A 72,089-nucleotide genomic window follows, 5' to 3' on the forward strand; every position below is an offset into this window, starting at 1 on the left:
AGGACGTTAGTCTATGTATATTAATGGCTTTTTTGAAAAAATGTGGGCCATTACGACCGTCGTAACATGTCAGCATGAATCAATGAGCAAAGAAGTGGAGTACGCAAGCACTATGGAATGAAGAGAGAGCATTGAAATACTCTGAGGGTATAGATATTGCGATAATAAGTAGCTCAGTAGTTATTTCAGCTGGAAAGGAATGGTCATCTAAAAAAAAAAAAAACAGACACACACACGCCAGTTCGAATGATAAACATAGGTTCCGGGAAGATAGCTATGAAGAAACTATGGATAATAGGAGAAAGACTTCAGATGATAGACAAAAGAAGGAAGTACAAAAATGTTCAGGGAAATTCAGGAATACGGGACTACAAGTCAATTAGGAATGAAATGTGCAAGAAGTGTAGGGAAGCTAAGGCGAAGAGCCTACGTGGAAAATGTGAAGAAACGGAGAGAGAAATTACTGTCGAACCGACTGACTCAGCGTATAGAAAAGTGAAAACAAACTTCGGTGAAATTATAAGCAAGGGAGGTAACACTAAGAGTGCAATGGGATTTCCACCGTTAAATGCAGAAGAGAGAGCAGATAGGCGGAAAGACTGCACTGAAGGCCTCTATGAGGGGGAGAAGTTGTCTGATGATGTGTCAGAAGAAGAAACTGGAGCCGACGGGAGAAGATAGGGAAGCCAGTACTAGAGTCAGAATTTAAGAGAGCTTTGCACGACTTAAGATCAAGTAAGGCATACGGGATAGATAACACTTCATTGGAATTTCTAAAATCATTGGTGGAAGTGACAGCAAAACGATTATTCACGGTGATGTGTAGAGCGTATGAAACTGGTGATATACCATCAGACTTTCGGAAACACATCATCCCCCCAAATTCCGAAGACTTCAAGAGCTGACAAGCGCGAGAATTGTCACACAATAAGCTTAACTGCTCATGCATCCAAGTTGCTGACAAGAATAATAAACAGAAGAATGGAAAAGAAAGTTGAGGATATCTTAGACAACGATCAGTTTCGCTTTACAAAAGGTAAAGACATCAGAGATGCAGTTCTGACATTAATAATGGAAGCAAGACTAAAGAAAAATCAAGACACTTCCATAGTATTTGTTGACATGCAAAAAGCGTTCGACAATTTAAAATGGTGCATGATGTTCGAAATTCTGAGGAAAATGGGGTAAGCTATAGGAAAAGGCAGGCGATATACAATATGTACCTAGAGGGAGGATTATGAGTAGAAGACCGAGAACAAAGTGCTCGGATTAAAAATGGTTTAAGACAGGGATTCAGTGCTTCGCCGCTACTGTTCGATCCATACACTGAAGAAGCAATAATAAATACGAGACAAGTTCAAGAATGTGATTAAGATTCAAGGTAAAAGGTGTCAATGATAAGATTTGCGATGACGTTGCTATCCTCATTGAAAGTGACTAAGAATTACATAATATGTTGGATGAACAGTCTAATGACTGCAGAAAATCGATTGAGTGTAAATTTAAGAAAGGGGAAAGTAATGAGAAGTATCAGAAGTCAGAACACCGAAAAATTTAACATAAGAATTGGTGATCACGAAACAGACGAAGATAGGAATTCTGTTACCAAGGCAGCAAATAACGCTTGACGGACGAACCAAGGAAGATATAAAAAGGGGAGTAGTTTCCCGGCGAAGCGAAGTCTACTGGTATCAAACATAGGACTTAAATTGAGGGCGAAATTTCTGACAACGTACGTCTGGAATTCAGCACTGTGTAGTAGTGAAACGTAGACTGTGGGAAAACCGAAACGGAAGAGAATCGAAGTAATTGAGACATGGTGCTACAGAAGAATGTTGAAAACTATCTAAACTGAAAATGTAAGGAATAAGAAAGTTCTCTGCAGAATAGGCTAGAAAAGAAATATATGGAAAACACTGACAAGAAGGAGGGCCGGGATGATACGATATCTGTTAAGATGCGAGGGAATAATTTCCATGGTACTACAGGGCGCTGCAGAGGGTAAACCTGTAGAGGACGACAGAGATTGGAATACATTCTGCAAATAATTGACGACGTAGGTTGCAGATGCTACACTGAGGTGAAAAGGATGCCTCATGAGAGGAATTCGTGACGCATTGCATCGAAATAGAAGACGCATGACTAAAAAAATCGAATGCTGCATTAACAGTGTACCATGTTCACACTTTTGATATTCCACGGCGAGACCATGAGAACGCTATCTTTTCGTTGGATATTAGTTTTTCTTCTCATGATCACGTCCTCGTTGGCAGTCCCTTCCGGAGATCCGAATGGGAGCTAGTCTGGAATATTTTGTCAATGGAGAGGTCATCGTAACACTGCGAAACGATGTGAAATGGAACGAGCATGTAAAGACTGTATTAGGGCAGGCGAATTTTAGGAAAGTATGGTTCATCTGTAAAGGAAACCATGTACAGAACATTAGCGCGCAGCATAGTTGAGTATTACTTGAGTGCTTGGGATCCCCACCAGGTCGGATTATTGAAGCAATTGGCTCTGGGCTCTGAGCAACTATGGGACTTAACATCTGAGGTCATCAGTCCCCTAGAACTTAGAGCTACTTAAACCTAACTAAGCTAAGCACATCACACACATCCATGCCCGAGGCAGGATTCGAACCTGCGACCGTAGCGGTCGCGCGGTTCCAGACTGAAGCGCCTAGAACCGCTCGGCCACACCGGCCGGCACGTTATTGAAGCAATTCTGAGGAGGGCTGCTATATTTGTTACCGGTAGGTTTGACCAACACCAAAGTAGTAGGGAGACGCTTTGAAAACTCAAATGAGAATCCCTGGAGAGAAGGCAATGTTCTTTTCGAGTAACACTATTGAGAAAATTTAGAGAACCGACAGTTGAAACTGACTGCAGAATAAATCTATTGCCTCTAAAGTACATTTCACGTAAGAAGAAATTAGGAATTTTATGGAGACACACTGAGGTGGCAAAAGTCAAGGGACAGCAATATGGACAGACAGGGTGTTTCACTAAATGTGTTTGCCTCGGTAAGTTACGAAGTAATAGGCGACGGAAATATTTATTGCGGTGGGTCACCATAAGAAACGTTACACTTTCTGCGTAGCTATGAACATAGTTTATTGTGTTATTATCCAAAGAGTTACAGCAAAAAGACAGAATTTTTAATTGGAACAATAGTTGTTTCTATAATGCACTGGAATCAGTAATACCAGCTGTGTACACATCAATTTAAATTTTATTCCTATCACTTTTAGTTCGGGAGCTACAACCCTTCAAAGTTTCAGAAGCGATGCAACACACGCTGGGCATAACGCAATGCGCCTTCTAAATTGAAGGGCTTATTTCAATAGTTGTACAAGTCCATTACCTCCACTGTTCTGTCTATAATGCTTCTAAAATTAATGAGCCAAACAAACAGAATGAAAGGTTCATCTCTAGCAAGAAGCCACGTGCTTGAATATTTCTCGTATCTCAACTGCAGACCTTACAGCGCTCATTTAACCTTAGGACTCTGTATCTCAATATGAACAAAAATGAATTTGTACCACTATTGAAATAAGCCCTTCAATTAATGTGGTGCGGCCGAGTTGTAACTTGGCCGGTGTCACGGAGCGAGAAGCTTCTGGATGCGCTGTTAGACTGCCGACTGTCGCCGCACACGGCCGTTGGGGGCCACACAAACAAACGGGGTTCAGTTACTGACATCAGATGAAGATGGCATACACGAACAACGAGTACGTTCACATGTTTCTGATGCTCGGCGAGTGCCGACACGATGCCACTGAAGCACCCACGGCGTACGCCGTGAGATATGCTAGGCGAAGCGACCCGCAGCCGTTACATTCTTACGTGACGAACAACGACTTCGGGAAGCAGGTAGCTTGGTAATGCGTCGCAGTAAGAGACGAAGAACAGCAAGAAGTGAGGAGACGGAGGTGTTTGTTTTAGCTGCAGTACACCACGATCCTCGTGTCAGCTTACGAGTCGTTGCTGCTGTCGCTGGTGTCAGTCTCACATCTGTGTGGCGTATAGTACACGGCCACAGGTTTCACCCGTACCACCTGTCACTGACCCAGGAGCTGCATGGCAACGATTTCCGTGCGAGGGTTACATTCTGTGAATGGGCCATGCGTAATTTCACTCTGGACTCTTTACAAGGTGTCATGTTCTGTGATGAGTCCATTTCCACAAATTGTGGTGCAGTGAATCGCCATAACGTGCACTACTGGGCCACAGACAATCCTCGGTGGGTACGACCCGTCGACCGTCAACGTAGGTGGTCTATTAATGTATGATGGGGAATCCTTGGCGATGAAATCATCGGCCCACTCTACTTCCCAGGTACGCTGACAGGTGAGTTATATCGCGCGTTTATAGAGGTCAGTTTGGGTGGTCTCCTTGAACATGTGTGTCTACACACGAGAGTCCATATGTGGATGTAGCACGATGGTCACCCAGTCCATTCTACGCGTGCTGTTGTGGAAGAACTAAACAACAGGTTTGCAGGAAGGTGGTTGGGGCGCCATAGTCCACATTCATGGCTCGCAAGGTCGCCCGATTTAACACCATTAGATTTCTTTTTGTGGGGATATCTAAAGGATCGTGTTTATGTCACTGAGCCCACATCCCCAGATGATCTAAAACGGCGCATCGAGGACGCATGTTGCTCCGTGACATCGGCGATGGCGGTGGTCTAGCGGTTCTAGGCGCTCAGACCGGAACCGCGCGACTGCTACGGTCACAGGTAAGAATCCTGCCTCGGGCATGGATGTGTGTGATGTCCTTAGGTTAGTTAGGTTTAAGTAGTTCTATGTTCTAGGGGACTGATGACCACAGATGTTAAGTCCCATAGTGCTCAGAGCCATTTGAACCATCGGCGATGTTACATCTCGTCGGCAGATCCTTTAGAAGGCGCATTGCATAGTGCATTCAGGAACATGGACACACATTTGAACATCCCATTTAAATCAACTTCCCACCGCCAGAACATCCATCACCCACCACACAGCCGGCCGCGGTGGCCGTGCGGTTCTAGGCGCTTCAGTACGGAACCGCGAGACTGCTCCGGTCGCAGGTTCGAATCCTGCCTCGGGCATGGATGTGTGTGATGTCCTTAGGTTAGTTAGGTTTAAGTAGTTCTAAGTTCTAGGGGACTGATGACATCAGATGTTAAGTCCCATAGTGCTCAGAGTCATTTGAACCAAAGCACCACACAGCCATGTATTATGTACAGTGTGTGGTATCTGCCCCTGAAACTTTGAAGGGTTGTAGATCCCAAACTAAAACTGATAAGAATGTAATTTAAATTGATGTATACACATCTGATGTTACTGATTCCAGGGCATGACAGAAACAACTATTGTTCTATTAAAAAAAATTGTATCTGTTTGCTGTAACTCTTTGGATGGTAACACAATAAACTATGTTTATAACTCCGCAGAAAGTGAAACGTTTCTTATGGTGACCTACCGCAATAAATATGTCCGTCGCCTATTACTTCGTAACTTACAGAGGCAAACACATTTAGCGAAACACCCTGTGTATAGATGTTGGTAGAATTGCGTACGCCGGAGAGGCCGTGCGGTTCTAGGTTCTACAGTCTGGAACCGCGAGACCGCTACGGTCGCAGGTTCGAATCCTGCCTCGGGAATGGACGTGTGTGGTGTCCTTAGGTTAGTTAGGTTTAAGTAGTTCTAAGTTCTAGGGGACTGATGACCTCAGAAGTTGAGTCCCATAGTGCTCAGAACCCTTGCGTACGCCAGGTATTGGCCGCGCGGGATTAGCCGAGCGGTCTGTGGCGCTACAGTCATGGACTGTACGGCTGGCCCCGGCGGAGTTTCGAGTCCTCCCTCGGGCATGGGTGTCTGTTTGTCCCTAGGATAATTTGGGTTAAGTAGTGTGTAAGCTTATGGACTGATGACCTTAGCAGTTGAGTCCCATAAGATTTCACAAACTTTTTTTTTTTTTTTTTTTTATAGCTAGGTACTGGCGGAGCTGTCATTTGTACTCAGGTGATTCATGTGAAAAGTTGACCGATGTGATTATGTTCTCTCTTATGCAAATAGAGCGAAGGAAAAAACGTCTATCTATAATGCCTCCATAGGAGCCTTAATTTCTCGTATCTTATCTTCGTGGTACTTTACGCAAAATGTCTGTTGGTAGCAGTAGATTCGTTTTGCTGCCAGTTTCGGATGCCGGTTCTCTCTATTTTCTCAATAGTACTCCCCGAAAACAACGTTGCCTTCTATCCAGGGATTTCATTTAGTTCGCGAAGTATCTCCATAACATCTGCGTGTTGCTCGAACGCACTAGTACCAAATAGAGCAGCTCTCCCTTGAATTGCTTCGATATCTTTCAGATATCTGATAGACTACGATGCCTTCAACTAAAAGTTAGCGATATTTATACCTTCTCGAAGTGTACTTGTTTTGCTACTGCAACGGGTTTGATCACACAGGCCATAACAATTCTGCGGTCGCCTAGACTGCGGTGCCTTTGCCTTTCTGCTGCGTTGATGTTATTTAGGCTCCTGGCGCCCTCGTTTTGCCAGTGATGTAACCACCCAGACGCTTCAGCAGGTAGCCCTGGTGGCGTAAATTTTGCGCAGCCTTCTGACCTGACCCACTTCTCTTACTTCTTACACTAGCCAAGTAAAGGTGTCTTCATTTTACCCAGTTGCACCAAGTAAAGTAATTTGTTCCCGGTGCTACAGTAGCAAACCACCAGAGATCATGGCTACATTACGTCAAAGTACTGAGAAAATATACCTTAAAAACCCACGAAATTTTCTCAGTGGTTTCCTAATTCGCCGTGTATATCCCTTGTGGCGGTGCTAACACAGCCCTCCAGCGCCTCCATTCCACCAATGGTACTACCCCCACATACCCCTAGCACACTAGACTCGCATTCGGGAGGACGACGGTTCAATCCCGCGTCCGGCCATCCTGATTTAGGCTTTCCGTGATTTCCCTAAATCGCTCCAGGAAAATGCCGGGATGGTTCCTTCGAAAGGGCACGGCTGACTTCCTTTCCTAATCCGATGAGACCTCACCCAAAAAACAACAACAACAACCCACATACCCCTTGCGACAACGTTTAGTAGTAGTGCTCGAAAATCATTCGTGGAAATACCAGTGACAATATTATGACCAGACGAATTCAATCGTCCGGCCATAACGGTGGTTGTTTGGTTGCTCTGGAAGGTGGCTCATTGAACTACGACAAATAAAATATTAACCAACGTTATTACATAAACAAATAAAAAGATCTACTTAATTTGATACAATGCTTTGCCACAGGAGTGCTTAATAATTCACAACTCTAATTGACTATTAAAGCAACACCTGATGCGCAAATTAACAAACTCATCTCCCAAAATAGAATGCTCAACATTTACAAAAGTACAATTCCATCTGAGACTTGAGTAACTTTTTAGTTCTACTCGATGATAATGCTGTCTGCTTCGGCTGAGATCACGAACTGGGGTAGAGCGCTTCCAAGGCTGGCTCTATATTGACTTCAGTGCGAGGATGCTGCTGTGCTGAGTTAAAGGGCGTGGAATCTCCAGCGTCTGCGATTCGTCGTTGCAAATTGTTGCATGTCCATGGTTTCGACACACACTGCCGAACTGTGGTGTAGCATCTTCGGTTGGCACCAGAAACAATGAACAACGAAATTTTGAACTAGGTCTGCAATTGATTATGGCGATTGATCACGATAAGCGTAAGACTAACGTTACGGGTATGTAGGCGAGTTAAGGCCGTTTTTTTTTTTTTTTTTTTTTTTTTTTTACCAGTCGCCAGGACGAAGACGTTGTGCGAGCAGTAAAGGCAAATGCAGGTGCAGAGTGAAGGAACGCATTGACAGAAATGGGGAAAACCCCTAAGCTGATAATTTTGATCGCTGTTACTCGCACGGCCTTTGTGCAGGAGATGCTGCGAGAAATGGCGGAGTGTCAGGTGGTCTTATAGATGGCTAAGTCACAGTTCTTTGAGATTCGACAATAACTCACAGAAGAGTATTAATGCAGATCTGAATACACGGACAATTTCAGATTAATGAGGTGCATCTAGTGACACAACAATATTTCAATATCTTTAAAACTACACAAGTTAATATTTCACAGTGAATCAACATTTACACAATGAACCTCTGAATTAATAACTTGTAATCGCTTCATGCGATTTCAACCAACAGTAGCTCAGATAGTACCATTGCACTATAGCTATTATCCCTGAAAGCTACGTAGCTGTATCTATTTTATTTGTTTCATTTGCGACGTCTTTTATATCTTTTTCACTATGCAAATGTTTTTCAGACCATTGTATTCACCACATTTACAGAGCAAATCAACGAAGCGTCGGTATCTCATACTTTGCCATACTAGTGTTTTTATTTAATGAACAGTTTACTAACTTTATTGAAATGTTGACTACAAGTGCTATTAAAAAAACTGTGCTTATTGTAAAGTGGTGAATCAATATGTTAGGAGACGCCATAACTGAAAAGAGGACCAAAAGACGCTTCTGTCAAGAAGGCATAAGTGATTGTTTAAATAACATTCAATGACAATTCGTTGTTATTTAATGTGAGCCTAGCTAATTCATTTATGAACAGTCTTTTATTTCTAATTATTGTGAATGTTCTGAGTGTGACCAAATATTTATAACATTTCTTTTATTTAAATATTGTTGTAATATATAAGTTTAGTGCAGGAAAGTGGTCAAGATGAATCAAATTATGACTGTAGCACGTAAGAAGAATGCATTTTTTGTGCGGATGGCCTTCAGCCAGTGGAAAAGCAGACAGCAACGAAATACTGCTGGAGTCAAATGGAGACTGGGACTTATCGAGTGAAGAGTTCAAGATAGCGATTCATGACACTTTTACGCGAGTTCTGGAGGGAAGCAAACTGCCTGCGTGTGGTAATGAGCGGCATTCTATCGCGGAGATTTTTTATTTTTGCAGGTGAACGACTGCTACCATAATTTAACTTGTGAAGGCACTTCGTATTTCGAGACGCCAGGAAGTGCTACAGAACAGGACTCTATTTTCGCTTGTATTATGAGACTGAGAACAGACAGAACATGAGTTACTATTCTGTGAATCATGTGTGTTAATTTGTGAATCATCATGTTGAAATCTGAACTGTTTGGATCTGGTGAATAGTGCATGATAGTGAGTCCCATATTGACTTAATTTTCAGATATTTTTGATGAGTAATTTGCTGCGTATGATAAGGCTATTTTCTGTCTGTATTTTGACTGAATATCGTAGGAACAATTTTTGTTCATTTAAGATGTCCTTTTTTGAATACACATTATTCAATAAAATTATCAGTCGTCTACGTCAATTACAGACATACATATTATTATTATTGTTGTTGTTGTTGTGGTCTTCAGTCTTGAGACTGGTTTGATGCAGCTCTCCATGCTACTCTATCCTGTGCAAGCTTCTTCATCTCTCAGTACCTACTGCAACCTTCTGAATCTGCTTAGTGTATTCATCTCTTGGTCTCCCTCTACGATTTTTACCCTCCACGCTGCCCACCAGTGCTAAATTGGTGATCCCTTGATGCCTCAGAATATGCCCTACCAACCCATCCCTTCTTCTAGTCAAGTTGTGCCACAAACTCCTCTTCTCCCCAATCCTATTCAACACCTGCTCATTAGTTATGTGATCTACCCATCTCATCTCCAGCATTCGATGTTAACAAATTTCTATTCTTCAGAAACGCTTTCCTTGCCATTGCCAGTCTACATTTTATATCCTCTCTATTTCGACCATCATCAGTTATTTTGCTCCCCAAATAGCAAAACTCCTTTACTACTTTAAGTGTCTCATTTCCTAATCTAATTCCCTCAACATCACCCAACTTAATTCGACTACATTCCATTATCCTCGTTTTGCTTTTGTTGATGTTCATCTTATATCCTCCTTTCAAGATACTGTCCATTCCATTCAAGTGCTCTTCCAAATCCTTTGCTGTCTCTGACAGAATTACAATGTCATCGGCGAACCTCAAAGTTTTTATTTCTTCTCCATGGATTTTAATACCTACTCCGAACTTTTCTTTTGTTTTCTTTGCTGCTTGCTCAATATACAGATGGAATAACATCGGGGATAGGCTACAACCCTGTCTCACTCCCTTCGCAACCACAGCTTCCCTTTCATGTCCCTCGACTCTTTATAACTGCCATCTGCTTTCTGTACAAATTGTAAATAGGCTATTATTATTATTAAATTATTCATTACGTCTTGTTTTGTATTTTTGTATATTTTATGAAATCGCAATTCTAGCCAATACATAGACTATTTGAGTGCAGGATCGCAGCTACAGGTTATTGTCTGCAGAAAATTAGTTGCCGGGAATGAAAGCAGACGTGCGCGGCTTGATCCTATGACTGCATCGAGCTAATCTTGTTAAACAGAGCTGTGCATAGCCCAAGCGCCTAAAGTGCGAGTAACCACAGGTACAAAAGCAACTGGTTTGCTTATATGGAAAGCTGTTTAGGAGAGAGCAACTACACAGTCATAACCTTTCGGGTACCGTCGTAAGATCCAGTTCTAGTCCTGGTCCGATATAATGTTTCATTTATTGTAAAACATTGGTGTTACTATCCGTCGACCTCAGAATTCAGACAGCTTAGCGACGCGACATGGGGCGAAAGTGGAACCAAAGCTGGGCAGCGAGTGTGGGGATTCTACTGGGGCGTGTGGTACCAGGCCGCAGCGAGCTAACTCCGCTCACGTGCACGGACAGCCAGATTGCTGGGCGCAAACTCTTCATAAATTAAATTATTTATCCCTCGCTCTTAGCCGGAAATCCCTTTCTTTCTGATTAGCCCTTTCTGGCCGCCGCCTGAAGCCTATTAGCGGATGCTACTTTCGCCCCCTCCCAGCCACCCGTTTCTTTCTGCCGTTAGCTCTCTCTCTCTTTCTGTCTCTCTCCGTCTCCCCCTCTCCGTCTCCCAGTGGGTTATAAACAAAACACGGCACCGCACACATATGTCTGCGGCGGGCCTTTATGCGGCGGGGGCGCCCTCAGAACGCGGCGCGGCGGGGCCAATTGAAGCTTAATTAGCGCGGAAAAAAGGAGACGGTTTCTCTTTTAAAAGGGGTCGCCCCGCCCCCGCCCGGGGTGTTGCTGCTAAAACGGCGTCCAAGCGGGGAGAAGCTGCGCCGATCGATGGCGGCGCGGCCGGCGACGGCTGCTGCCATCTAGCGGCCAAGGCTGCAACCACTCGCTCACTGGCGCGCATCGCACCAGGGAGTCTGGCGCCACCGATCACGACGTGCGGAAATTGGCATGCCGGGCCACGTTATTCGGCGCTGCGTCCTTTTCAGAGATGTCGCCGCCGACGGAAGGGATGAAACTGGAAAACGAGTACAGTATGACGTTGTACCTGCCCTAACGGGTGCAGGTGAAACAATGAAATGAGAGTGTGGAACCATTATGTACGGTGATCCCCAAGGCTCGATCCTTATACCACTGATTTTCTCCTACCGACGTCAGAAAATAACGAGATAGATGTAGTAATGTTTGCTGCCGATGCAAGTGTCTTGATCAAGGGTGTGAAATCAACGCACATTAGAACAAAACAATAATACACAAAGAATACAAATGCTTCACAACAAGTGATGTATCATTAAACCTTGGAAGTTGTCTGTGATATTTGCCAACTTTCATATACTAAAATTGTAGAGTACGCTAAAGTAACATGTAACTTTTCTTTACTTTGCCATCCTTCCCTCGACCAACACAAGCATCCCCACGAATTACTTAGCCAAGGTCCACATGTTACAAATATCTGGCTGTGTATAGCGCCATTATCAAATTATCATTTTCTTTTTTTTTTTTTGAGCCATTAGTTTTCTGACTGGTTTGATGCGGCCCACTACGAATACCTCTCGTGTGTCAATCTTCTGTTCTCAAAGTAGCATTTGCAACCTTTATCCTCAATTACTTGTATTCCAATCCCTGTCTTCCTCTACAGTTTTTGCCCACTACAGCTCCTATCATCCTGTAACTTTTCTTTATTTTCACGTGTTTCACTCAACCAACGCGAGCATCTTCAAAAGTTACTCTGCTCACATGTCACAAATATCGGGCTTTATATAGCGCCGCAGTCGTACGTAAAGCCTCTATGTATGTATACAAAGGTCAAAACAAATTATGGTGAAATTAAAGCAAGAGCGGTAACATAAACAGCACAGTGGGCTTTTCACTGTTAAGTGCAGAGGAGAGAGCGGATGGACGAAAAGAGTACACTGGAGGACTGAAGAGGAAACAGGAGTCGATGGGGAAGAGATAGGGGAACCCGTACTAGAATCAGAACCTAAGAGAGCTTCCCACGACTCAAGATCAAATAAAGCAAACTGAATGGATAACATTCCACCGGAATTTCTATTGTCATTGGGGAAAATGGCGATATACAAACAGACTTTCGGAAAATCATCATCCAGGCAATTCCAAAGACAATTCCAATTATCGGACAATCACCTTAACAACTGATGCATCCAAGTTGATGATAAATGGTTCAAATGGCTCTGAGCACTATGGAACTTAACTTCTGAGCTCATCAGTCCCCTAGGACTTAGAACTACTTAAACCTAACTAACCTAAGGACATCATACACATCCATGCCCGGAGCAGAATTAGAACCTGCGACCGCAGCAGTCGCGCTGTTTCGAACTGGAGCGCCTAGAACCGCTCGGCCACAGCAGTCGGCCGACGATATTCTACACAACGTTCTGTTGTCCTTCATGGCAGCCATCCTGGCATTAATTTCGAGCAAGATAATGCCCACTCGCACATGGTTAGAGTTTCTACTTCTTGTCTCCGTGCTTGCCGAACCCTACCTTGGTCAGCAAGGTCGCCAGATCTCACCCCAATTGAGAACGTTTGGAGGATTAGGAGCAGTGCCGTCCAGTCAACTCGGGATTTTGACGGTCTAACGCGCCAGCTGGACAGAAGTGTGGCACGATATGCCTCAGGGAGGCATACAACTCTATCATTCAATGCCAAGCCGCGTAACTGGGTGCATAATGGCCAGAGATTGACTAACGCGTTATTGGCTTGCTCTCTTGAATAAATGCAACAATTCTTCTGAAATTGTAATCATTTGTTTGTCTGTACATTTACATCACATCTACAGATTTCCGTCCTGTTCGGATAATTCCTTCGTGGTGCGACTTTTTTTCTTTTTTTTTTTTTCCTCGGAGTATATTTCTAACTAAACTCTTCCTAGAAGATGGCGAGATAATCGGAAAGTTTACATTCCAAATAGGTTCTAGCAAACGGCTTGAAGGGAAAGCAGAAAGGTGGAAGGAGTATATAGACGGTCTATACAGGGGCGATGTTCTTGAGGACAATGTTATGGAAATGGAAAAGGAGGTAGATGAAGATGAAATGGGAGATATGATACTGCGTGAAGAGTTTGACAGAGCACTGAAAGACCTAAGTCGAAACAAGGCCCCGGGAGTAGAGAACATTCCATTAGAACTACTGACAGCCTTGGGAGAGCCAGGCCTAACAAAACTCTACCATCTGGTGAGCAAGATGTATGAGACAGGCGAAAATCCCTCAGACTCCAAGAAGAATATAGTAATTCCAATCCCAAAGAAAGCAGGTGTTGACATGTGGAAATTACCGAACTATCAGTTTAATAAGTCACAGCTGCAAAATACTAACGCGAATTCTTTACAGACGAATGGAAAAATTGGTAGTAGCCGACCTCGGGGAAGATCAGTTTGGATTCCGTAGAAATGTTGGAACACGTGAGGTAATACTGACCCTACGACTTATCTTAGAAGAAAGATTAAGGAAAGGCAAAACTATGTTTCTAGCATTTGTAGACTTATAGAAAGCTTTTGACAGTGCTGACTGGAATACTCTCTTTCAAATTCTGAAGGTGGCAGGGGTAAAATTCAGGGAGCGAAAGGCTATTTACAATTTGTACAGAAAGCAGATGGCAGTTATAAGAGTCGAGGGACATGAAAGGGAATCAGTGATTGGGAAGGGAGTGATACAGGGTTGTAGCCTATCCCCGATGCTATTCAATCTGTATATTGAGCAAGCAGTAAAGGAAACAAAAGAAAAATTCGGAGTAGGAATTAAAATCCATGGAGAAGAAATAAAAACTTTGAGGTTCGCCGATGACATTGTAATTCTCTCAGAAACAGCACAGGACTTGGAAGAGCACTTGAATGGAATGGACAGTGTCTTGAAAGGAGGATATAAGATGAACATCAACAAAAGCAAAACGAGGATAATGGAATGTAGTCGAATTAAGTTGGGTGATGTTGAGGGAATTAGATTAGGAAATGAGACACTTAAAGTAGTAAAGGAGTTTTGCTGTTTGGGGAGCAAAATAACTGATGATGGTCGAAGTAGAGAGGATATAAAATGTAGACTGGCAATGGCAAGGAAAGCGTTTCTGAAGAAGAAAAATTTGTTAACATTGAGTATAGATTTAAATGTCAGGAAGTCGTTTCTGAAAGTATTTGTATGGATTGTAGCCATTATGGAAGTGAAACATGGACAATAAATAGTTTAGACAAGAAGAGAATAGAAGCTTTCGAAATGTGGTGCTACAGAAGAATGCTGAAGATCAGATGGGTATATCACGTAAATAATGAGGAGGTACTGAATAGAATTGGGGAGGAGTTTGTGGCACAACTTGACTAGAAGAAGGGATCGGTTGGTAGGACATGTTCTGAGGCATCAAGGGATCACCAATTTGGTACTGGAGGGCAGCGTGTAGGATAAAAATCGTAGAGGGAGACCAAGAGATGAATACACTAAGCAGATTCAGAAGGATGTAGGTTGCAGTAGGTACTGGGAGATGAACATTGCACAGGATAGAGTAGCATGGAGAGCTGCATCAAACCAGTGTCAGGACTGAAGACCACAACAAAAACAACACGTGTAGTGGAAAGTTTTTGTTTCTCTTACCGCATATTTTCAGCCGTGTTAGTTACTGGTGTTAATTATGACGGACCCTGTGTAAATAAATGAAACTCTGTAAACCCGAACTCCTTTCAGTCAAGCATTCCGCACGTCCAACAGCGTTAAGCGAAAGATCTCGAGCTGCCATTGTGAATCGGCCCCTAGCCACAGTGAGCGTGGCTGTGGTCGCCGACTCCGTGGCCAGCGTCTTCTGCCGGGTACTCACCGGGCTGCACGTGGTCCACCCGGGCAGAGGCGCCGTCGCCCTGGCCGCCCACCACAGAGAAGCCAAAGCGGCGGTCCGCGGCGTCCATCAGCAGCACCACGTCCACCTGCGCAGGGCGACGTAACGAGACTGTTTGAAAAATATTAAAACATTTTTCGGATACCTCTACCAGTCAGAAGAAACAAGATCAATATACAAAGAAAAGAAGAATGAAGCGATGAAAAAAATAAGGGTGGCAAAAAATGAAGCATGGGAAAGAACATGTGCCAATGTGAATAGCAAATTAGGATTTGGGAGAGCAAAAGAAGCATGGTCAGTATTAAAAGGGCTTCGACAGGATACAAAAAGCAAAACTAATCTCCAACTTATAACACAAAAGAAATGGGAAGAGTATTTCCAAAAATTATTAAATGAGGACAGAGAAGAATATCTAGAAGAAGGAACAGTGGAAGAAAAAGGAAATGAAGATGATGAGATCCAGATTTTAGAAAGTGAAGTACTTCAGGCGTTGAGAACAGGAAAGAATGGTAAATCACCGGGACCAGGCAATATCAATCTGGAGTGTCTGAAATATGGTGGTGACAAAATTGTGAAACTGATAACACAGCTCTTCAACAAAATGATACGTGGAGATTCAATACCCAACGAGATGAAGCTAGGTTACATTACTACAATATTTAAGAAAGGGGATCGCAAAATTTGTTCAAACTATCGAGGAATTTGTGTTACAAACACATTAATGAGAATTTTTGCGAAAGTAATTAAAAACAAACAGGAAAAAAATTTTAGAACCCAAGAAGAACAATGTGGATTCACGGCTGGGTGATCATGTGTAGACCACATTTTCACATTACTACAGATTTTAGAGAAACATAGGAAAAAATCAAAAAATATAGGATTAATTTTCATAGATCTAGAAAAAGCGTGTGATACTGTTCCAAGACATAAATCCTTCCTTGATTAAAATAATACAACAGATGAATAAAGAGAACATTTGCCAAGTGAAAGTTGGTAATAAACTTTCACAGAAATTTAGAACAAGCAAAGGCCTTTTACAGGGCTCTCCCATGTCACCATCATTATTTAAAATCTATATAGATATTAGCCTTAGAAGATGGTCTCGTAAATGTAACAGCACGGGATTAGAAATAAGATGTGGAGTTTACCTACATCATTTATTGTTTGCTGATGATCAAGTAGTCGTAGCACAAGATGGGGAGGATGCTAACTATATGTGCAATCAACTAGCAGTAGCATACAAAGCTTGGGGTTTGAAGATTAATTACCAAAAAACAGAATACTTGACTAATGATTCAGATGAGCTATACATTGAAGGAAAGAAAATCAAAAAGATAAACACTTTCTGTTATTTGGGATCCATTTTAGAAATCGAGGGAAAATCAGAGTCAGAAATCAATAAAAGAATTAGTAGCGGACGGAGGGTTATTAGGATGCTTAACTCAGTCTTATGGAGCAGGAATGTAATGAGCGGAACTAAAAAGTTAATATACAAATCCATATTAGAGAGTGTGATTCTGTATGGAACGGAGACCTGGACAATTAACATGCTCTAGAGATAGACTTCTGGAGAAGATCGGCAAGAATCTACAGGAAAGAAAAGATAAGGAACACCGAAATAATGAGGAGAATGGAAATAAAAGAAAGAATATATGACGTAATGGATAGGAAGAAATTACAGTGATATGGGCATGTACGACGAATGGAGAAAACCAGAATACCAAAATTGATACTGGAGTGGGAACCGGAGGGGAGAAGAAGAAGAGGACGACCAATGACCACCTGGCTCCGAAATGTACAGCACACAATGAGGAGAATGGGCGCAGAGGAAGAGGACAAACAAGATCGAAACACCTGGAGGAATATTTTAAAATATAGTCTAAGAACGTTTATTGTTTGTATTGTAATTTCCAAGCAAATTATTATGTTGGAGACAAGCCTCTGTAATGAGGAAAAGCTCAAAATAATAATAATAATAATAATAATAATATAACTCTACCAGTCACAAAATTTTGTTGATTTACTTAAATTATTTTCTGAAGCAACATGTTTCGAGGTACAAACCTCGTCTTCAGAGTAAAATGTAAATAGAAAAACATTTAACAAAAGTACACTGCGTAGATTAGGAAAGATACATCAAAAGTATTGAGAACAACTAAGAGACTCTTCAACAAAAACCAAATAGATGAAATAGAAGCGAATTTTAGAAGACATCACACTCGTAAATTTTATATAGCCTTTAAATCACAACTATCGAAGTTCAAACCTCCTACGTTACATATAAGAGGACTCGATGGAAAGCTAAGTCTGAATGACAAATCATGTGCTGCAGCTTTTGGAAATTACTGTTCATCCCTACTGAATGCTGAGAATCCAAATGGAAAGCTTGTATTCTATCCTACTGTTCCTCCTGCAGATAGTCCCCCTCCTACATTAAATGAAATCATGAAAACTATACAAGTCTTGAAAAATAACAAATCTGGAGGTGAGGATCGCATCTTCGCTGAAATGTGGAAATACGCAGATCACGATACAATAAAACATCGCCATGATATCATAGTGAAGATTTGGGAAACTGAAATTCCACCTCCAGATTGGACCGTAGCATGTTGTTAAACAGAGCTGAATCAGACTTAGATCAACAACTGGGCTAGTATCAAGCTGGCTTCAGGACATCAAGATCCTGTGCAGAGCAGATCCATAACCTGAAATCTGTTATACCATAAGCCAAATCAAAAACGTTTGTTGTGACCTTTGTCGACTTTCAAAAAGTGTATGACCCAATTTATCGAGAAACAATAAAGAACACCCTTGCCGAATTTGGTCTAGATAGGAAAACAATCAATCTGATAAACGCCACTTTAAATAACACAGTGTCAAAGGTCAAGTTCAGGGGCGAACTACCAGAACCATTTGAAATCTGTACAGGGGTGAGACAAGGTGACCTGCTGTCTCTATTGCTTCTCAACTGTGTCCTGGAAAAGATAGTCGGAGAGTGGAAAACAACCGTACCGCCAGGTTATGGGATTCAAATTGTACACAAAAGAAATGGCCTCAGTGGAAACTGTTTGGCTTTTGCTGATGATCTGGCACTCATTGCAAATAATATTGATGAAGCTAAGAGGTAAGGTTCGAGTGTACAGCCTACAATCAATTGCTGCTAAGACTGGCCTAAAAGCAGCATTTAACAAAACTGAATTCATCACAAACATCAAACACGCTGCTCCTAATATTGAAATACAACAAGATAAAATCAAGCAGTCGAAGAAATTTAAATATCTTGGAGAAATAATTACACCTGACGGTTCATAAAATGCAGCTGTAGAAAGTAGGTGTTCTAAACTAGAAGGGGCTTTTCATCTGTGCAAAGACTTATACAAAATCAAAAGCCTGTCTTTAAACCTAACACTTTGTCATTATAACATCGCCATTAGACCATCAGCTTTGTATGCATCAGAATGTTTAAACATTAAGAAGAAAGGACCACTAAGAAAACTTGAAATAAAAATACAGAAGACATTGTTACCAGCGTGAAGAAGCGGAGAATGATGCTTTTTGGTCATCTGGAAAGAATGAACCCGCAAAGACTTACTCATCGCATACATTCATCAATTTCAAAAACAAAATCGTATTCAAAACGGGCAAGCCAAGATAAAAAGAATTTACAGGAAGCTGAAATTTCATTTGATGACATTCAGGATCGAGAAGTTTTCAGCGAGAAAGTCAAAATTACTAAAAACCTTATTTCGCTTACGACGCCAGTTCCACGTCCTGCCTGCAAATGGTCAAAACAGAGAAAAGAAGCACAGGCAGCCGAAATGAAAATCTACTGGCAAAAGAGGAAAACACAACCAGGGGAGAAATAAAAATCTTCGTGGTCCATAGCAGGCCAAAACGATAGAAAAAAAACTCTGTGGAGATTAACTAATATGAGAGAATATTCAGTATGGAGAAGTATATAATGGCGATACCGATAGGCCAATAGCAGCGGGCGTACGGGAACACGAGCGCTACACTCGTCCGTGGCAACACAGCAAATCTGCAGTGCGACCAGCAGGAGGAAACCAGGAACCCACGCTTCATTCGCCGATGACCACCAGTCTTGGCACAGAATGCAATAAGCAATGAACAGAAGGTCTCCACTCCGTCCACCGTAGTAGCTCATTACAACCGAGTTCCCGCTTCTTCCGCCTCAACAGACCAATCGTAACAACGTTCTTTTGAAATTTTGACGTACTGTGATTCTGCACAGCTAAAACACGCCAGCAGACGATGCAAATGTAACCGTGGCCGAAACGTTCGTTTCTCCAGTATAGTTTTCTACACTGCCACGCGGTACCACACCCGGAAGATTTTTACTTCATTATTCACTTCGTTTGTTATTGTGCTGTTCACATTAATTTTAAGTACTCTCTAACCTTGTTCATATGAAACGGCGCTCTTCCTGTGGTGTGTTCAGTTGCCTCCATTGCTATGGTTCCTCGGATTTTGTTAACCTCTGTTCATAAACTTACAAAGTACACTTAACACACGTTATCATAATCAACCCCACTGTGCACCAGAAAGAAGATGGCGCTCGAAACAAAGCTTCTTTCGATTTAACTTTCTATCCGTCGATGCTGGTGTTATCTACGATTGCCAGATATGCAGAAACCATGGTGGTTAGAATCAATCTATGGAGATTCCCTGACGCCGTAAACGTGATGCCAGCATCTTATGCACTCCGCCATATGTTTGAGACCAAAACAGTGTGAGCAGCGCGTTTATACTGTAGTGTTATTAATCGAAATACAAACGTAAATTTCTGTGAGAGTGGTTACTGTTGTTACCTATGGATGCACGAACAGAACCAGAAAGTCCGCTCTGACCTCCTACACGCAATTGCCTCAGCTAAAATAACACATTTACTCTCAGTATGGATATTCGGTCCCATGTTTACACTCACTGACGTTTATGTTTACAGTAGGTAGGTTCACAAAGGAGGGCGCAAGGAAATGCTTGTGGATCAAGGCACAGAAATGAAATATAGCACACCAGTCAAATCAGAGGGTTTCCGTGAATCTCAGTTTGATCAAGGTTGAACGTCATAGCTTTGCGTCAGACTCTTGCATTTTGTTTAGCGTTCAAATAACGTACGGTAATGCAGCCGAATGACGTTGTCGACAATCGCCGATTTTTCGGCAGGTGTATATACTCCCATTTTAAAGGCAAGACTGCAGCAAGTGGCAAGCCTCGGTTTGCAGAGCAATTCCGGAAAGATCACACACCCACACACACACACACACACACACACACACATAATTTCAGTCCTAATAATACGATCCCAATAGCTGGAGGTGCATGCTAGACTGTTCCATAGGATGACCGGTGCACAGACAATCTTCTGCAATAGCTGATTTGCTCGGCTGTTATAAGAGTGTGTGACGCTTACGATCACTACATCGGTTCTCCACGGTCCTAATAGCCCGACCGAAATACGACCTGCCACAACTGCAGGGAAAACGATGAACACCTGATTAAGTAAACCAAGGTCATCCTTAACGGAGCCTAAGAGAATCCTAATCTTAAATGGAGGTCGGAAAACAACATTTAACATCATATTTCGGCAAAATATGACCAGCCTTGTTGCAAAGGCTGCCCGCGTAAGGCAGAAAGGCTTTGCTGCCTTCATCACTCAGCCGGTGCACCGTGCAATGAACGTCTGATCTGTCTTTCACTATATCAATTCGACGAAAGTTGATCTCAAGATAGGTTAACTCAGGTGACAAATTCTTAGGGTCTGAAATGAGCTGGGCACTGCGAACCAACGTGCGAAGTGCCTCTTCATGTTGAGCTGTACGGTGACATCTACCAGCCCTCAGATACAAGTCAGTGAGAGCAGGGTTCCTTTAAGCAGCATCTCCCAACGCACCATCAACCTTCATTCTGACCAAAATATCAAAGAAGTGGAAGGCAGCAGTCCCTTTCCACCTCCATCGTGAAATGAATATTTGGTAGGATTGAATTCAGGCGTTCTAAAAATTCCTTTCAAATTCCCACTGCCATGAGGCCAAACAACAAAACAAAAGCATCGTATACATATCTCAGAAAAAAAGCAGGTTTCAAAGTCGCCGACTCCAACGCACGTTCCTCGAAGTCTTCAACAAACAAATTTGGAATTATACGTATAACGGGCTTCCCATCGCAATTCCATCTGTTCTCTCATAGTATTGGTCGCCGAATAAAAGCTACGAGGAAGTCAACACAGGTCGAACTAGGTTTGTTATTTCAATACCAAAACTATCTCCAATTAACCGTAACGAATCAGACAGAGGAACACGAGTGAAGAGAGAGACCACTCAAAGCAATCTAGAGCGTCAGACACTCAAACACATTCCCTCTAATCGACGTAAGAAATCCGCCAGCTTCCCAATGTGATGCTGACATTGACCAACTAAAGGGCTCAAGACAGTATCAAAGTATTGTGTTACACGGTATGTTGGAGTACCAATGTTGCAATCGGACGAAAAGGAACCCTTTTTAAATTCCATTGCACAACTTTTATGTGCTGCAGTTTTTTCTGGAAACTTACAAGGTGATCACCTGGCGAAATAACAGCGGCTGTCGACGATATTACCGAGTTGCGCACCCGTAAGTTATTTTTACGTTGTATAAAGCGGGAGAAACTCATGTCTCATTTTGTTCATCGTTTCCTCCACAGATACAGAATGTAGTTTACGCTAAAAATAATGTTCAAATGTATGTAAAATCTTATGGGACTTAACTGCTAAGGTCATCAGTCCCAAGCTTACACACTACTTAACCTAAATTATCCTAAGGACAAACACACACATCCATGCCCGAGGGAGGACTCGAACCTCCGCCGGGATCAGCCGCACAGTCCATGACTGCAGCGCCCTAGACCGCGCGGCTAATCCCGCGCGGCAGTTTACGCTAGATTCTTCCTAAATGATTGTAGTGTTTCAACGTATGATACCTATTTATTTGGCTGAATCGCATGTTAAACTTGTTCTCCTTCGCTGTTGCCAGCTGATGTCACAACAGCTGTCTATGCAATGTGTATTTTACTTAAATGTTTGCATCTGAGATAATTTCGCGAGTGAATGTTGGGACTAGGTAACAAACCATTCACATAAAATTTTCGACTTATTAATTCTTCTTTTGTGCATACATGATTATTCTGAGATGTGCCAAATGTCGTGCCAGGAAGAAAACCAAGCTTCTTCAGCGGCCAAACTGTTGCCTCAAGCCGTAAAATTGTAATTTGAATCACGTGACGAAAACCCTACAGGAGAACTACACAGATAAAGAGCATTTCAGTGCTTAGCAGTGTATTCAGTGCAAATGAAGTGTTGTCAGGTAACACCACTCTTCAAAGACTTCATTTCAATTGTCTTCTCGACAGTATACGTTTCATATATATAAAGACAGATCTGCATCTTCTGTACCAAACATGTTTCGCCTGTCCAAGCTACGCATCTTCACTGGTCTACAATAGAAAATAAAATATTTAGTTATACATATTTTGATCGACCTGTTGTGATAGCTGGCTGAGCATTCAAATAGAACTGTTTTATTTACAACCATATAGTTGTAGTTCTTCACTTGCATTCATTTTATGCCCTTTTAATGCTTCTATGTGTTGTCCTCCATGCACTACATGCTCATAGGGCAGTTTCATTCCAATTGATATGTCTCATTTAAACATTTCTATGCATATAGCCTGTACTGTCGTACATTCGAAATGTCCTTGCTCACATTCTTTCGGAAATCTTATCCCAAAAAAAAGGGAAAATCACTAAACAAGAATAATATTTCATCCAGAAGGCCATAAATTAAAAGAAAAATATACTCAACCACCAGACGAGCAACAACAGAAGAACAACATTCAAACCGATTCATAGTTTACTATTATTATTATTTTTTGATTAACACATGCATACACACAGCGCTCCCCCTACTCACCCATCCTCCCTCCAATCCCATCACGACACCCAAACCCAACTCTCACCCTCTACAGCTCCCATGATCCTTCAGTCAGCACTACAGCATGCGACCAAGAACATGTGTAGTGTGCTACGTATAGACCACGTGCTGAGAAACTTTTAAATGTGAAATATCAATTGGAAGAAACCTGTAGCACGTGCATTTAGCACATACAGAACAACACATAAAATGAGTGTAAGTGAAAAAACGGAACCATATAGTTGCAAATAGAATAGTTAGATGTAAATGAACTGCCAAGAATCACGACATACCTCATCTAAAATATAAGTGATTAAATAATTTTATTTCTATTATACAGCACTGAAGATACCTAGTATCAATAGGCGACACACGTTTGGTACACACAAATATAACATTGAGTTGCAAAAGACTTAATTTTTATTATCTGTATGATAAAGCTTAACTGATGTAGCAACTGAGCAAATATTAATAATATTAATGTTATTGCAAATATTCACAATATTAATGTGTTTTGCTGTCCATGTTAAGACATATCGTTAAACAGAAGACATATCGTTAAACAGAATATCGCACTAGTCTATATGGGACAGCTCTATCAAAGGGAGACATAAAATTACATTTTATGACTGTACTGGAAACAAACTGACGTTTTCCGTTGACACTGTGAGTCATATACAAGATATGATGAACATTATTTCGTCTGGGCCGACTCCACGCACATATTTAAAAAGAGAAACTGTAAATACCTACCGAAGCACAAGAGAAAATACGGCTGATAGTTATTAGGACAGGCGTTCAATGTAAGGACAAAGAGCGAGTCCAGAAACTATCCCAGTGAAACACCAATCACCATTTCTTACCAGTCATCAAAATTCCCCCACCTTCAAGAATCATTCAGCACCACTTTTGCGTTATCACTGCATCAAGCTCGTTCAGCTGGTGCAGGAATCATTCGGCTAGAGAAGAATTTTGTGTCACTAAAACTTAACTTAATCTTTCCTCTGAATGTTGACGCCCCAAAGTCAGTCTGCAATATCGAGTGACTCGTACTTCAAATCCCCTTTCCGACCCAGCCTCAGGTTTTCATTGGTTATATGAACTGGATAAGGGCCATTACTCTCCCCCCCCCCCCCCCCCCTTTTCCACCAGTCCTTGCTTGTGGGCTGTCCCCAATGACTTCGTAGTCGACCGGACATTAAATCGCAATTTTCCTTCCTTTTTTGTTTCGTTTGTTGTTTTTTTAGGAATGTTTCCTCATTCAGTCGTTCCGCAAATTCTTCATTCTTTACTGGATTAATTCGTCTGATCTGTAACAGTATTCTGTAACACCACTTTTCAAAGACTTCATTTCATTTCTCTTCTCCCCTGTACACGTTGCATATACATACAGAGCTCTGCTCCAAACATAACTTTTCATTAATCTCAACGTTTATATACAGTGCCCGAAAAAACAAGTAAAGCTTTCAGAAGACACGGTCAGATGTCAATGTAATTCCGTTTGCGTACACACCATCATCGGGTATGTAAATGAATGGAGATGTAATTTTCTGAGACAGTTAGAAGACCAACCACAATGCATTTGTGTTGATGGTGTTTAGTGTCGTTAACAGTCCTTGTAGTGTACATTAGGGACCTGAACAGATACGGAGAGAGTGGTCGCTGTGAAGGACACAGAGATCCCGCGTATTCGCGTTGAAGATCAGACACTATTCAGTAGCCTGCCACAAGGTCGCAGTAGCTCCAGCCTTTACCACGAACAGAGAGAGTGTCACAATAAAATACATTTTACTATACGCAAAATTACGGATGATTTGACACATCACGAAGGTCGTTCCGATTATTATTCAGAAAGTCGATAAATTAATACTCAATCCATACCAAATTACACTGCGCAACAAGATTAAAGGGTCACTTTTTCACTTTTTCGAAACCCCGTATTTGTCTTCAGTCTTTAAAAAAAAAAAAAAACGCAAACAAATTAAGAATTGAACTATGTAACAAATAAGTGAGCTAAGAGTATACGACTTGCTGCTGGCTGCTGATTATCCAACTGCGGCAGGGAGCACACTGGCTGTGACCAACCGACACTGGCCGTTCAAAACGAAAACAGAAACAGAAGACAGATGACTACGCGAATTTACACTATTCAGGTACTAAAGCGCGATGCTACAACTCTCAAATACTATAATACGCCCGAAATTTATGAATTAAACAATGCAAGTACCGAAAAACACGCAAAGAAATTAAGAATTAAACTATGTAACAAATAAGTGAGCTAAGAGTATACGACTTGCTGTTGGCAGCTGCTTATCCAACGGCGGCAGAGAGCACACTAATACTTGAGTATTGCTCATCAGTGTGGGATCCGTACCAGATCGGGTTGACGGAGGAGACAGAGAAGATACAAACAAGAGCGGCGCGTTTCGTCACAGGGTTATTTGTTAACCGTGATAGCGTTACGGAGATGTTTAGCAAACTCAGGTGGCAGACTCTGCAAGAGAGGCGCTCTGCATCGCGGTGTAGCTTGCTCGCCAGGTTTCGAGAGGGTGCGTTTCTGGATGAGGTATCGAATATATTGCTCCCCTACTTATACCTCCCGAGGAGATCACGAATGTAAAATTAGAGAGATTCGAGCGCGCACGGAGGCTTTCAGACAGTCGTTCTTCCCGCTAACAATACGCGACTGGAACAGGAAAGGGAGGTAATGACAGTGGCACGTAAAGTGCCCTCCGCCACACACCGTTGGGTGGCTTGCGGAGTATAAATGTAGATGTAGATGTCTCCCATTCCGATGCAGAAGTTTGAAATTTGGCTCAAAGGTGTCTACAACCTTCCTCTGTAACGGCACAAGAGCGTAGCGCCCTGAAACGTCACCCGTGGGCTCAGTGACGCTTCAAACAGCGAGGTGGCGCGACAGCTGTAAGGTTAATGTGAGCTGTAAGCTGGGCTACTCATGTCACACTGGCGCCAAATTTCACGACAATTCTGCCCAACGCCACCCTGAACGTGACACACGATTAGAAGGTTGGGGCACCGCCCCTCTCATCCACATTCATCCCTTCTTCTGACGTCTCTGCTATGGCGACCAGAACAGCGACACCCAGCGTTGGAATCGCGCGGTTTTCTAAAGGCTGGCCTAGGAAATATATTTCACCCTCACTGCCGCTCAGAACCAACAAGAAAAGCCCTCAGGATGTCAGTGAAACCACCCCATCCCTTGATTCCCACACATTTCGCGAACGAAGACGACAGTTCGCAGTGCGATGAGGAACGGCGAGATGTTACTGACAAAGTTTTACACTGCTGACACTCCGGACGTTCCGACACTTCTCTAAGAATGTTGTAGGGCTACTCCCCCACTGAACGTGATGGCACCCCTTCCGAGTGCAGTGTGAGCCCAGGTTTTGCTGTCGCACACAGGTTGGATCCGCTAGTGACCGTTCACTACCATTAGACGAAATCTGACCGTGGTCTGAAGCATCAAAGGATGCTTATGCTTTTTCAACCCTACCGTTTTCGACCCTCATATGGCGTGATAAGGCGGAAGCGCAACATTAATGATGTGTCGCTGAAACCGGCATAGGGAAAACCGTAATCAAAGTTTACAAAAGTTTGTTGACCAAGGAAAAAACGTCTGCTCCGTCGATAATAACATAACCATAATTACAGTATCTCACAGGTATGAAGACTTGACAGTATGATGATTCCACAGCCTGACACAATTAGGACCTTCATAGACAAATACACTTGCATAGGAAATATTCTGTCAGATGAAGCTTCCCTGAATAATAGCAACATATGAGCAGAAAAGTCTATCCTGGATACGGTCTGGCCGCGCCAAGCGAAAAACGATGGAGGCTGAATACGGCGGCATCGGTCCCTAGGATGAGTTTCGAGTGCGTCCTAATGTCGTCGGCACACGGACCGTGCATCCGAACGTTGAGCGTTGAGCGTGCCGAGTCTCTGACGTCATATCGTGGAATAGCACGCTCGGGAGTCTTTCCGAACGTGCAGAGCAATATCTGGCATGTCAGATATTCTGAGCGTTGACCAATGAGATGGCACAACGCCACCTACGTCACATGCACGCCGTCTCCCTTCAGTACAGAGTTGTGAGGCGCCATATTGGCATTCATTTCAAGCCTATACGTATATATGCCGTTTCTGAGCACCAGCAAATTGAGAATCACTGGAAAACCCGTTGTTAACTGTGTGATTCGTTCCAATAAAATAATGAGAAACATCATATTCGTGGCAAAAGAATTATTGTAACTTGCGTATTATGAGAGTAGGCTATTTGAAGTCAGTGACAGACTGAAGATCCACCCAAAACGCATTGTTCTTGGTACAATTTGCTATAATTGAATTTCAATTAGTAACATATCTACGATTACGGCTTTCAGCAAGGGGTAACATTATATGATTATATACAAAAGATTTGTTGATTTAGCTTAATGAGTGGCGTCACTGCCCAGTATTGCGTTAGTTATTACGCGGCGGTTCCTGTCTTGATACTTCCATTTTTTTTCCTAACTTTCGCGTTTTTATTAGGTTCTGATACTTTATTATTAGTTTAATATAAGTATATACTATAATAGTTAATGTTATGTAAATATAAGTTCAACTTTTTTTTAGGGGTGACTTTGTTCGATTGGCTTAATCTACAGAACAGCTTGCGCTACTTGTATAAAGATATTTTGCTCCTTTTTCTTTTACGCTTCGTAATTCACGTGTTGCAAAGATTCTGCTACTGGGTAGGAACGGTGATCAACTAAGACTGACCTTTGGGTTGTACTAAAATGTGGGAATGATGAAATAATGTTTATCTTATGCGGAGAAATATTCCAAATCTGTAACGCACTGTCTGTATTGCAACTTTTATAAACCTGTGTCTTTATTGATTGGTACTTTCCTTTTCGTGGACGATGGTGGAAACGTGCGTTTTAACAGAGCTAACGTGGGAATTTTACGCGCGCCCGTTGAGTAAACAGTGTGATTTCAAAAATGGTTCAAATGGCTCTGAGCACTATGCGACTTAACTTCGGAGGTCATCAGTCGCCTAGAACATAGAACTAATTAAACCTAACTAACCTAAGGACATCACACACATCCATGCCTGAGGCAGGATTCGAACCTGCGACAGTAGCGGTCACTCGGCTCCAGACTGTAGCGCCTAGAACCGCACGGCCACTCCGGCAGGCAAACAGTGTGATTTACGAACAAGAAACATCCCTCAACTGCCGCTGGAGTGCGTTGCGATCGCGTTTACCACGTTGGGGCCCACGTACCGTATGCACAAGTCGCATCGTTCGTGAACGTTAAGCAGCACGTTGAACTTGTTGGCAAGATCAACGTCAACGTCAACGTTAACGTTCGACAGCACGGTCCGTGTGCCGACCGCTTAAGACGATAGGGTGAATATCACCCGCCTGGTGGCTAGGAGAGGCTCTCGCAGCCGGAAGAACTCACTCATGCAGTTCTGTCGCCGACCTTAACATCTACTTGATTACTCTGCAATTCACATTTAAGTGCTTGGCAGAGGGTTCATCGAACCACAATCATACTACCTCTCTACCATTCCACTCCCGAACACCGCGCGGGAGGATCGAACACCTAAACCTTTCTGTTCGAGCTCTGATTTCTCTTATTTTATTGTGATGATCATTCCTACCTATTTAGCTTGGGCCCAACAAAATATTTTCGCATTCAGAAGAGAAAGTTGGTGACTGATTTAGATCTCGCCGCGACGAAAAACGTCTTTGCTTTAATGACTTCCATTCCAACTCGCGTATCATATCTGCCACACTCTCCCCCCTATTACGTGATAATACAAAACGAGCTGCCCTTTTTTGCACCCTTTCGATGTCCTTCGTCAATCCCACCTGGTAAGGATCCCACACCGCGCAGCAATATTCTAACAGAGGACGAACGAGTGTAGTGTAAGCTGTCTCTTTAGTGGACTTGTTGCATCTTGTAAGTGTCCTTCCAATGAAACGCAACCTTTGGCTCGTCTTCCCCACAAATGTGGTCTTTCAAACTGAAGTTGTTTGTAATTTTAACACCCAGGTACTTAGTTGAATCGACAGCCTTGAGAATTGTACTATTTATCGAGTAATCGAATTCCAACGGATTTCTTTTGGAACTCGTGTGGATCACCTCACACTTTTCGTTATTTAGCGTCAACTGCCACCTGCCACACCATACAGCAATCTTTTCTAAACCGCCTTGCAACTGATACTGGTCTTCGGATGACCTTACTAGACGGTAAATTACAGCATCATCTGTGAACAACCTAAGAGAACTGCTCAGATTGTCACCCAGGTCATTTATATAGATCAGGAACAGCAGAGGTCCCAGGACGCTTCCCTGGGGAACACCTGATATCACTTCAGTTTTACTCGATGATTTGCCGTCTATTACTACGAACTGCGACCTTCCTGACAGGAAATCACGAATCCAGTCGCACAACTGAGACGATACCCCGTAGGCCCGCAGATTGATTAGAAGTCGCGTGTGAGGAACGGTGTCAAAAGCTTTTCGGGAATCTAGAAATACGGAATCAACTTGAGATCCCCTGTCGATAGCGGACATTACTTCGTGCGAATAAAGAGCTAGCTGCGTTGCACAAGAACGATGATTTGTGAAGCCATGCTGATTACGTATCAATAGATCGTTCCCTTCGAGGTGATTCATAATGTTTGAATACAGTATATGCTCCAAAACCCTACTGCAAACCGACGTCAATGATATAGGTCTGTAGTTCGATGGATTACTCCTACTACCCTTCTTAAACACTGGTGCGACCTGCGCAATTTTCCAATCTGTAGGTACAGATAGGCCGGCGGCGGAATACTGCAGCGAGGAACTATTTTCCGGTCAGGTGTGTGGCGAATGGCCCCTCTGGAAGTGGCAGCCTCTGCTAGCACTGGTACCGCCGCCTGGTGTCGACAGGCGAGTCTGCGTCGCTGAGGCGTGCAGGGGCCGTGTAGGCTGCACGCGTGTCCGAGGTGCCCGAAGGGTTGCCGATCGCTTGTGCAAAGATCCCCAGTACAGCAATTAACATCTCTGTGAATAAAACGGCAAAAGATCCCTCTGAGACCCCCCCCCCCCACCCCCACCCCGAATTCGACAACCACAGTGCCACCATCGCAACTTTTTTGAGAACGCTACGAATTTAACTGTCACAAACTTAGACAGCAATTCAGACTGGTGGCTGCTCTAGCGCCTGAAGGCAGGCAAACCGCACCAAAGAGTGTCGAAGGGATTCCCTACCCTAGTCCTCAGGCGCTAGAGCAACCGCCAGGCTGAATTGATGTCGAAGTGTCTGACAGGTAAATTTGAAACGTGCTCAACAAACTTGCGTTGGTGGTTTTGTATACCGCCTGGAAGGCGGCGCGTGGGTCTGCTCCTGTAAACTGAATGGGTACGCCTAATGTAGCAGGAGCAAGTGAGGTAAGATTCTCGGAACAGATTCTTACGTGAAAGTACATTTAATTATTAGTCAATGACATACGTATCTTTACACTGAAGAGCCCGTAGTGCGACTGGATAGGCATCAACGTTGATAGCCACTAGTAGTAGGACAAACTATCATTGAATAACAAAGTCAGTAATGGCCACCTATGAAGTAAAAACAATATTGCTAGGTCATCGTCTCGGAATCAAATGGGCTGAATCTGGAGCGACGATCGTAGAGCTCCATAGTGCCGGCTAGAGTGCGCTGTCGTCGGTGTCTCGTAGTGCCAACTTATGGACTTGCATCTACGCTGTGCTATCGATACCACAGGTGGCACCGTGGGTGTCGAACTCGGGGATCTTAGAGAGACCGTTTGCCGTTTTGTTGATACACATGTTGATGTTCCACTACCGCGTGGTCACGCCACAGGGCAGCAGAAAACAGGAGATCTGGAAAAGCATATGTAGCCTTTGCTGCTTCCAGTAACGTTCATATTTCGTCGAATGGTTTTCAGCGGTCCCGAGTGACCCGAACCTGTACACCAAAGCAAAAATTGCTGTCGCGCTGCAGTCCAAAAGAGCGTGATCGCTTTCAATGGGGACGCCGCCCCACAAGGTCCTTAGAGAAGAGTTGAAACGTCCCACAGTGTCAGCAGCGGCAAAGGTTGTGAAGAACATTTTCCTATTGCCCATCGCACCGTGAACTGTCGTTCTTTACAGCGAAATGTGTGGGAGCTCAACACCCAGAGGGAATGGGTGCTTTCATTGACACTCTTTACGCTACTCCGCGCCGGCCGCTGGTGGCCGAGCGGTTCTAGGTGCTTCAGTCTGGAACCGCGCGACCGCTACGGTCGCAGGTTCGAATTCTGCCTCGGGCATGGATGTGTGTGATGTCCTTAGGTTAGTTAGGTTTAAGTAGTTCTAAGTTCTAGGGGACCGATGAACTGAGATGTTAAGTCCCATAGGGCTCAGAGCCATTTTTTTGCTACTCCCCGAGGGCTTTTCCTGTTGATTCTGAGCCGCGGTGTGTGTGAAATGTTTCCTCGGCCACTCGTCAGAAAACCGCACGATTTCAACGTTGGGTGTCGCGGTTCTGACCGCCATAGGAGTGACGTCAGACGAAAGGGTGAAACGTGGATAAGAGCAGCTGCGATCAGCTTCTGATCGTGTGTCACGTCCACGGTGGCGTTGTGCAGAACTGTGGTGAAATCTGGTGCCAGTGTGACATCATTAACGCACCGTATAGCCCACATGAACTTTTGAACAGTGGCTGTTTTTTCACATGTGTTGACACCTTTCTCTTTGAAGCGTCACGTTTCTACACCATTACAGGGAAAGGTTTTAGATAGCTTTGAGACAAATTCCAAGCTTATGCCTCGAATGCGAAACAATTATAGGGTTCGAAAACGTGATCCTTTGGTTTTGTTGCGCAGTGTAATTTTCCTCGGCAGTCAGACATCACCAAAGGATTGCCTAACCAGAGGACAGCTGTCTCGTGGGGGCGGATTACTTTTCCGAGTTCCTGCTTCATTTTTCCTAGTAATATACAATATGGCGGACGACCAAAAAGGCAGTTAGAGCCTTTACTTTGAATTCCACAGCAGGCATCTGCGTGGTGGAGGGACAACAATCTGTCCCTCTGTTTTCACCGAATTACTGCCACTCCAGGGAATCCAACCTCGGAACCGTGAGACCAGGCCTTGCAGGCCGAAACAAATCTTAACCGTCACTCTGGTTATGTTGGGCACAGCTCCACTTTGTGCCGGCGAACGCTTACTGGGTTGCGATACTGTCGGTAACGAAGCTGACGGGAGAAGTCCTCTCGTCCTCAGTTGCTTGCACTTGTTAGTTCGAGTAGGCCCGCAGAACCTGCCGCCATTTGTACGTCTTTGTGCTTCCTTAGCTACTTTCAGTAGCAGCCAACTTTACATCTGCGGTTATAATTGTTTCGCATTAAAGGTAATGCGACCGCTATCATCTCGGTCGTGAACCATCAGAAATACAACGATTTGCATATCGATCGGTAGGCTCGACAAAGCTAACCACGCTTGCGGGATAGTACCAGGTGATCAAAAAGTCAGTATAAATTTGAAAACTGAATAAATCACGGAATAATGTAGATAGAGAGGTACAAATTGACACACATACTTGGAATGACATGGGGTTTTATTAGAACAAAAAAAAATTATACAAAAGTTCACAAAATGTCCGATAGATAGCGCTTCATCTGATCAGAATAGCAATAATTAGCATAACAAAGTAAGACAAAGCAAAGATGATGTTCCTTACAGGAAATGCTCAATATGTCCACCATCATTCCTCACCAATAGCTGTAGTCGAGGAATAATGTTGTGAACAGCACTGTAAAGCATTCCCGGAGTTATGGTGAGGCACTGGCGTCGGATGTTGTCTTTCAGCATACATGGAGATGTCGGTCGATCACGATACACTTGCGACTTCAGGTAACCCCAAAGACAATAATCGCACGGACTGAGGTCTGGCGACCTGGGAGGCCAAGCATGACGAAAGTGGCGGCTGAGCACACGATCATCACCAAACGACGCGCGCAAGAGTTCTATCAAGCGTCTACCAATTTCTTTTTTTGTTCTAATAAAACCCCATGTCATTCCAAGCATGTGTGTCAATTTTTACCTCTCTATCTACATTATTGCATGGTTTATTAAGTTTTCAAATTTATACTGACTTTTTGATCACCCGGTATTTCGTACTGCCCTTTGTCCGGCTTCAGTTTATCCTTCCTCGTGGATAATAATCATTACAATTTATCTACAACTTCTTATATTTTCTTTCCTATCGGCCTCCCTTGGCCAACTCTTACTTTTTCGGCCCCAACGGTATTAGGTTTCGAGGCCCAACGGTGCCTTTCATTTCTCTTTTCTGCCTCCAACCAAGAGGGCAAGGAAGGCTCTAGAGGCGTGGTGAAGCCAGCTTTCCTAAGGGAGCAAACCCTGAAAAGAAATCCTGCCAGCTCAGAGCAGAACAGCGGCAGGTCCACTACTGGGATAACCCTGCGCAACACCTGTAACGCGGCCAGGGGACATCTTACCCCCTGCAAAAAACCTCACTAATGGTCCACAGAATGGGATGGAACCCCATAAGTCGAAAATGTCTAGATACACTGGTTTACGAGTTGGCACGTGGAATATTAAAAATCTGTCTAGACCTAGAGCTGTTAAGACAGTAGTCTCTGAACTAGAAGAGTATAAAATGGACGTTACTGCATTACAAGAAACAAGATGGCTAGGGGTAGGGATATTACGCGAGAAGAAATCAGTAATATTTTATGGAGGTTGTGAAGAAAATGAGAAGAATGAACATGGAGCGGTGAGTGAGCAGGTTATAGGGCTAATGAAGGCCCTCAGTGTAGTCAGAAACAGGATATCGTGTCTACCTATTAGACATGGGTATGGCGATCTCACCTTTGTTAATTCATATGCACCAACAAACGTAAGTGATGAAGAACAGATGAGTGAATTCTATGAAGAACTGGAAAGAACAGTGGAGAGCATTAGCAACAGAAATCTTAAGATTATTCTGGGAGACTTCAATGCCAAAGTGGTACAAGAAGAGATCTATAGAACAACAATTGGAAGAGAGTGTTTGCATGCAAAAACAAATTAAAATGGCCTGCTGTTAATCAGTTTTGCGTTACGTCAGAATCTTGTGGTGAGCTCAACTTCTTTCCCCTACAAACAGATCCACAAAGGCTCATAGATTTCCCCAGATGGTAGCACCGTCAATCAGATAGATCATCTGCTGATCGATGAGGGGCACAAGAAGTGTATGATGGATGTGAGATCGTACAGAGGAGTAGATGCGGACACAGACCACTTCCTAGTCACAGCCAAATTACTGTTACAGCTGTGCTACCAAATTAAAAACAACAACGTGACCAAGAAATAGTTTGATATTGAGAAACTTAAGGATACAGAGATATACCAGCAGTATAAGATTAAAGTACGTAACAAGTATGAAGTATTGGCATCAGACCACGCTGATGAAATAAGTGTTAACAAGCGATAGGAAGAAATAAGGACCTCTGTAACTGATGCAGCTGAAGAAATTCAAGGAAATAAAAAGCTGACAACTAAGAAGAAATGGTTCAGTGAGACACGTGAATAAGCTGTGTAGACCAGGAAGCGAACATGGGCGGTGCACATGCTGGACAGACAATGTGCGCAACAACAAGAAGCACTCAAGACCGTAAGAAGAGAAACAAATAGGATTCTGAGAACAGAAAAAAGGAAGTTTATGAGCAATATGACTGAAGAAATCGAAAAGGCAAATACAATATCAGACAGCAGGAAAATGTTTCAGATGTTGAAACATGTGAGGAATGGTCACAGAAACGAAGTTTTGGTTGTTAATGATAAGGATGGAAATATGGTAACAGACGAGGAAAAAATTGTGAATAGATGCAGAAAATATTTTGAAGAGTTATTAAATGCTGAAGATTCACAGAGTGTCTTCCCATACGAGAATAATATAGAGAGTGAAGGAGACGCAGCAAACATTCAAGTCACTCAACAAGATGTAGAAAGCGCAATGAGGAAAGTAAAGAATAATGAGGCATCAGGAGAAGATAGGATAACGGCAGAGTTGTTGAAGGCAGGAACATTACGAATGTAGGTTGTGGACAGATGGGAATGCGGGCCTCACGGAATGCGTGCAAGGGATAAGTCCTTGCAGTCGCGCTGTCCTCTGTCCCCTCGATGGCTCAGATGGATAGAGCGTCTGCCATGTAAGCAGGAGATCCCGGGTTCGAGTCCCGGGCGGGGAACACATTTTCAGCTGTCGCCGTTGAGGTATATCAACAACACCTGCTGGCAGGTGAAGGTTTCGATTAATTATCATTTACTTCAGAAAGAGCTATACAATATCATAAAAAAATATGGAAAAAAGAGGAAATGCCAGAAGAGTGGAAATCAGCCTTCATTATCCTACTGCATAAAAAGAACAGTAATAGCAATTTTAACAACTAGAGAGGCATTTCTCTCTTAAGTGCATCTTATAAAGCTCTATCTTTAGTAATACTTGATAAACTTAAGACATTTGCAAGAGATAGTGTACGAGAGTACAAGGCATGCTTCCAAGAAGGACGATTGACCATCGATCAAATTTTCACCATGAGGCAAATCTGGGAAAAGTGCTGAGAAGTCAACGATCGGTTCCGGTGACGTTCGTGGACTTCTCAAAGGCTTATGACAGTATCCACAGATTAAGTACGTACAACATTCTGAGAAAGCTTGGCATAATAGGACAGATTTATTGGGTTATACAGACGACATCGCAGTTCTAGCAGAATCAGGAGAAGAGATGGCAGAAACTGTAGAGGACCTAGCGCAAAATGCAGGTAAGAGCGGGTTATGGATTAATGCGGAAAAGACTGAGGTAATGGAGGTATCAAGAGAAGCCCCTAATGACACCTCGCTACAGGTAGGAATATGGAAATTTGCTAAAGTGGAGAATTTTAAATACCTTGGTACATGGTTAAAGAGGCAAAATAATTTAAGACAGGAAATAAACCAACGTATTGTGAATAGGTCTAAAACTTATTTCAGTCTAAAGCAGATAATGTCATCCAAGAATCTGTCATTTAGGACCAAACTTAAAGCCTACAATGCAGTGATAGTGCCAGCATTGTTGTACGGGACAGAAACTCTAAGCACAACAAAGAAGGATGAAGAAAACTTGTTAGTCTTCGAAAGAAAAATTATGAGAAGAATTTTTGGGCCTGTCCAGGAAGGGAGCTCGTGGAGACGTAGAGGAATCCAAGAACAGTATGAGCTGATGAGGCAACCAAACACTGAAATCGCGGAGAATAAGCTTGGCAGGCGACATTGCTAGGAGGCCAGACACCTCTCGTACTTTTGGGAAGACCTGATGGTACCCGTCCAGTCGGAAGAGCCAGGAAGCGATAGGAGGATGAGCTACAGAAAGACAGGAGTCCGTGACAACTGGATCCAGAGTGCACAAGATCACCATCTATGGAGGAGCGTTGTGGGGTCGGCGCATGATCTACAGGGTCCTCAATCGCCGATTTGGTGATATTACTGTACACTCTCTGTCTCTCTTTGATCAAGGGCTGGACGAGTTAACATAAGTTCGTTTATATTGGTTAATTGTTCCCTTTGTCTTGTCCTGCAGCTAAATGTTTCCTGTTTTTGGTTTGTGCTATTCCCACGTGTGCAGTATACAATATTTCATTTGTAACAGGCTACCTCGCATCTCCATGTGTTCGTTTATGGAAATATACGCGAGATTATACCTGACCTGTCCGACTTCTGGTTTGTAGAATTCCCCTGTTGCCTCCTACAGCTATTTAATTAATAATCAGAAGATGCTGCTAGAAGAGATGAGTCCGATGCGGGCCACGGTCAAAACAGCAGAAGATTAGTAGGTGAGGTCAAATGTACCTGTTAATTGGTAATCCGAAGTCAGGCAGCCCCTGTCGTCACGCTCCATCTTTTAAAAGAGAACGGACGGAAGTCGCAACATGTACAATGTAAGACAGTTTTAACAGGACGTGACAGATGTGGAAAGGGGCCTCATTGTAGACATTCATTTGGCCAGCTGGTCGAATCGTGCATTTGTCCAGCATTCCGATGTGACAGTGCCCCAGTCTTAGCTCCTGGGAACGAGGGAGCAGCCAGAGTCGTTGTCAAGGTTCCACGATCTGGTGGCATACTGTGCACAACCTTCACATCTGCGCCTGTCAGCCGAAAACAAGCAGTGGACTCCCTGCAACTTTGTGTCATCCCTCACCTTTGGCCGGAGACTAGCGACAGCCAGTCGAGGAATACCACGCCGCTAGGCTGCCGCTAACAGCACAGCACAAACGGCTGTGTCTGGAGTGGTGCCGCGACTGCTCACGAATAGCGTCCCACTGTGTTCGTCGATGAATCACGGTTCTGCACCATCCTCTGTGACCCTCGTCGGCGGGTACAGTAGCAATCTGGAAAGAAGTCAAATTCTTCGAATATTTTCGAGAGGCACGGCGATGTTACTCCTGGCGTTGCGATGTTGGGAATAATCGGGCATGACTTCAGGTCATGGCTGGTAGCAATCGAAGGAAATCTGACGGCACAATGGTACTTCACGGATTTCATGCACCCTCGTGCACTACCTCTCATGCGACAGTACTGTGGTGGCGTTTTTCAACAGAACAATGGTCCTCCATATCTGGCACGAGTATATATATGATCTGTCTGAATCATATTGAGTTTCTCCTGTGACCATAAACATTCCCATACACACTGAAGAACCAAAGAAACTTGTAGAACTGCCTAATATCGTGTAGAGCCCCCACGAGCTCGCAGAAGTGCCCCAACACGACGTGTCACGGACTCGACTAGTGTCTGAAGCAGTGCTGGAGGGTACTGACACCATGAATCCTGCAGGTCCGTAACAGAACGAGGGAGTGAAGATCTCTTCTGAACAGCAAGTTGCAAGGCATCCCAGATATGCTCAATAATGTTCATCTTTGGGGAGTTTGGTGGGCAGCGGAAGTGTTTAAGCTCAGAAGAGTGTTCCTGGAGCCTCTCTTTAGCAATTCAGGACGTGTGGGGCGTCGCATTGTCCTGCTGGAATTGCCCATGTTCGTCGGAATGCACAATGGACATGAATGGATGCAGGTGGTCAGACAGGATGCTTACGAACGTGTCACCTGCCAGAGTCGTATGTAGACTTCACACGCCCCACACCATTACACGGCCTCCACCAGCTTCAACAGTCCCCTGCTGACTTGCAGGGCCCATGGATTCATGAGGTTGTCTCCATACCTGTACATGCCCATCCGATCGAAACAATTTGAAACGAGACTCACCGACGCATGTTTCCAGGCATCAACTGTTCAATGTCGGTGTTGACGGGTCAGGCGAGGCGTAAAGCTTTGTGTCGTGCAGTCATCAACGGTACACGAGTGGGCCTTCACTCCGAACGCCATATCGATGATGTTTCGTTGAATGGTTCGCACGCTGACACTTGTTGATGGCCAAACATCAAATTCTGCAGTAATTTGCCGTAGGGTTGCACTTCTGTCACGTGTAACGATTCTCTTCAATCGTCATTGATCCAGTTCTTACAGGATCTTTTTGCAGCAGCGGAGATGTCGGAGATTTGATGTTTTACCGGATTCCCGATATTCACGGTACACTCGTGAAATGGTCGTACGGGAAAATCACCACTTCATCGCTACCTCGAAGATGCTGTGTCCCATCGCCCGTGCGCTGACTATAACACCACGTCCAAACTCACTTAAATCTTGATAACCACCCATTGTAGTAGCCGTAACAGATCTAACAACTGCGCCAGACACTTGTTGTCTTATACAAGTGTTTCCGACAGCAGGGCCATATTCTGCCAGTTCACATATCTGTATCTGAATACGCATGCCTATACCAGTTTCTTTGACGCTTTAGTCTATTTCCCCGATGGTAGAGGAGTGGAACCATCTCGGACGTCGACTCCGTCTCACAAGGGGAAGGCCTCAGACACGGCCAACCGATTCAGCTCAGATTTGGCAGGTCGCTTGTCTACAACCTAAAACGAAGGAATCTTAGATATTTTTGGTCATCACCCCCGCAATTTTGAGAAAATCTCGCCTAACGGTTATGACGACAATCGATTCAAAATTGGTGGGATCGATAAATAACTGTAAATAGAGCATGTTTCATCATCAGGTATGGGTCCAAAAACGCATAACTTTCCAGAAAACGAGGTAAGAAACCTTTACAACTGGCGCTTCTGTACCCACATGGTAAACGCTTTTTCGTCGACAGCATCGATAGAGCAACGGCCAAGGTAACTGGCTGGGAATCGGAGACTCCGAGTTCGAATCTCGAAGAAACCTATCGTATGTTTTCTTTTCGTTTGTATTTTTCCATATCTCAATTGATAGGAATAGGAGGGTTAATAAGGTAAGTAAATCAATAAGGAATGATAATAATAAGGTAGGCAAATAAATTTCTCAAACCTCTTGGGATAGTAAACAACTAAAACGATACTCCAGGTCACTTTACAATGGCTCTTCCAGTCACTGTTACGTGTTCTCACTATTCTTCGAAAAACTAGATGGATGGTACTTGTTATATAAACATTGGAAACAAATATACTCACGGCACCAAGAACATCTAATGAATGCAATCTTTAGACAGCTACACTGTTCCTTCCAAAGAGTCGACAAAAACAAACCTGCCTTAGAATAACATCCGCTAAGTTTCTACGAGATTCTAACCCGGGTTTTCCGATTCCCAACCAGTTACCTTGGCCGTTGCGCTATCGCCGCTGTCGGCGAAAAGTGTTTACCTTGAGGGTACAGAAGCGGCAGTCGTAAAAGTTTCTTTCTTCGATTTCTGGAAAAGTTTGCGTTTGCGGACCCCATACCTGATGATGAAAAATTCTCTATTTACATTTATCCATCGATCCCTCCAATTTAGAGTCGATTGTTCGTCATAACCTTTAGGGGTGATTTTCTCAAAATTGCGGGGGTGTTGACCCAAAATATCTTAAAGTCCTCTCATTTTACGTTGTACACAAGCGACCTGCAAAATTTTAGCCTAATCGGTTGGCCGTGTCTGAGGCCTTCCCCTTGTCAGAGGGGACCGTTTACAAGAATTACAGACCAGTTCGCCTTACGACACGATACAACGGCTTTATGACAGCCTTCCAAGCGAATCGGTGCATGCATCCAGTCCATAGGAGGTGCAAATTCATAATGACAAACAGATTATTACTACCAAGTTCTTTGTACGTTCGCCTAGATTTTGTAATCACTGCAATAGCGTCACATACCCACTCTACCCCTGAAGTTTCATTTCGTTTCCTCCTTCTCTTCTACGTCCTCCATTTTTCCTGTCACACAGTGTATTTGGAGGATAGCAGTAGGCTATATTTGTAGAAAGGTCTCTTTCCTTAAGCAATCCTTGTTACTATATCTTTCTTCCATCTTTCTTCTTTATCCAGTCTACTTCGTAGACAAAAAAATGTTCATGGATCTCTTCAAGACCCTCTTGTGCACGCCATCTTCCGTGCACACCATTAGCATACTTTTCTTCCTGTTTATGTTCGCTCGCTCCATTTCGTTACGAACACGACATTTTTTCTGCCTCATCACTGAACTGTATCATGCTGATCTCCCGTCCGCAGCAAACAACTGGCTCACGAGACAGGGCTTTGACTCCCTGCGACGGCGACATGTCTCCACACTGCTAAGGAAAAATCCGATGGACACTGCACGTGTCGTGTTTCAAGGCTGGGATACTTCAGTGCACGCTCTCATCACTTCACAAAAGCTGTCGTTACACGTCGCAGAAGGCCGCTGTTTGCGCGATAGTTCGCATTCCTCAGCTGCTTGTCTCTCACACTACGTTTCCGACTGTAGACGTCCGAAATAAGCGTTCCACAACTCACGTCTGGTCACGAAATTACTTAAAAGGGGCCGTTTTTAGCTCGACCAAGTATTTACAAATCGTCGACCCCGTTAGGCAGAGGTCAGAAACAAATATTAATGTGTCAATCACAATCTCATTGCCCAGATCGACCAGTAAATATGACTTTTGGAATACTATGACGTCCATCAAATAAACTTTATACAAATTATTCAAATAGTTTTAGAATTCTCTACACACTGATAACATACGTCTCTGCTAGTGCAACTGCCTGCTGTTCTTAAACACAACTTACATCAGTATCAACAGACACAATGTTCTAAGACATATCACACACCTCCATAAGTTACAAAGGAAGTTTAACAATGAATGTAAGGTGTTGAACAAAATAATATGAACGTCTGCAGAAAGAGACGACCTCGTTCAGCAGAAAATAACATATGAAGATGAAAACCACAGGTGGAGAAATTTTATAGTAGTCTACAGGAAATTTGGCCAACTGAAAATTACGACACAGCGCGAGAAGATGATAGTGGAGATTGTTGCTTATTTCTAAATTTCAAAAAGCTTTCCATGACCTCAGAAAGACTAAATGTTCGGATATTGATGAAAGACCACTGGACCTCTTGCGGTTATTATGCCGAAGAGTGGAGCAAATCTACACTCCTGGAAATTGAAATAAGAACACCGTGAATTCATTGTCCCAGGAAGGGGAAACTTTATTGACACATTCCTGGGGTCAGATACATCACATGATCACACTGACAGAACCACAGGCACGTAGACACAGGCAACAGAGCATGCACAATGTCGGCACTAGTACAGTGTATATCCACCTTTCGCAGCAATGCAGGCTGCTATTCTCCCATGGAGACGATCGTAGAGATGCTGGATGTAGTCCTGTGGAACGGCTTGCCATGCCATTTCCACCTGGCGCCTCAGTTGGACCAGCGTTCGTGCTGGACGTGCAGACCGCGTGAGACGACGCTTCATCCAGTCCCAAACATGCTCAATGGGGGACAGATCCGGAGATCTTGCTGGCCAGGGTAGTTGACTTACACCTTCTAGAGCACGTTGGGTGGCACGGGATACATGCGGACGTGCATTGTCCTGTTGGAACAGCAAGTTCCCTTGCCGGTCTAGGAATGGTAGAACGATGGGTTCGATGACAGTTTGGATGTACCATGCACTATTCAGTGTCCCCTCGACGATCACCAGTGGTGTACGGCCAGTGTAGGAGATTGCTCCCCACACCATGATGCCGGGTGTTGGCCCTGTGTGCCTCGGTCGTATGTAGTCCTGATTGTGGCGCTCACCTGCACGGCGCCAAACACGCATACGACCATCATTGGCACCAAGGCAGAAGCGACTCTCATCGCTGAAGACGACACGTCTCCATTCGTCCCTCCATTCACGCCTGTCGCGACACCACTGGAGGCGGGCTGCACGATGTTGGGGCGTGAGCGGAAGACGGCCTAACGGTGTGCGGGACCGTAGCCCAGCTTCATGGAGACGGTTGCGAATGGTCCTCGCCGATACCCCAGGAGCAACAGGGTCCCTAATTTGCTGGGAAGTGGCGGTGCGGTCCCCTACGGCACTGCGTAGGATCCTACGGTCTTGGCGTGCATCCGTGCGTCGCTGCGGTCCGGTCCCAGGTCGACGGGCACGTGCACCTTCCGCCGACCACTGGCGACAACGTCGATGTACTGTGGAGACCTCACGCCCCACGTGTTGAGCAATTCGGCGGTACGTCCACCCGGCCTCCCGCATGCCCACTATACGCCCTCGCTCAAGGTCCATCAACTACACATACGGTTCACGTCCACGCTGTCGCGGCATGCTACCAGTGTTAAAGACTGCGATGGAGCTCCGTATGCCACGGCAAACTGGCTGACACTGACGGCGGCGGTGCACAAATGCTGCGCAGCTAGCGCCATTCGACGGCCAACACCGCGGTTCCTGGTGTGTCCGCTGTGCCGTGCGTGTGATCATTGCTTGTACAGCCCTCTCGCAGTGTCCGGAGCAAGTATGGTGGGTCTGACACACCGGTGTCAATGTGTTCTTTTTTCCATTTCCAGGAGTGTATATAAGCTTGTGAATGGAGTTTAAGTAACTAGAAAAGAATATAGTTTGCAGTCCCAAAGGAACCAAGCGCGAATGGACATGTAAATTACCACACAATCAGCCTAGTATCACATGCATCAGAAATACTAGCACGAGTACTTTTTTCAAGAATGAAAGGGAAAATTCAAACTAAATTACACTCCTGGAAATGGAAAAAAGAACACATTGACACCGGTGTGTCAGACCCACCATACTTGCTCCGGACACTGCGAGAGGGCTGTACAAGCAATGATCACACGCACGGCACAGCGGACACACCAGGAACCGCGGTGTTGGCCGTCGAATGGCGCTAGCTGCGCAGCATTTGTGCACCGCCGCCGTCAGTGTCAGCCAGTTTGCCGTGGCATACGGAGCTCCATCGCAGTCTTTAACACTGGTAGCATGCCGCGACAGCGTGGACGTGAACCGTATGTGCAGTTGACGGACTTTGAGCGAGGGCGTATAGTGGGCATGCGGGAGGCCGGGTGGACGTGCCGCCGAATTGCTCAACACGTGGGGCGTGAGGTCTCCACAGTACATCGATGTTGTCGCCAGTGGTCGGCGGAAGGTGCACGTGCCCGTCGACCTGGGACCGGACCGCAGCGACGCACGGATGCACGCCAAGACCGTAGGATCCTACGCAGTGCCGTAGGGGACCGCACCGCCACTTCCCAGCAAATTAGGGACACTGTTGCTCCTGGGGTATCGGCGAGGACCATTCGCAACCGTCTCCATGAAGCTGGGTTACGGTCCCGCACACCGTTAGGCCGTCTTCCGCCACGCCCCAACATCGTGCAGCCCGCCTCCAGTGGTGTCGCGACAGGCGTGAATGGAGGGACGAATGGAGACGTGTCGTCTTCAGCGATGAGAGTCGCTTCTGCCTTGGTGCCAATGATGGTCGTATGCGTGTTTGGCGCCGCGCAGATGAGCGCCACAATCAGGACTGCATACGACCGAGGCACACAGGGCCAACACCCGGCATCATGGTGTGGGGAGCGATCTCCTACACTGGCCGTACACCACTGGTGATCGTCGAGGGGACACTGAATAGTGCACGGTACATCCAAACCGTCATCGAAACCATCGTTCTACCATTCCTAGACCGGCGAGGGAACTTGCTGTTCCAACAGGACAATGCACGTCCGTATGTATCCCGTGCCACCCAACGTGCTCTAGAAGGTGTAAGTCAACTACCCTGGCCAGCAAGATCTCCGGATCTGTCCCCCATTGAGCATGTTTGGGACTGGATGAAGCGTCGTCTCACGCGGTCTGCACGTCCAGCACGAACGCTGGTCCAACTGAGGCGCCAGGTGGAAATGGCATGGCAAGCCGTTCCACAGGACTACATCCAGCATCTCTACGATCGTCTCCATGGGAGAATAGCAGCCTGCATTGCTGCGAAAGGTGGATATACACTGTACTAGTGCCGACATTGTGCATGCTCTGTTGCCTGTGTCTACGTGCCTGTGGTTCTGTCAGTGTGATCATGTGATGTATCTGACCCCAGGAATGTGTCAATAAAGTTTCCCCTTCCTGGGACAATGAATTCACGGTGTTCTTATTTCAATTTCCAGGAGTGTAGAAGAGGACAAGTTTTTCTTAAGGTGATGCAAGGGTGCAAGAATACTAACTTTCAAACTGCCCCTAACGACAAGGAGACAGATCTAGGAAAAAATAAGGAAAAAGAATGCATATGTACCTTTCGAGAAGGCTTTTCACAATTTGAAATGTTTAATAGTTTTAGGTACGCAGTATCAGCTACGGAGATGGTAGGGCAATGCCATTCTTTTCACACGAAGCAGACCAGAGCAGTGAGCATTGACGGAAAAGTACAAAAAAATCAGAAGAGGGAAAGTGTACGGCAGGGTTAATTTGCATATTGAGAAGACGATGAGGGAAGTGAAGAATTATCTCGATGTGAGAGCCGTTTGTTGCGGGCAGTAAAAATCGTACAGTTCGCTGATGACGTAACAGCAAGATTCGAACGTGAATTGGATTTTATTCGGTTGATTAACGGAATGGAACTTGTGCTATCAGAACACTATAATATGTATCTAATTATAATCAAGAAAGAAAACTGAGATCAGGATATGCTGCATGGCTGAATGTGAAACTTGGACAAGAGGCTCTTCAAGAGATGCATGAAGTTTTCTGTCTCGGAAGCACGAAAGATACAGGAAAAAGGAAGATGCTAGACAGGCGTATTAGCAAGGATGGAACACGTCAAAGGGCTTTATATAGGATGAACAGTTTTTAACATCCAAGAATAGAGACGTTGAGACCAGAAAGATATTCACGAAAAATTCTTGGAGAACACCGCTGAACGGCTACGAAACGTGGGCAATGACAAAGGCGAAAACAAAGCAATTAGAAGACAGTGAAACGTATTGTTACTCTTGAATATCAGAAGGTTCGATCGAGTAAGGAATGAAGATATCCTCGAATGAGACAAAGCGTGTAATGAAGAGAGAAAGGTTCAGCATGCATTAAGACATCATTAGAAGATTAAGGTGCGGTGGAAGGAAGAAATTGCAGGGCAGGTCTGAGCATGAATATATTATCGGTTATATGGGACGCAGCAGAGAATAGGATGGCAGACGAACGACAAGAATGGAAAAATACGTCAGACCAACGATTGGGTAGGTGACCGAAACGACGACAATAGTCTGTGTCGAATGGTTTACAGCCTGCCGCGCCACACAGACAGACGAATCAGATCGAAGAAAGCCACAACACGGAATGGGTACTGAGTCTCGGCAGGCGTACCCAGAGCCATTCGTCGTAAAATCTCAAAACTATTTCGCCGTTCATCAAGGAACAAATGTGAGGGACGTGTGTACGTCAATGGCCGTTTGGCACCACGCTCCAAAAATAGAGAGCTGGAGTATGCGCTAGATTACCATTGAGTACCGTTATTACAGGGTTGTGCGTACCACTTTTCCATCCACCTATATACACTGAAGAGCCAAAAACAAAACGGTATAGGCATGTGTATTCAAATACAGAGATGTGTATACGGCGCTGCGGTCGACAACGCCTATAGAACACAACAAGTGTCTGGCGAAGTTGTTAGATCGGGTACTGCTGCTACAGTGGCACGTTATCAAGATGTAATTGAGTTTGAACGTGGTCGGCATCTCAGAGGCAGCTATGAAGTGGGGATTTTCCCGTACGACCATTTCACGAGTGTACTGTGAATATGAGAAATCCGATAAAATATCAAATCTCCGATATCGATGCGGTCGGGAAAAGATCCGAGAAGAACGGGACCAACGACGGCTGAAGAGAATCATTCAACGTGACAGAAGTACAACCCTTCCGCAATCTGCTGCAAATTTCAATGCTGAGCCATCAACAACTGTCAGTGTGCGAACCATTCAACGAAACATCACAGATATGGGCTTTCGGAGCCGAAGACCCTCTCGTGTACCCTTCATGACTGCACGAGTAAAGCTTTACGCCTCGTCTGGGCCCATCGACACCGACATTCCACTGTTGATGACTGGAAACATGTTGCCTGGTCGGACGAGTCTCGTTTCAAATTGTATAAAGCGGATAGACTTGTACGGGTACGGAGACAACCTCATGAATCCATGGCCCCTGCATGTCATCAGGGGACTGTTCAAGCTGGTGGAGGCTCTGAAAAGGTGTGGAGCGTGTGCATTCGGAGTGAAGTGGGACCCTGATACGTCTAGATACGACTCTGACAGGTAACACGTACGTAAGCATACTGTCTGATCACGTGCATCCATTCATGTCCATTGTGAATTCCGATTGACTTGGGCAATTGCATCAGGACACTGCGACACCCCACACATCCAGGATTTCTACAGAGCGGCTCCAGGAACACTCTTCTGATTTTAAACAGTTCCACTAGCCACCAAACTCCCCAGACATGGACATTATTGAGCATATCTGGGATGCCTTGCAACGTGCTGTTCAGAAGAGCTCTCAAACCCATCGTACACTTACAGATTTATGGCCAGCTCTGCAGGATTCGTGGTGTCATTTCCCTCCAGAACTACTCCAGACATTAGTCGAGTCCATGCCACGTCGTGTTGCGGCACTTCTACAAGCTCGCGGGAGCCCTACACGATATTAGGCAGGTGTACCAGTTTCTTAGACTTTTCAGTGTATGTGAGGGACAGTCAACTGAAAACAGGAACATCTGCCGCAGAGGTTCCATGGAAAGAGTCCATTCAAAACTAATCATCACTCACGTTAAAACATTTACGCCACCGGGAGACGATATGATCAATCACTGTGATAACGCTCCGTCTCTGACGGATCCACAACCGCACCCGCACTTGCACTTCTTCATCCGAGTGAAACCGACGTCCACACAGGTATTTCTTCAGCTCGCGAAAGATGAGAAAATCATACGGTGACAGATCCGAGCTGTACGGAAGTTGTTGCAGTGTTTCCCAACCAACTCGCTGAAGCGTATCCTTCGTCAAATTGACAGTATGGGGCGGTTGTTATCGTGCAACAGGATGGCTCCACCCGACAGCTTTCCTGGGCGTTTTAACTTAATGGTGCGGCTCTGTTTCTGCAAAGTGTCTTCGAAGCGCTGCGCACTGATTGTGGTTACACGCTCTATGGACTCGCCGTGCAGAGGAAGCGTCTTTTCGCACGATAACGTCGGCCCTCACACTGCCAGTCAGACGAAGGCTACGCTTCGGCGATTTGGTTGGAAATACTGCAACATCCTCCGTACAGCCCAGAACTTTCAGCGTATGATTTTCTCATCTTTGGCGGTCTGAAGAAAGACGTGCGTGGACATCAGTTGCAGTCGCAAGAGGAAGTTCAAGAGTGGATGCGGTTGTGGATTCATCAGCGACGAACAGCGCTCTGCGAAACAGAAATTGATTGTCTCGACCACCAGTAGCATAAATTTCTTAATTTGTGAGGTGATTACTTTGGAGTGGAACCATTCCACGGGTGTTCAGTTTTATCTGACTGTCCCTTATATACCGAGATGATCAGTTTCCCCTCTTCACAGAGAACTAAATCAGGCACTTTTTAAGCCCCTTATGTAGTCAGCTAAAAAAGTTCCTGCATATGAGGACCAATACGTTAACTTGATACACTAGATCGAAAACACATTGTAACTGTAGTGTTGGCAGAAGAGCCAACACTGTTTTTCTAGAGGAGGCCGAAATGCACGCGTTTAATTACACGCTGACTGGAGTGAGGTCTGGAACAGGACAATATCTTGAGAATTGCAAATAAAGTAAGTAGTTGATATAATACTTAACTTTAATCCACAATTGTAGCACATCTCTCGTTACGGTACATGCTTCATAATATTAATTATCAACTGAATACGGCGCCTTGCTAGGTCGTAGCAAATGTAGCTGAAGGCTATGCTATCGTCTCGGCAAATGAGAGCGTATTTGTCAGTGAACCTTTCCTTGTAAAGTCGGCTGTACAACTGGGGCGAGTGCCAGTAAGTCTCTCTAGACCTGCCGTATGGTGGCGCTCGGTCTGCAATCACTGATAGTGGCGACACACGGGTCCGACGTATACAAATGGACCGCGGCCGATTTAAAGGCTACCACCTAGCAAGTGTGGTGTCTGGCGGTGACACCACACTAACGATGTAGCATTTTTACTGTACTAATAACCTTTGGAACAGAGCGTTCCTCTGATGGTACGCGGACTCTCGTAAACAACAGCCCACGTAATGCTCTAAAACTTAGACCGAAAGAGTCGGGTTTGGAGATCTGACCGGCCATGCTTTTCCCAGAATGATACTCAGGATGGTCTAAGATTGTAACAGTGAACCGCAAAAAGCGGTCTTCACATGGTGTTAGGTGATAGAATCGTGTACCCATCAGGACTCAGTATAGATAGCCTACCGAACGAAACGTCAGTATCAGCAAGAGAGCCAAAAACTTGAGTGGATTATTCATCCTCACTCGTGAAAATTTGTAACGGTGAGGCAATGGCAAAATCAGAGACACAACGTGTCACCAGAGATGAGGTTATAGAGTCATTACTGAATCAAGTATCTCAATTAAGGGCACATAAATTTGTTTTGGATAATAAGCTGGTCGAGCATAATGAGGAAATAGAGGTGTTGAAGTCACAAGCTCTAGGAGTGGATCCTTCTGCTGCTAATCTTGTTTCTACATTTTCTGGTAGGTTTTCCCAGAATGTTTGAGTGTTTGGGGCGGATATCAAGTCATCGGCTGACACAAGGGCTTCGTCACGTAAGGAGTTTTTACAGATACAAAAATTACGTTTAACAGGAGAAGCGTAGCGGGACCCGAGTTTCTCTCGTGTTATACAGTGTTCAAATAACTTACAGGGATACAGCCGGGTGAGTCGTCGACAACCTGCGGTTGTCGTCGATGCCATACGGCTGCATTCCCGTAAGTCATTTGGACAGAAAAGCGTAGTTACTTGTACAGTGCACAGAGGCACTGCACGAGGCGGAGACTTTTGGTCAACTCAGGCAAGGCTCAGAACAAAGGTATAAGAAACAGAACAGTGCATTGTCTTCCCGTGAGCAGTTGAGTGTGGTTTCCAAAAGGCACAATGAAGCTGTTGAAGATTTTAGGATAAGATTAGGAAACTTAATGTATATAATTACAAGATAACGCAAAGTGACTCGGTAAATAAAGTACTGCTGCAGGAGGCCAAGCAATATGGTCTTGATGTTTTACTCAGAAGTTTCGTACCAGAGATGTTTAGGAGGGTGCACACTGGGCACCTAAAGATCTCCGTACAGCAACTAGACTAGTTTGTGGTACGAGGAAATGGATGTGTCAATAGGTACAAGGGATTGAGAACCATGTTCGCGTCGAACGTATAACGTTTTAATTGTGGACGTCCATGGCATGTGCAGAGGCAATGGTACCAGCAATGAAGGATTAACGGGGACATAATGGCAACAGAAGTAGAGGTGGTGCAGATCAACGGCATGGGTATAGGGGTAATGGGAGAGGTGGTCTGGGGGTAATGAGTACCCGCTAAACTTAAGAGGGAACTTCACAGCCGCTTATAGGAGTTCACAGTAAAAATAAATGCAGTAAAAACGAATGCAGAGGTGGAATGTGAAATAGTGAGTGTGATAGATGGTAGGGAAAATAACGTTTTTTTGGGCACAGGGGCGCCTGTGTCAGTGGCCTCAACAGACTTAATAGGTATGTGGATTCCAATGCCACAAGTTGTGTGGAGTAGGGGATAATCATATACGATCGCTTCTGATCACTTTTTCGTTTGAGACGACCAAGTTTAGGCATTGTGTCGAAGTGAAGTCCCATGTAAGCGAGTGCTAGGGCATAATCGTAGAGTTAGACTTTTTACATCAACATCATGCCATAAGTGACGTTTAGCTAAGCTATGTATAGTGGAGCATAGTGGGAAGACCTTCCGGCTAGGGGAAGCTGTTGACAATGCTGATCTGTTGCGAGGAGCCTCTGGTGCACAGGCAATCCAATTACATCATGACGAATAACATTAAGGCTTCATTAACATGACTGCGTGCCGAGTGGCACAGGAAAATCGCTTTGTGTGAATGTGGAACCTGACTTACCAAGTGATACTTTGTCTACAGTGGAAATGCTGGAGAATATTGAGGTACTGGATACAGCGTGTTCTTTGCCGAGATGTAATAGTGTACACAAATAAACGAGGAGTGAAGGGAAAGTAATACCCATCAATGTGGATAATTATTGTGCCAAGTAGGTTAAGTTATTGAAAGGAAGATTGTTGACCACATTGGATATCCCAGATGAGGAAGATTGCTGCACAGAAGGTATAGGATATAAGACGACACGGGATGCTGGTAGGACGGTATTTCGCGAAAAATCGAAGCATTTAAAGGGAACAGAAAGGACTCAGATGGAGGACCTGTTGCTAGAATAAAGATCTTTTCTTGCCACACAGGCCATTGCCTGCTAAACCACTAACACAACACAGGACTGCGACAAGGAAAGAAGCAGCAGCACATCGGAGACCGTACAGAATACTGCGATCACTGCAACCGATTCTGGAGGAATTTATTAATCAACAATTGGCTGAGGGTTATAACAGAAGAGAGTACTAGCTCCTGGGTGGCGGGAATTGTAACTGTACTGAAGAAGTCTGTGGACTACTCAAAGAAATATAGATTTTGTTGCAGTTATTGCCATTAAAATAATAAAACTAAGACAGATGTCTATCCAATTCCGAACATCACAGAAACGATTGATAATCTTGAGCGAAGCCTGTACTTCTTGACTATGGACTTGAAGAGTGGATACCATCTGTCAGACGTGGCTCTGGTCAAAAGAGCGAAAACTGCGTTTACAGCACCTTGGGGACATTATCAGTACAGAACGATGCAGTTTGGGTTAAAAAATGCTCCAGCAACGTTCGAGAGTTTATTGGACAGGGTACTAAAAAACCTGAAATCATTTAAGCAACGACTAAGGGAAGCATTCAAGAGGTTACCGGCAGCTCACTTGACACTAAGTACTTAGAAATGTCACTTTGCGCAAGAAGTCAACTCTTTTCATTATGTAATTAGTAAGGATGGTGTAAGAACTGATCCTTGATTAGTGCGAGCTGTGCATAACTTTCTCGTACCAGGAACAACCAAGGAATTACAATCTTTTCTGGGGCTCAAAAATCACAGATCATTTGTGAAGAGGTGTGTGGTTATCGCATGACGGCTTACACAGTTGTCGAAGAAGGATGTTAAGTGTATATGGTCAGAGGAATGTCAAGGGGCGTTTGTCGAATTAAAGGAAGTATTAACATCGAGTCCAGTGTTGGTGTTTCCAGATTTTCAGAAAAAGTTCATATTGTCATGCTATGCATTGAACCATGTTCTTGGGTGCGTTTTGAGCCAGAGGTCGATAGTAAAGAATATCCTATTGCCTTTGCATCAAGACAGTTGAACACAGCAGAGAAGAATTATTCTACAACGAAGAGAGATATGCTTAGCTCAGTGTACGAAGTAACATACTTCCAGTGTTATCCGTACAGAAGGAACTTCAAGGTAATGATGGGCCATGCTGTTTGGAAGTGGTCACTAGGTTTGAAGGTTCCATACAGTAGGCTGAGGAGAAGGACATTAAAAATCAGTGAATTTGAGTACGAAATAATCCACAAATCTGGGAAGAAACATGGTAATGTGGATCGGTTAATCAGGAAAATAGCATTAGTACTGGTACTGGGTCAGGATATTGTGGAATGTTAAACAGTACAGAGCGTCAGCGAGGAGTGTAAACAGTATGGCAAGCAAAAACAGTTTAGCATCCACGCTGGGTTATTGCGTATGGAAACTAAATTAGGATCACAGGTCATTGTGTCAGCAGAATTGAAGCAAGAAGTACTACATTAAATGCTTGATCACGTTTTGTCAGGCAATGATGGATGCAGGATGATGAATTGGAAAGGGGCAGTGAAGTACCAGTAGAAGGGAAAGAAGATTGTTGTCAATCACTACTCAAAAATTGTGTGGAATGCGTGCAGTGTGCAGATTTCAGTCGGAACCAGGTACTATTGCAGAGGTTGCCAGAAGCAATGGAACCGTTTAGTTTCTTTGGGATGGTTGTGTTAGGACCATTCAACCGAACAACAACAGGTAGCAGTTCCGTATTGCCATTATAGACCATTTTTCTCGTTACATCGGGATGATGCCGATGCCAGCCCAACAACAGCCCCCGTCACCCAAGTGTTAGTTAATAGATGGATATTGAAGTTTTGGGTTCCAGAGACAATAATTATGGACCAGGGGACAAAATTCATGTCTAAGAGTTTTGTCAAGGAATAAAAAAATGTGTATCTAGTCCACTTCATGTGTAAGTTAACAAGAGGACAGGAGAAGTTCACTGGACAATTGGAAAGACGTTTAGACTAGGACACGTATTTATTGTTGGTAGTGGTAGTGAGTGCGTAAAGTTCCAAAGTGCACATTAGCACAAGGTTGTCGCCACTCGAGGTGGTGTATGGGAAGAAGATGTCGTCACCACTCGACATGATTAGACAAGGCAGGAGTGAAGAGTCGGTCCAAGAATTTGCAAGAATCTTAAGAGAAGTGTGGAGAAAGAGTCAGCAAGCAAGTACTAAGGCCCTGGAGGAGCAGGAAGAGGCAGTAAAGCGAGTGTTAACGTTACCTCAGTATAAAGTAGGTCAATGGGTGATGTTAACGAGTCCATATACTCTGAAGTGAGAAATAAGCAAATTTGTAGCGTGGTACCAGGACCCATAACCAAGTAATTGACTCCATATCACCGGTAAATGTCAACCTGCAGCTGCTGACGAGGTCAACAATTGTGCATGTTGGACATCTACGACCACTCAATGGTACATCTGTAGCAATTCTATGAGGAGTAAGAATGAAAGTGAGGAAAGACCCAAAGATGAAGAACAAGCGGAAGGATGAGCAACAAGAGGAGGAGGTTAAGGTGCCTCAAGCTCGATATGTACTGAGGCCAAGGAAATAATTTATATGCATTGTGTTTTGTGACTTTTGGGACTTGTTCTTTTGTGTATAGTATAGGGCATTAATGTTGTTTTAGACAACGATGTATGTTTGTGTTAGGGTAGGATTTATCATTAGTATATTAATATGCGGTTCTGAGAGGAGGGGAGATGATACTGATCGTCGTCCTCAGACTGACACATGGGAGAGTGACCAGAAAAGAAGAATGTTAGTTTTGGCAGTGCTGTGCCTCTTTGCTGGGAGGGGAATCGAGTGCTGAAAGATCATCATCTGGACGGAGAAGTTCTGTTTTCCAGACAACGAAAAGTAGTATTATTCAGCCACAGATGGTCATTGAGTTTATTGTTTATTGTTTGGGAATTCCAGAACGAGATATGGACGCTGAAGGTGTTTTCAGGGGTACGACAGTCATCGTACAGTAACGGAATGCTGACGAAGGTATATAAGGAGCACATGAAGTTACTCAGGGCATATGCGTGATTAAAGGAGTAGACGCAGAAAGTGATGAGAGTCGTAATGCATCAGTCCAGGAGGGTGAAAATGGGCTAGATGGATGCTAGATATAGAATACTAAAGAACAAATTTGGAACAGCAGACGCAAGAGACATGAACGAATTGAATACGACAACAGATGGGGGAAAGAAGTTACCGGAGGCCAATAAAACGACTATGAAGTGGCATTCCGAGCAAATTGTGAACTAGGAAAGCGGCGTGCTGAGCAACACACGCATGCTTCGACAGCTTACTAAGGAAGTCACAGATTAAGCCAGAGCCTCACTACCACTCTAAACCAGGATATGGAAGCAGTACAAACGCCGATTCAAGGGTTAGATGCAATAATAACAATGACAAGACTATCGCAGTTACTAGGGGATACTATCTGGAAAGCAAGAGTGGAGTTCGCTACGAAAGGTGGTGATGATTGAGGGTGTTTTTCAGCAATGTCAGAGTGGGGTAGTCACACTGGATATACTCAGTATACGACAACGTAATAGTGGTGCTAGTTGCTACGACCAAGGAAAATTCGTGGAGGCAATATATTTAGAGTTGCGATGTAGTGGACTGTCAATCAACAGGACCATGTGTGATATACAGAACCCACGTTTCATTTACCAGCTACTATGGTGTGCGCTACTCTGTTGACTAGAGCACAGCCATTCATAATGTGTATGGGAATTGGAGATAAATCCTAATCTCATTCTCCCCCCTCTCTACAGCCATCTCCTCCTCCCCTTACCTTTGTCCATCACCTCCTCCTCCCTCGCTTCGTCCATCTCCCCCCTCTTATCTCTCACCCCTCCTTCTTACCCCCCCTCTCTCTCTCTACCTCCTCCCTCCTCCTCCTATTACCGCTTCCTTTCCTCCTTTGTCCGTCTTCTCTTCACCCTCTCTCTGACCTTGAGCCTTATTTATTGTTGCTGCGAAAATGGTTCAAATGGCTCTGAGCACTAAGGAACATAACACTGGAGGTCATCAGTCCCGTAGAACTTAGAACTACTTAAATCTAACTAATCTAAGGACATCACACACATCTATGCCCGAGGCAGGATTCGAACCTGCGACCGTAGCGGTCACGCGGTTCCAGACTGAAGCGCCTAGAACCGCTCGGCCACACCGGCTGGCTGTTACTGCGTGCGAAACCTTGACTGGGAAAAGAAGTTACTTGAAATGCATGGCTAAATCGGTTGGGATCATTGATATACAAGATATGAGAGGTCTCTCCTGCTGCTGGATCTGTGAGAATAGTAGCTACAATGAAAGTATTTTGCATTGTTTTAATCTCCGAATAGGTAGGATTATGAAGTTTCGAACGATTCAGATTTTGTAGTAACACTCTAATCATAACGTAGTAAGCTGGAAATATAACTTTCCTGTTTCTTCTTAAAATCGACTGCAAGGAACAAAATAAGCATATTTGCGTATACACTTTTTCCTTAAAATTGTACATAAGGAGAAAGAATGTATATGGGAAAAACTATTTATCTAATGGTTTAAATGCCGTGGTATCGTAGTTAAAGTTGATTGCGAGAAACAAAACGAAACTGCACTCGTTTTTAGCAAAAAACCTATAACTGTTCAAAGTTTATTATAGCATCATGCAAAAATTTGAACTCAGCCAATAAGAACTTTTGAAGAGTTTTGCTAACAGCATGTCTTCTTTATATATTATTACATATATATTTAAAAATATATAGTCTAAGTCTGTTCAACTATTTATTAGATTGTCGTGTAAAAATATGAAGTAAATCGGTCAAGCATTTTTAGAGAATTTTGTTAACAATGCTTCGTCTTTATATAGTATATAGAAAAGATGTAGCCTATGTGTGAAAGTTTCATAGGTTAGTGAAAGTTTGTAGTAAATTGGTCAAGAATTTTTCGAGATTTTTTGTAACAACATTAAGGGGCTCCGGAACGCCCTATACTTGCAATGTTAAAATAACGCTTATAAATTACATCTTTCCTCACAAAGTATTTGAGGTAGGAAGTTGAACTTTTTACAGATTATTTATTGGAATATGGGCTACAACTTAACACAGGGATTTTACAAAATTTTAGTTCAGTTATTAAAGATGATTTTTTTTCAATTGTAATGAAAATTGACAACATTTTTTTTGCATTTTTTTTTATATATTAAAAATATACAGTTTTTTGGAAAAAGGCTGTGTTAAATTATGCAGAAGGTACTGTGTAACATTTACTGAAAGTTTGAAACAAATATGTTTGGAAGATCCTTAGAAAACATGTAATTAGTATGAGAAAATAAAAGTTTTGGGAATCGAGCGACAAAGATTGGATTAACTTTTTAGTGCATTCCAGGTCCATAGGATGGATTATCTTCATCCTCTGCAAACTCCTCCTCCAGCTTCCTCTTGTTCCTCCTCCTGTTTACTCTTGCTTGTATTTCTAGACTCTTTACAGCCCTGTCTGCAGCCCACAGGCGTTCCTTGTCTAAAGCAAGCATCGCTCGTTGTTGTGTTCGTAGATTTTGCTACCATTTTCTTCAGTTGCAGTTACTGCAACACTGTTCCAAAAGGTGGTCATGTATGAACACTTATCACATTTCAGTTGTATTTCACTAGCAAGTGCTACGTGCTTTATTATGGAGAGTTCCAGACCAACTTCACTACAATGAATACATCTTACACAGTTTGAAAAAATTCCTTTGAGAACCGACATATCAAATATTTCATTCACATCCGATTCGCCCATAAAACATTCATAGTTTTCACTCATTGAACCAAGCTTCTTCTGTGAAGTATTTTCTTTCCCACTTTGACTGCTATGGGCAGGTGTACTTGAGAGGTTAGGTTCACTCACTTGGTTATCGTCTTTATTGTTTACAGTAATAACACATACCTTTGGCTTTCCAACATTTCTCCTTTTCTTAAAAGCCTTCAGAGGATTTCTAATAACTTTACTTTTACTCATTATTATACTTCAACAAAACAGAGACTCAAGAAACAGAATTAATTACGAATATTTTCGAGATAACGACAGAGTAAATAAACATGAAACAATCGACAATCACACCAGCGATATATATTGAACCATCACAGGTTAGCCACAACACATACTTTATCTCATATCACTAAAATGTACCTGATGAACACGGACGTTAATAATAACACCATTTGACAGCAGTTTAACAGCGCCACAGTGGGTCACGCTCATGTAAACACATTTCAAAAAAAAAATTAAAAATAGTTGTAGTCTTCGGAATTGAATAAATTATATATCTATTAAAAGGTAATAGTCTGCAGATTCAGAAAACGCAAAAAAGTAAAAATTGAACTTTTCATGATTTTGAGTCTTTCCGGAACCCCTTAAACAACAACTTATCTTTATGTAGTAGTATAGGATAGATTATACATCTCACGCATTTTCTATATAGCAACATCAACTGACAAGCACTCTACATTTTTGTAATACAATAAGGAATGTTCTATTGGCTACGTATCATCTTTTAGTATTACTCGACATTACTCCTCGTAAATAATATCTGTGCTTATTTGTAAATACTGAATTACCTCAATGAAATAACTAATTATAAGTTAAAATCTTTTTAATACTGACTTTGGGAACCAAAACTGTAATGAGATGGTATGTCTACATGATCAGATTATACTGCAGTACCGGTAGATGATAGAGTTTCGTGTGCAAGCATACGTTACTTGTAAGTAGTCAATAAAATATTTAATTAACTTCAAATCCAGTAGCCATCTGTTATACACAATTAATTCTGAGAAGATGTACTGTATAAACAAATTTCTTTAACTATATTTTAATACTTAAATGCCGAGTTGTTCATAAATTAATGCATATGTCGACAATTATAAACCAGAGAGATATTTGACTGGAAAATCAGCGATATAGTCTTAGTCGACACTGTTTGTCTCAGTTTTGTTTCAGTATAAAATAAATATTTCTTTACTATTATGTCTTGTTTATTTTTCTTTATAAAATGTTTTACTATAAAGTATATCTTTCGATATTAATTATCTATTAGGATAAATATCCTACCTTTAATTTTTTTTTACCTTTTTATCTGCAATTCTGCTCAGATAATTTCACAAGTTAGACGTAATGCTAGCTTACTGCATCTCTGAACTTTAATTCTTTCATTCTCTTAACTAGTAGCAACAGATATTAGGCCATTCTTTAAATGAACATTTTCTTCCTTTGCCAGTTTTCTGAACGTTTCGTTTAATTTAATTTCTTACAATTCCCATTTTTTCATTCCACAGGGATTAAAATAGTGTGGGATGGGGATAGCTTTTCTTTTTGTTTAAATAAGAATCGGAAGTCTGATTTTATTTAGATGCACTCGAAGCTTTAGTTGAACTTTCTCGTACACAAGAAGTCGGTCGACGATACTGGACAACTATTCTCCAGTAAAGAGATTTAACAGTAGTAAAAAGTAGAAACAAAAAACCTAAGTGCCACCACCATTTTGAGTACTGAAGTTATACATTCAAAGCAAAGTTATCGCCTCTTCAGATGTTGGCCGATCGCCACCCACTATCTTTACTTAATTTAATGGTCACTCGCCACTAAGAAAATGTGGACGCATTGATATTGCTATGACGTGCCTGCGTGTGTGATTCCAAAGGTTTCTTAATTATAGTTACGAGAAACACCTTGGCGATTTATGAGCTATTAACTCTGTAATGGAAAGTTTCGTTCCAAAATCCTCTAGTGCCAGTTCAATATCAAATATCGCAGACTGAGTCCCTATTGCTCAAAGCGAAATAAAACTCTGCTCTTTCACAACAATAACGCACTACACTATCCCCTCAGTGCGTGTAAAGCCTAAATATCTCCACGACAAACACTCGATTCTACAAGAGTGCACTAACCACATTCACTAAAACCAACCACTGCAACACTCAATTATTACTTTGCGACACCGGAACATTATTTAGAATTTGCAGAACCATCCCGGTCAATACATGACCTTAGATTCAGTTACAACTCCACAATAAGTACTTGATCTCCGTACAGTCCCCACAGTGAAACATTTCTACCTCCAATAAAATCTTTAAGGCACTCTTTACTTCTAATCACACAGATGCCTCTCATTATTAATACAATCATTCACAATGTGAACCACTAGAGAGTATTCCGCTAACAGAAACACGCAGAACTAAAAAATCAACTATGTGGAGCCAGTAATTACTTTGACAATTTGACCACTAAGTGACCAAATTCTATGCATATTACTGCACGTTATACTATTCGTACCATAGCTTACTGTAACTGTGGGCCACTTCACCCATACTGGTAACACGCACTTCTCGACTCTCCTCAATGACACCTGCCATCAACCACTCTGGACTAACCATACAACCCCGTTTTAAATCATTTTGGAATTATTTATCCAAACGAACCTAACGCGATACCATTACTTTTGTCAATTAAGTCATTACTTCAGATGGCCGCCGATTCGTCTGCTCGTGGCCGGATGCTATTTTTTCATCTTTGCTTGTGAACTGCTAACGCCGTCCGCCGTCACTGCCGCTCAAAATCTAAATGCCGATCTTTGCAGCCGCACTTGTACAGTGCCTCATACATGATGTTCATCTGAGTCATGGACATTATGGGACATAGAAATATTTAGGTGTGTTACAAGACTACTTACTGTTTAAGAACACGAACCGTAGAGTGCGGAACCAACTGGGTGCATGTGACAGATGCCAAAGGGTAAAACACAGCACAATTGCTAGTCAACAGGAAATGCAGATCACCTTGCGGAAAAGATGCGAGGGAACTTCTTGCGATTGGTGTATTTCGCCCGTTGTCAACCTGTAGGGGTGGACAAAAAGTCATTCTGCTTGTAAACGTGCTTCCCAAAATGTAAAATTGTATGGAATGAAAAAGGCCACTAGTAGAACTATGACAAAGAAATTGGAGTCCTACTTTAAGGATCTAGGTAAGCCAAAGGCAGTGCTTCCTGAGAATGAATCCCAGTTTATCTCGAAGGCATGGGAAAATTTCATGGAACAGACAGGTGTGAAGCACATCAGGACCTCAGTTTATGATCCAGCAGGAAATCTGACTGAACAGTACATCCGTGTGCTTCGACTTTCGTACCAGACATACTGCAGCCGCAGACACACCACCTGGGCAGAATATGTAACCGCATTTGAGGATGTGATGAACAGTGTGAAAAGTAGTGCTCCGAGATTCACACCACGTGAAGTGATGTGGAACGAGAAAGCAACCAACGTGAGAGCCGAGCCAGTGGGTTTACCGCCAGGTACACCTGTCTCTGAACAGGAGAGACAGAAATTAACTGTGGAGAAAATGGCAAGACGGACATTACAGAGGAAACGAAGGCATGACTATAAGTATATGTCAACAAAGTACAAGTTTGGTGACCTGGTGTTAGTAAAAACAAAGGAACAGTCAAAGGAAACAGATGGTGGGACCAAAAAGCTTTTTGAATGGCACCAAAGTCCGTTTGTTGTAGTAAGCTGTCCTCACCCAGACGGCTATAGGTTGTAGTACCATAAGTCACAGAGACAGTTGGGACTCAGGAATGTGACTGAGCTCCAATTGTACAAACAGCCATTGCATTAAATATATACATTTGTTAAATTGCAAATATTTAAGTTAATATTCTGGGGGTTATTTTGTCATGTGTATGTCAGTTAAATGATTTTGTTGTGGCCACTTTAGTGTACATATGTGGCTTAGCTTAAGAATTTTAGAAATGTAATTTTTTACATGGAAATTTGTTTGTTTCTTTAAGTGGTAATATTTAATGTGTAACATAGATTTAAGAATTTTGGGGATGGGATAGATATATTGACAGATGTGAGGTACAGCTAGTGGAGAACTTAAGACGGCTTTGTTACAAGCTACAGCAGTTGCGATTACTGTGCACCACATGAGTATGGCAGGATATGGAAGAAGGTTGAGGAGTTTTGTGGCTGAAATTTTACTAACGGTTATTTTGGAATGTGATAAAAAGAGATGCACTCTTGTACAGATGGTTATTTTGGTCACGCATCAAGCCTCTTTTTGGAGCTTGGGCTTGAAGTTTGTAGTTCAGATGGGATTGACTGGTGAGAATATGGGAATAAAATAGTATACAATTTGTTACGTGGATTGATTAAAATACTTTTGTGGTATATAGTTTTCTGTCTGTACGTTCGTGGGTTACTTTATTCAGTGAGGTTAGAATGAAGTTCCGTACTGTGTTGTGTAACGGGATATTTATCAATTTTTACTTTTATTCGTTTGCATAAAATTTAGGCCAAATAGTAATGAACAGCAGTTAACTTCATGTTTGCAAAAGGAGTAGCCAAGATTGCAGCTGACACCTACAATGAAATCAATCATGGGTTTAGATATTCAGAGTACTATCCTTGTCACATTTTCATTTCACTTTGGGTGGAGAAACTTTGCCTCTGTGTTGTACAATTGCAATGATTTGGGCTCCTCTGTCCTTGAACAGAATAAGTTGTTGCTACCTAAAGGATAGATCTGTACTTAGCGTGCAATGCTTGCACACATGATCATCTGTTTGACTGTTAGTTTTCACCCTGACATTTAGTTTAATTGTGTCAAGTCTGGATGTCAAAGAGGGTGGGTTTTTAATCCGACCAATCCTCGGTACCCAGAAGCTTTTGCTGTAGGAAACTGATTTGGTGAATTTTGTTTCTTGCTGGTGTCATATCAACTGGCTGGCAGGAGAGTTCGAAAACTGCCCCAAAGGTATAAGCTGCATCGCAGTTACCATGAGACGCATATGGAGACAATGTAAGATGTCGTGTAGTTTTTGAATAAATTGTTTACAGTGAAAGAAATAAGAAAAAATGTGAAGTTAAATTGAAATGGAACTCGTCCACGGACATCACATCTGTTCAATTATTATTTGACATATAATGTTATTCATTCCTGTTTAGGATAATTACGCTTGGATTAAACCAGTAAGTGCTGCCATATAAGTTCGTTTATAGATTCATTTTGTTAAGTTCCTTCGGCTTTCGTAAGAGTTTTTGGGATAAATTATTTCCAATAATTCAGTACTTGCGACAAAATTTAGCAATTGCATTATGTAGCAAGTGGAGGTACTGTAACATGACAGCCTGTTGTAAAGGGAGGAAGTACACTGCACAGTCAGAAACACGCAACCGCAGACGCACGGGCGGCGGCTAACGTAGGATCGGTTCATATTCGTGTTGACAGCTGAAATCCGCCTGACAGTTTTACACTATGCTCCACAGATGGGGAGTTATTGTAGGTTAAATGTTATAAATAATTCCTGAACTGTAGAAGCAAATATCTCGCAACGTATCATACGATTGCAAGCAACAAGGCGTCTACGGATACATATCGTAGAACTGTATTGGAGTGCAACAGTAGATTTACTTAAGTTATTCACATATTTACAAGAGAGGCCGAAAAGATTTCGCGCAATTAAAAACATCTTTTCTTACTACATTAAAAGTAGCGGCTGTACCATTAATTTTTTGGTATCTAGGTAATTATTTAAAGTATAATTTAAATTGCTTGTTAACATTTAGACTTATAAATCCTAAGATGGAAGATAACCATAGAAATTATTTTTTATAAATAAATTATGGAAATCACAACAGCATAATATTCCTCGTAAATTTCCGTGTGAGCTGATGTATCATATGTGTGTAGAAGGTTAACATTAATAATTCCAGAAATTTTCATGTTCAGCATTTTAACTAACTTCAGTGATTATTGACTGAGGTTCCCTAGGTGAACAGCGGCATTTCAGAGGGGAGTCTATGTTCGGACGCTGTTGGAGTTGGTGAGACTGTGTTAGTCTGTTTTTTCGCGAAAGTTTTACCTAATGATCGGCGAAATAGCCGCCAGTTCGCGTGTGTGAATTATTCAGAGTTCCTACTTCTGGACATTGAAATATTTCGGCATCTGATGGACTTATTTTACGGGTTGCGTGTGATACAAGCCGCACTTACAAGGTTTCAGTGTGTAGCCATTGTGGAATTTATAGTTTAAGATACTGTGGAATTGTAACGGTTTTCTGGAGACAACTCAATCTTAGTTTATTCAACCGCCTCCAAGATCATAAGGAACTCTGTCAGGCTCTGAAACAAATTTATTATAAACTGTGACTCGATTTTTGTATTTTCTTATTGGAAATAAACTCGAATTTGAGAAACTTTAAAAAATACTTGAATTTGTTTGTGATTTCTGCATAGCAAATCCTGCCTGCATTTTATTAAATACTTTTGTGGAACATTGCGTACATTGCGATGAATGTGAGTTGGCGCCCCATAGACAAAAAGTAGTCAAACTTGTAAGTGCAACCACATTTACGGGGGCCCATTGAAGTGTTTGTGCTGTGTAATGTGCGGGCAGATCTTTCCACGCAGTGGCAAGCTGATACAGAAATTGTGAACAGTTTAGAAATTTGAGTTTCGGCGAGCTGACGAAAGAGATTGTATTTTATTTCGTCATCCACACCACATGCACATTCTCATGCTACCCATACGATCGCGAACTCTGTTTAGAACACATATTGTAGACAGTAGCCACATATACCACTGAATGTACTTTCAAAAATTATATCATTGTACGGCACGTAGTGCGGGAGATAGGATGTGTGAAAATAAAACTGCAGGGCGAAATTCGTTAGAGATACAGCTGAAATATGTATAAAAATATGTGAAAAATATGATAAATACGTGCTACACACATTTCACAGGTTTCTGTGGGCGTAAAAAATGGTTCATATGGCTCTGAGCACTATGGGACTCAACTGCTGAGGTCATCGGTCCCCTAGAACTTAGAACTACTTAAACTTAACTAATCTAAGGACATCACACACATCCATGCCCGAGGCAGGATTCGAACCTGTGACCGTAGCGGTCGTGTGGTTCCAGACTGTAGCACCTAGAACCGGTCCGGCTGACGTGGGCATAACCACATTTAAAAAGCTCATTCTAAACCCATGGATCGATGAAGAAAATGTTATTAAACATATTAGTTACGATGTGGACACAAATGCTGTGGGGGTAAGCACCAGCAGTCTCCTTTGGGGAGGGGGGGGTGATAATGTGGGCAGAAAAAGGGGAGGAAGCGATGGACCGACAGAGAGGAGGAAGGAGGGGATGAACACAGACAGGGGGTAAGGAGGAGGGCACTGATAGGGGGTAGGAGTAGATGGACAGGGAGAGAGGGGAAGCGGACTGAGAAAGGGAAGAGGAGGGAATGGGCAGAGAGGAGGGAAAGCAGATCATCCACAGAGAAAAGAAAGAGGAGGAGGTGGGCAGTTAGAGGACGAGACGAACAGTGGGAGGGAGGAGGAGGAGAGACACAGGTAGAGAGGAGAAGGAGATGAAGAAAGAGAGGAGGGAGGTGGAAACAGAATTAAATGGAGGAGGAGGAGATGAACTAAGGGAGGTGGAGGAGGACATGAACTAAGAGAGAGTGGAGCAAGTGGACAGAGAAAGGGAAGAGGCAGAATAGGCAGAGAGAAGGAAAAGGAGATCAACGGCAGAGAAAAGAAAAATTAGGAGATGGGCAGTTAGAGGAGAGAGGACGAGATGAAAAGTGAGACGGGGAGGAGGGGATGGAGAAATATGGGAGGGAAGTGAAGATGAAATTAAAGTGGGGAGGAGGGATGTGGAGACGAAATTGAGGGGGAGGAGGAGACGAATAAAGAGAGGGGGAAGAAAGAGATGAAATTAGCTGAGGGTAGGAGGAGATGGACAGAGGTGGAAGGAGCAGATGGACAGAGGGCGAGGAGAAGATGGACTAAGAAAGTGGGTAGGAGGAGAGAGAAAGAGAGGGAGGGGAAGGAGAGGCAGGAGATAGGGAGGGGGGCGAGAAGGAGAAGACGGACAAAGAGAGGGAGAAGCAGGAGATGGAATAATAGAAGATTAGAGTAAATAAATACCCGAGTAATGCCGGGTACTCAGCTACGAAATTAATAATTTCGTTTCTTTTACAGACACCTCGACTCAGATGATAAAGTTGCTGACCAACTGAAAGGAAACTGGGGTCTTATTTCAAATAGGTGCCCTCGTCATAAAGTTATATTTGGTGGTGACTGCAATCTACCCTCGATATGCTGGCCAATATAAATGTTTGAAGTCGGTCGTAGACATAAAACATCATGCGAAACCGTACTCAATGTCTTCTCCGAAAATTATTTTCAACGGTTAGTTCAGGAGCCCACTCGATGTGTAAATGGTTGCGAAAAACGTACTTGACCTCTTAAAAACAAATAATCCTGTTCAAGTACGTAGCGTCACGGTAGATACAGGGAATAGTGACCAAAACGAAGTTGTACCAAGACCGAATACCGTAATACGCAAATCTACCAAAAATAAACACAAAATGTATCTATTTTTTAAAAAAAAGCATATGAATATTCGCATTACGGCTTCCTATGAGACAGTCTCAGCATGTTGTTGTTGTGGTCTTCAGTCCTGAGACTGGTTTGATGCAGCTCTCCACGCTACTCTATCCTGTGCAAGCTTCTTCATCTCCCAGTACCTACGGCAGCCTACATCCTTCTGAAACTGCTTAGTGTAGTCATTTCGGTCTCCCTCTACGATTTTTACCCTGCACGCTGCCCTCCACTGCTAAATTTGCGATCCCTTGATGCCTCAGAACATATCCTACCAACCGGTCCCTTCTTCTTGTCAAGTTGTGCCACAAACTCCTCTTCTCCCCAATTCTATTCAATACCTCCTATTAGTTACGTGATCTACCCGTCTAATCTTGAGCATTCTTCTGTAGCACCACATTTCGAAAGTTTCTATTCTCTTCTTGTCTAAACTATTTATCGTCCATGTTTCACTCCCATACATGGCCACATTCCATACAAATATTTTCAGAAACGACTTCCTGACACTTAAATCAATACTCGATGTTAACAAATTTCTCTACTTCAGAAACGCTTTCCTTGCCATTGCCAGTCTACATTTTATATCCTCTCTACTTCGACCATCATCAGTTATTTTGCTCCCCAAATAGCAAAACTCCTTTACTACTTTAAGTGTCTCATTTCCTAATCTAATTGCCTCAGCATCACCCGACTTAATTCGACTACATTCCATTATACTCGTTTTGCTTTTGTTGATGTTCATCTTATACCCACTCTTCAAGACACTGTCCATTCTGTTCAACTGCTCTTCCAAGTCCTTTGCTGTCTCTGACAGAATTACAATGTTATCGGCAAACCTCAAATTTTTTATTTCTTCTCCATGGGTTTTAATACCTACATAAAATTTTTCTTTTGTTTCCTTTACTGCTTGCCCAATATACAGATTGAATAGCACAGGGGAGAGGCTACAACCCTGTCTCACTCCCTTCCCAACCACTGCTTCCCTTTCATGTCCCTCGACTCTTATAATTGCCATCTGATTTCTCTACAAATTGTAACATATTCGAAACTAATTATGTAAGGTAACATGAAATATATTCACAGTTGCGAATAAGAGTAACTATCAGCTGTATAAGGGAATGACGGCAACGGAACCCGGATTTCCCATTTCACGTGAGTGATCGCCGTAACTCCGTGCAGTCACGACCACATCCAAGCTTCCATACGTCGTCGGTCTCCCTGCGTCCAAACTGTCTTTTATACAGATTACGTAATGCCCTTACCGTGGAGGATATTTTAATTGGAAGTCGCTGCGCAGTATCGGCGGATAAATACAATCGACTACAGCCGTTATGAAATAAATGAAACATGTTCGAAGTTGCGAGTGCGGACGAACATCAGCTGCATAAGGGAATGATGGCAATGAAAATTTGTACCAGATCTGGACTCGAACCCTGAGCTCCCGCTTGACGTGGGCGGTCGCCTGAAGCGCCTTGCCCATCCGTGCACGACTCACGGCCAGATACAGATCTCCATACGCTGTCGTTCCTGCATCACAACCTGTACTCGTACACACATTACGTTACTCCCTTACAGTGGAGGTCATTTTAATTGAAAATCGCTGCCTAGTATCGGCAGATAAATACGATATTGCAGTGCTCTTGTTGTTAAGAAAAGCACTGGCACTGTGATATCGCATATACAGAAAATTAGATCAGATGTGGATGAAACTCAAAGAAATTGTATCGAAGGAATTTGAGGCCGTGAAATGTATCGACGAATGAACGCTGTGTACAGTGAGTACAGTCTGAGTCGTTCAAGTGTTCTGGAACGGCGCAAACGATTCCTTGAGGGGCGCGAGTCACTGGAAGACGATGCTCGTCCTGGACAGGTTCATCGTGTCATCACACCGGAAGTGTGTCTTGGACAACCGCAGAATCACCGTGGACAAGATCCATCGGTTACTGGGTATTAGCGTGGGCACCTCCCACACGGTAATGCATCAACACTCGAACGTTCGAAAAATCTGTGCGCAGAGGGTTCCCCACAACAGACCGCCGAACAGCGCAATACTCGAATGGTACTGTCTTTGAGTCATCTGCAACATTACCATGAGGAGGAATACGGCTTTCTGTCGCATATTGTCACAGGTGACGAAACATGGTGTCACCTTTTGAACCGGAAAGCAAACGTCACAAAAGCATTGGAAACATACGACTTCATCACCTCCAAAGAAATCAAAGGCCGTGCACACTAGTTCTGGTAAGGTCATGATGTAATTTTTTGACCACAAGGAGCCACTGCTTCTCAACTTCCTGGAACGGGGAACCACCATCCTTGCCCAGCGTTATCAAGCCACTTTACAGGACCTTAGACGAGCCGTTAAGTCAAAACGCCCAAGAATGTTGTCCAATGGCGTCACCCTCCTGCATGATAATGCCCGCCCACACACGGCCATTGCGGTGAAGACGACACTGCAGCAGTTTCGATGGGAAACGCTGGAACATCCACCGTGCAGCCACGTCTTTCCACCGTGTGACTTTCATGTGTTTGGACCTCTAACTAAAGCTACTCGCGGACATCAACTCGCAACGGAAGACGAAGTGTGTGACTGGGTCCAGCCCTGGATCCGACAACAGCCTACCAGCTTCTTCAAGGATGAAATCGACCGGCTTGTGTCGCAGTGGGATAAATGTGCCAACAAAAGCCGGCCGGAGTGGCCGTGCGGTTCTAGGCGCTACAGTCTGGAGCCGTGCGACCGCTACGGTCGCAGGTTCGAATCCTGCCTCGGGCATGGATGTGTGTAATGTCCTTAGGTTAGTTAGGTTTAATTAGTTCTCAGTTCTACGCAGCTGATGACCTCAGAAGTCGCAAAGTGCTCAGAGCCATTTGAACCATTTTGCCAACAAAAAATGGTTCAAATGGCTCTGAGCACTATGGGAAAACTTCTGAGGTCATCAGTCCCCTAGAACTTAGAACTACTTAAACCTAACTAACCTAAGGACATCACACACATCCGTGCACGAGGCAGGATTCGAACCTGCGAACGTAGCGGTCGCGCAGTTCCTGACTGAAGCCCCTAGAACCCCTCGGCCACACCGGCCAAATGTGTCACCAGTTTTGGCGACTATTTTTGAGTATGTGTACTGTGTATAACTACATTTTTGAGTTAATAAAATCGTTACCGTTACTTTTCAGTAGTGACCGGGTTTCATTTGAGTGCCCCTTATAGAATAAAAATTCATTAACAAAATATAAAATATGCATGGTACTGTATCATAATTTTCTAGAACTATTCTTTTATCATACTGAAATGAGAATTCTTTCTTAACTTGTCCTCAGTTAATCTTATCATAGATTCACCGTTCAGCTTTTGAATATTCTCATATTTTAAAGTGAATCCCTTTATTTTCATCTCTGTATTTTTATCATTTTTCTCAATATAATTACTTTTAGGTCCAGTTGAAGCCGAACCTGTAATGCAGTTATTATTTAATTCATCAGTCCATTCACCTAGCATACAACCTGTGTTCACAGTATTTTCACCATTAGCAATATATATTGTACTGTCTGTATCAAAATATATAATAGATTTTCCTAGCTTATCTAACGTATTACGTGTTCTGAGTCTTGAGGGAATTGTACTTCATCTGAAACATTTTGTCATTAATAGAATTTATATCTGTATTATCTAATGGATCATCCAGTAGTATCGCATAAAATTTTTGTAAATCTGTAACATTTTTGTCAACATTGTGACTATATTTATTTAGGCCCGCCCGGTTAGCCGTGCGGTCTAACGCACTGCTTTCCGGGCGGGAAGGCGTTCCGGTCCCCGGCACGAATTCTCCCTTAGTGTCGAGGTCACGTGTGCCGGCCAGTCTCTGGATGGTTTTTAAGGCGGTTTTCCATCTGCCTCGGCGAATGCGGGCTGGTTCCCTTTATCCTGCCTCAGTCACATTATGTCGGCAATTACTGCGCAAACACTGTCTCCACGTACGCGTACACTATAATTACTCTACCACGCAAAGATTTGGGGCTACACTCGTGAGATGTTCTCGGGTAGGGGGGTCCACTGGGGGCCGAACCGCACACAACCCTGGGTTCGGTGTGGGGCGGCGGTGAGGTGAGTGGACTGCTGTGGCCTGTTGTGGGGTTGTGAACCACTGACGGCTACGGCGGGACGAAGCCTGTCCGTCGTTTCTACGACCCCAGTTCCATACAACACAACACAATATTTATTTATTCTTCCTTCTGCACATTTTACACATAAAGGGAACAACAATTTTTCATTTTTATCAGTCTTCATTCATACAGGTAAAACAGGATGATACATCCTCTAGGTGCCACTACTTTACATTTTATGAGCCCAAACCATCTTTTAGAATAGCATTTTGGTTTATATATTTTTGATGGATGACCTACACAATAATAATCATAATACTGTACTGTTGGATAGAGACTGCACACATCAATGTATCTTATTTTTGTGTTAACACCATCTGCTTGAGCTCTTAATTTTATTGTGTTTGTACGACCGCCATAAAAAGCGTTTCTTGGATTCAGTGGTTCCACAACTTTACAAATATTAACAGTACAGTTCAAATTACTTTTGGTTTATTGTTCCTTTCGCACGTAACACACTTCCCTAACAATGTCTCCGTTCATCCAGTCTTGTTTAACAGTTTGTTTTACATTCACACTGGACTAGACACTGCCACGATGCGTTTCCACACTAATTAAACAGATTATCACTGGCCACAGAAGCTCTTTCATTTACGTTCTACTATCAATATATTCCTCCTCGACAATGACTGGTTCTCATACAAGACACTGCACCAAACATAAATCTCTAAACTAATCCCACGCGCCTTTCCGCGAAGTAACTGAGATACTTTTCTTCTACAAACCGACGTAACAGTTTTGACTATGAACTCCACTCCATGTCTCGTCCCACGCGTGTTTCCTAGCACTGAGGCATTGTTATCCTTATACAGAGACACAATGCTGTCACGCAGAAAAGGCGCGCTCGGCTCCTCAAGTTCCAGAGACCAGCAATTAAGTACGGAGTACAACAACAATACGTTATGACGCCAAAGATACAGTACTCGTTGTCCGTCTGTCTGTCCGACTATTAATATCCCTTTTTCGTAGGAACGGGTATTGTTGAAATTTATGTCACACACTATCTACAGTCTCCTGGCATTGTGCAAAATTTAAATTTCTAAGTTAACGCAATAAAACGATACGGATATTTATATCACATATTTCAGTACTCGCGAACTCACTCTTTAAGTTACCATATGTTGACAATTATTATTTCGGGATCGTCTAGCCACAACTGAATGAAACACAATTTATGTGCCATACGCGTTCAGCCTTTAGTCTTTGTAAGGTACCATCAGTGACAGATTTCGTGGATGTTGACCTACATGTCGCCGTTCTGATCCTTTGTTATTGCTGTTGTGCTTCTTATAACTGCCATCCGAAACTTTGCTTTCAGACTTCATAGCACTAGGAACAAAACATCGGAACGAGAGTTCGGTTCCCAGTGCTGTGAAATCTGAAAACAAAATTTAAAATGGTAGTTACAAGAAGCATAAAAGCAATAGTAAAGGATCAAAAAGGCAACATATAGGTCAACGCCCAAAAAATCTGCCAATGAAAATGCCTTGCAAAGCATATAAGCGGAACGAGTGTGGCACAAAAATTATGCCTCATCCAGTTGTGATTAACCGGTCGCAAAGTAATAATTACCAACACACCGTAATATTTTACGCAACTGAGGACGAGAGGACCAGAAAAGTTGAAAGTGTCACTCATCAAAACCTGCAGGGACTCCCCGCTGACCTAATATCATGAAGTGTGACAGGAAGCAAGGATTCACAGTCCAACTACAGGGGAAAAAAATCGGAAAATTGTTAATCTGTAATTACACACATCAAAAAAAGTTTTGCATCACCTCGGTTCCGAGAGTCCCGGAACATGTACAGAAAACAGGAATAGATATCAACATAAACATCATTTCCGCCCTTTTTATTGCTCATGAAAACCACACATTGCATGTTGTACCACCATAGAGCGAAACCCTCAGAGGTGGTGGTCCAGATTGCTGTACAGACCGGTACCTCTAATACCCAGTAGCACGTCCTCTTGCATTGATGCACGCCTGTATCCGTCGTGGCATACTATCCACACGTTCATCAAGGCACTGTTGGTCCAGATTGTCCCATTCCTCAACGGCGATTCGGCGTAGATCCCTCAGAGTGGTTGGTGGGTCACATCGTCCATAAACAGCCCTTTTCAATCTATCCCAGGCATGTTCGATAGGGTTCATGTCAGAAGAACATTCTGACCACTCTAGTCGAGTGATGTCGTTATCATGAAGGAAGTCATTCAGGAGATGTGCACGATGGGGGCGCGAATTGTCGTCCATGAAGAATAATGCCTCGCCATTATGCTGCCGATAAGGTTGCACTATCGATCTGAGGATGGCATTCATGTATAGTACAGCCGTTATGGCGCCTTCCATTACCACCAGCGGCGTACGTCGGCCCCACATAATGCCATCCCAAAACAGAAGGGAACCTCCACCTTGCTGCACTCGATGTACAGTGTGTCTAAGGCGTTCAGCCTGACGGGGTTGCCTCCAAACACGTCTCCGACGATTGTCTGGTTGAAGGCATA

General features: G+C 43.4%; 1 non-coding gene across 1 annotated transcript; it reads left to right on the forward strand.

Moving 5' to 3' along the window:
• Positions 1-35,338: 35,338 nt before the first annotated feature.
• Positions 35,339-35,414, forward strand: Trnat-ugu. The gene has a single exon. It is a non-coding gene; the product is annotated as a tRNA-Thr (tRNA).
• The last annotated feature ends 36,675 nt before the right edge of the window (positions 35,415-72,089 follow it).

The sequence above is a fragment of the Schistocerca piceifrons genome, chromosome 9 (genome assembly GCF_021461385.2).
Source record: "Schistocerca piceifrons isolate TAMUIC-IGC-003096 chromosome 9, iqSchPice1.1, whole genome shotgun sequence".
NCBI classification, from domain to species: Eukaryota; Metazoa; Arthropoda; class Insecta; order Orthoptera; family Acrididae; genus Schistocerca; species Schistocerca piceifrons.